We start from the raw sequence: 72,089 nt of genomic DNA on the forward strand, positions 1-72,089 counted from the left end.
TACAACTAGCAAAGTGACAACAAAAACAGAAACAGAGAAAAGAAGGAAAAAAGAAGTAAACAATTTGGACTTATGCACATTTAAAAATGGGCAAACTGCAAACTACATTCTCAATAGGTTTTGTTGTTTGCTCAATTTCTATGCTCCACTATAAAAGAGGATTAGGAGTTGGTTTCAGATCTTTTTAAATAACTTCCTACATGAGGCATCTGTTTAAATATATGTATTCACGGCCTTGGCACAGAGTTACTGTTTAGTATTTGCTATTTTTAAAAAATTACCATTGCTGCTTGACATGGCTATTTTTTTCTCACAACTTTGTTTTATTATAAGTGTTAAAATCTTGTGACAGGAAAATTAGTAAATAGGGAACAATACAAAAAATCAGTTCCTGTTACATCTTCTCTCACACATATAATTTGGAAGTACTTTTATATCTTCTAAAAAAAAAACCTCTCAGGCTACTTTCTTTCATCTGGATAATCCTTTGTACACATTCCTTCCTTTCTACTGTTTTCCCTATTCTTTATGAATTAAGAAATTTTATTAGCCACAGAAATATCAGGAAAATGTATTTCAATTCTAAAACATGGCTGTCTTAGTCTTATGAGTAGGTAGGGTTACAAGTGTAAGCCACTAGGGCTGACAAGGTATTTAATTTATAATATTTGTGGAAGCTTCTATACCAAATCTATGGAGCAGAATATTTCTAGTTTAATGTTTCAGCATGCAGTAATTATCAAATTACCTACTATTCAAAAAGTACTTTGCTTGCATTATCTTTCATCTGGAGTATATGCATTATACCAGAAAAATAGCACCTAGCCCTGGATACAGTAACAAAAGCATGGAGTGTAGAAATGATAGATTTATGTGGAGGTCCCTTGCTCATCTGTCTGGGTCTATGAAAATATTAACCAAGCAAAAATAGTTGCTGAGAATACAGTGAATTTTTCAGCATATTTTTCCCCTGATAAAAGGTTTTTTGAAGTTTGTTGAACAAAGAAATTTCTATTTATTCTCACATTGGACTGTTTTTAAATTTTGCTTTTAAAACTATCTTAATAGGTAGCTGAGCTACCCTTGAACTCAAGATTCCTTGCTTTAGCCTCCTGAGTGCTTAAATGATAGGACTGCACCACTAAGCCTGGTTCACTTTTTGTTCATTTTTATCAGTCTTCGGGCATGAAGTCAGGGCCTGGATACCGTCTTTGAACTTTTGTGCTCAAGGCTAGTGCTCTAGTACTTTAACTACAGAGTCACTTCTGATTTTCTGATGATTAATTGAAATTGAACTTCTCATGGACTACTTTCCGAACCTGGCTTCGAGAGTAGCTAGGATTGATATCACAAATACAATTGCTTCCATCCTGTTTTAGGATTATGGGCCTGGTTTACATTATTATTAAATTGTATGCCTGGAAGGAATTCTTCTTGTTGGGCTTCTGGGCCATAATGGAGATTCATGGCTGGGCACTGAGATTTTCACATGTTGCTTAATATTGTATGCGAACTCAAAAGTACTTGAACCTATCTCAGGTAGTCTTGGTGAATGAGGTCTTTACATTCTTCAAAATACACAGTGCTGCCCTTGATGGTGTTTATTTCCTTCTTCTTGCTAAGATGTGATCCTCTCTTCAGTGTTCTGCTCAGAAATTGACCACTTTGGTGCAGAAGCTCCCCAAAGCTGAGTAGAAGGAAAGTAACATATGCATGGCAAAGATGTGCCTGGCACTGAGCTCATGGGGAATTGCTTAGAATATTTTCTGTTTTCCTCATGGCAATTTAAAGATGTCATTGTTTTAAACCTTACACTATTTGCAAAAAAAAAAAAAAAGCAGGCCCAGGATATCAGATGATTTCTTAGAAAGCTTCCCAGCTTAGGTAGACTACCATAGACTGAACAAGAAGCAGTTCCCCCAGATTCAGAGATCGGAAAGTTCAAGGTCAAAGCATTACAAACTCAGTGTCTTAGAACAAGGGCCTTTCAAGATGGAAGGGGAGAGACAGAGCTCTCTGGGGTTTCTAATCTTATTCAAGAATACTTCCTACTCATAACCTACCTAATCCCTTTCTCAGACAAATGACATCAAATCACAAAGGATATTAGAAGCTCCCCTAGTGAGGGTTGAGGGGGGTGTATGTGTTTAGCAAAATGAAAACCACAGGTCAAAAAAGGCATAAGGTGTTCCATGAGATGAAACCAACAGAGTGACATGGTGGCACTGTGCTTTCTAGCGAAGGCTTGAGAGAGAAAACGAAGAGTAACAACCATTGCGTCAATCCAATTTTGTGAGTGGTGAGTGGAAGGCAGAAGCATCAGCTTGCAGGTCTGCATTTACTTGCAGGGCATTTACTATGTGACAGGGGACATTGAGTTGTACAAATAGCTAATTTAGAAGAACCACATCAGTAATGTTTGAGTCATGTTTATTCTCTAGGCAAAATGGATCTATTTCGACACCAGGTTTGTTATTGCTTCACATTTGGATGTAAGCAGAGCTTTCATTTATCTGAACCATTCCTCCAAAGTGATAACTCATTCACTCTTAATGATTCCTTCATAAATTTGTTTATGGGTGATTTCAACTATAGGGTGTCAAGTGAGATGCCGAGTCTTAATGAACGCTGGTATGCCAACTCATCCATTACCGTGGGCAAATGAGGTACTTGGTCCAAGACACTTTGCATAGTGTGTTTAGCGTAATGAGCTCTGCTGTAGGAGAGAGCATGTGTCTGCTATTTGCTTTAGTGAAGAGCCTATCAAAGCTGATGGCTGACCACATAGCTTTCGGGGTGGTGTTATGATGTGACAATTTTTCAGAATAGTCTGGCAAAGTGTTCATTCGGTAATGCTAAATTACAAGCTCCTGTTCTTTTTATTGGGTCTTAGGAAAATGAAAAGAAGTAAGCATATTCTTATTTTCTTCTTCCTTCTTCCTTCTTCCTCACACCTCTATCCTCATCCCTTTTGCTCTTCTATGATACATGTATGAGAACGAATAAGGAAAGAAGTTATCTAGTCCAGCAGATAGTATCTTACTGGGATATCTCAGATAACAAATATTTCAGTCATTCTAGACTTTGCAATCTTACAATGACAAAATTGTGCTGTGGTGACATCCAAGCAGTCGTAGATAATAGTTGAGTAAGTATGTCTCTGTTCCAATGACACTTATAGGCACTAACATTTTAATTTTATACATATTTCACAGGTGAGGAATTATTCTCCACTAGTTGCCCATGGCTCATGTCTGTAATTCTAGCTGCTCAGGTGTCTGAGATCAGCAAGATGGAGTTCCAATTCCAACCTGAGCAGAAAAGCCTGTGAAACTCCGTTTCTAAAATAACCATTAGGGGCTGGGAGTTTTGTCTAGTGATAAAGTGCTTGCGTAGCATGCATGAAGACCCAGGTTTGATTCCTCAGTACCATTTACATAGAAAAGGCAGAAATGGTGGCACAGTCAGAGACCAGATAAACTTTTCAATGGCATGTTTCCAGTGACCAATTTCTTCTTCTAGGCAGGTTCATTCAGCTATAAACACACTAGTGGATTAATTAATTAATGAACCTAGCATCCTTCTGCCCCATCCTCTCTCAGTATTGCTATCAGCAGAGACCAGGTCTTAAACATATGAGTTTTTGGGGCTGTTTTATACTACGCACTATCCACTCTTTCTCATTCATTCCACAATAAGAAAAAAAGTAAAAACAAAAACAAAAACATTCAGACAACTAACTCACCATTCAACGAAGCAAACCACAAAGTATTTAGCTGTTTAAACATCATTATCATCATCATCATCATTATCATCATCATCACCATCAACAACAACAACAACCATGTACCAGCTAAGCAACAGTGGCTTACTCTTTTAATCCTAGCTACTCAGGAAGCTGAGATCTAAAGACCGAGGTTCAAAGTAAGCCAGGGAAGGAAAGTCTGTGAGACTCTTATCTCTAATTAACCATCCAAAAGTCAGAAGTAGTGGCTCAAATGGCATACAGCACTGTAGCCCTGAGTAAGATAAGGGGCAGCATCCAGGTCTTAAGTTCAAGCCCCTGCACCATCACCCACACACAAAAGCACAAAATAAGCAATTAAGTGTGTAATTAAAGTGAATTCAGTATTATATGTGTCTCAAAGCATCCGAATCTCGATTTCTATGTTAAAATTCCTAAAACTGTCGTTACCCTCTGATTTTCTGTATCCTCAGATAAGACTTCTATGAAATATCTTCTTGTTAATTACTTCTCAGCTGCCACTACTATTACCAAATAACACAAAGGGAGCTCCTGGATCATCAGAAATGTGTTTTTCCTTGTTCTGGAGGCTAGCAGTATAAGATCAGTTACTGATCAGGCTGGTTTCTCCTGAGACTATTTCTCCTTGGATTGTCAATAGCTGCTTTCTTGCAGTGTCTTCACAGGGGACTCCTCTTGTCTGCTTTCATTTCAATCTGTCAGACTAAGACCCCAGGGGGCCTTGTGACCTCACTGAACTTTAAATAACTTCTTAAAGGGCCTGTCTCCAAGTAGAGTCACCTTGAGGGTTAGAGTTTTAACATGTGAACTTGGGGAAGACACATAATTTAGTACATAATACCCTAAATCATATGTATAAAACTCAACGAGAGTTAAAAAAAAACAGTAGTCAAGATAAATGACATTATAATGCAATATTTAAAAAATGAAAATCAGTGCCAAAATCATCAGTCAGGATATATATCTACTGTTTTATTTTTTCCTTGCATGTCAGAATTCACTACTGTTCAGACTGACAGTGAATTCTTCCTCTCTCCTTCTTCAGCCTAGCTACTTGGATTCCTTTTCTTGACTGAGCTTTTGGAAGGAGGAATGTTTTGTGACTCTATTGATGTCCCCAATTTCGAAGACACTAATATATAGTAAGTGCCCAGTAACTATATGCTTTTAAACTATGTGCTTTTCCATGTGGAATCATCTGATGAATACAGAAGCAGTTAAATGTCTACTACACGTAAGGTCAGAAACATATAAACAAATAAATGGAAGATGGCTTTCTCCACCACATTTAAGAGAACAAATTTTTGAGTAAGGCTAATAGGTCTTAGAGGCTTGAGATAAATGAATAGGCTGGAAGCCACATGGTATCTGGTGATAGGATGGGATGAAGATTCAAAAGCCAAGTCCACCATGTACCAGTCACCCACCAGGTTGATCATATGGACTGACTCTCAACCTTCATGCCTCAGTTTACAGGTATAGGTGAGAAAATCAAGGAGGAAAGAAATTTAATCCAGCCATTGCATGGATTGAAGAAAATATATATCTCAGTGAATCCCCATATAGCTACCTTCTAAATTCTTTTGGGCATACATCCAAGAATAGACACTTATTCTTCTCATTAGCATATACGAATCACAAAGAACAGCGCAAATCACCAGTGGTCTTGAGATTCCAGAATAAAAAATAGCCTCTGACATCAGCTTTCTCCATCTTTCAAGTTTCCTACTGTAGACATGCTTGAGGGTCCATACTGTTTTGTTCTACTGTGTCTCCTTATGGTGCCATGAATTTTGAGGACTAGAAGACAATTTTATTATAGTCCCAAACTAAAAAACAAAAACAAAAAACCACCCCAGCGTGTGTTAGTTCTGGATAAAAGGCATTTCTCCTAGTCAGTACCATGTTTCCATCCTTGGGAATTATTTACCAGGAGGCCTTAGGAGGACATTCAAGTCCATTTGTGATAGCTTTTAAGGAGCCCACGAATACTTCCTCTTAGTCCCACATTCAACAGCATTATTGAAATTCTCTTATGGTATCCATTCAGTGTTAGGGTCCTTCTCGGACATCTGGGAAGGGATAAAATGGCGACGGAACCTACGAATAATCCCGGGAACACAGACTCCAGAGAACAGACTCCATGCGCAGATTTAACTTTATTTTAGAAAACGTGCACGCTAAATACAGATCGAGCGGTGGCTGCTACGTCATATCAGCAGCATCCCAGCATCAGTTGTTGGGTCTTTCCTGAATACGACCATCAGTCAATAGTGTCCTGAGACATGCCCCCCTTCCAGGGGTATCTGGGAGCTCTGCTCCAGGCAGGAGGAGCCAGGGCCCTGTGGCTCTGGACTGCTCACTTCAGGAGCTGGGTGCCTTCTGGCATGGAGCACAGATAGAAACCTGGGCTTCAACGCCACTAGCGAGGAAGCCCCACAATTCAGTTCAGTCCTGTTTATGCTCTTTTGCTGACCTGGGTCTTTTGGTAGGGGTCAGTGGAAGAATGATGCGCTTTGTTTTAATTTGTACCACAACAAAATTCAAAATCCTGAACTTTAAGTGCAGAAGTCTACCCAGTGTCAAGGACGGAAGTGTTCATATGTGATGTCTGCAGGCTCAGTACTTGCCTGTAAGATGATACTCTCAGAACTATGGATGTATGTATGTTTATTTGAAATAGAAAAGGAAAGGGGGTGGGAAACAAGATGATTGGGAGGGAGGGAATTGGGGACAAAAACACGAGAGGGAGTATCAATGTGTGAGAAGGAATTCATGTAATACTGGTGAATGTAACTGGAACCCCTCTATACATTACCCTGACAATAAAAAAGAATAAAAAAAGAACTATGGATGATCTTTGCCTCATCAGTGAGTCAATAAGAGTTGGGGAATTTAGGCTTCTTCTCTTCCTCTTCTTTTTCTTCTTTTCTCCTCATTTTTAGCTTTATTTTTCTGTTCTGGAACTGGGACTTGAAGCGCGGGCATTAGCTCACTCAGTTTTCTGTTTTTTCTACTTGAACAATTGATCCAAGCCTCACTTATTAGTTATTTATTTTTAATTCGGTACTGGGGCTTGAACTCAGGGTGTGGGTACTGTGCATGAGTTTCTCAAGACCAGAGCTTTCTCAAGGCTAGAGCTTTGCCACGTAAGCCACAGCACCACTTTCAGCTTTTTCTGTGCATGTGGTACTGAGGAATTGAATCCAGGGCTTTGTGCATGCTGGGAAAGCACTTTACCACTAGACCACACTTCCAGTCCCACTTCCAGTTTTTAGGAAGTTAATTGGAGATAAGTGTCTCATGGACTTTCCTGCTCAAGTGGTTTTGAACCTCAATCCTCACATGTCAGCTTCTTGAATAGCTAGGATTACAAGAGTGAGCCACCAGTGGCCAGCTACAATAATGATTTTTAATCAATTTTAAGGTATCTTTTAAAAAATCCAACTCTAGATAATATCAAAACGTAAGGTGCAAATATGAAGCTATTTAGAAACCTAACATTATAACAAATATATTCCAGTTACCTCAGAATCTGTATGTATGAAACACCTTTTATGTCATTATTATATCCTGTGTAGACTTAGGTTCTCAATATGATCTCCTTGAATGCAATTGTTGCTGTTAGTTCCAGTGCACAAGAGGAGATGCTGTTCCATGGAAGGACAGTGACACTTCCCTCACGTTGATAGTGGATTAATACTATGTCTCAGAGTTGATAAGCACTTACTGGGTAATAGGGATTGCTCTAAGCTCTTTACCAATGTTAACCTACTACGTACCCAGAAGTAACTTGGGAAGTAGCTGCCATAGATTTTTTTTCAATGAATGGAACTCAAAATACGGAGACAGAGTCCATGAGCTAATCTTCTGAATTCATAGAGCAATTGATGAAGGAGCCCGGTGAAGACAACACAATGCTGCTCTAAAGGCCTGTGCCCTCCACTAGCCTGAAGGGAGATCTTTGGTTAGTACTATGACACTAGCTAAGTGTTTGCCAAGGTCAATATCTGAAAGGCATTGTCCTCAAGATGGCAGTCTTGAAAACTCTTCAGACCTCTAGGTGATGGAGGCTATGAAGAAGCTGGTAGGTCATGGAAAGTGGGTCTTTGAAGGGGTTGTGAGACCCTGGGTTCTCTTCTTTCTGTTTGGCTTGCTGGATAGGAAGAAACTGATCTATCACATTGTTCTTCCATGAAGTATCGCATCATTCAGGCTCAAACACCAAGGCCAATGAATTGTAACTGGAACCCACAGAACTGTGCACCACAGTAAAACTTCACACTTCATCCAGTAATTATATCAAACATGTTATATAGTGATGGAAAGTTGACTAATATAGGAAGAAAAGAGAACACAAATCAATATGAGGAAGATTCATAGCAGGGTCAGAAGAGACACCATTTCTATGTCACAAATCTCACTTTTCAACGTAATTGTACAAAGCAATGGGTGAGTGTTCATTAGATCAAAAAGACATTACTAGGGTAACATTAGAGTTTGGGATTTGTTCCTCTAGTTTTATACTTGTGGCACTCAATGCACAAGCAGTCCAGTTCCACTAGGCATGCATGCTAGGCACGCATTCCACCAGTAGGCCAAACTCGTGGAACCCCACATTGTCCTTTTAAAAAAAGTATTTTCGCACGCGTGTGTGTGTTTGTGTGTGTGTGTGTGTGTGTGTGTGCGCGCGCGCACACACACACGTGCACGTGTACTGCTTTACAAACAACCTGAAGTTTCGGGTTCATATTTGGCAGGAATATAAAATTACACTTACAATTGGAAAAGAAAAAGAGCCATATGTGTATTTATTAGTATTAATTTATTAATACTAAATATTCCTACCAAAATAAAGTCCCAAGCAGTGGAAATTTATTTTCTCACAATCCAGAGGCAGAAGTTTGAAATCTGAGTGTGGGCAGTGCTGATTTCTTTTACTCTCCCTGGTTAGGCACTGTTCCCCTCTCTTCATTGGGGCTTCCTTCTGTTTCTGTGAATCCTAATCCGCACTTCTTCTAAGGACGTTTGGTCCCTCCAACAATTCTCATTCCTCTTTTTCTCTTATTTTAGAATTTACTTTATTGTTATTACAGAGGTGATATACAGAGGTATTAAAATTACATGCATCAGGTAATTAGTACATTTCCTTTCCTAGAGTGTCATCAATTCCCTCACTCCCTCTCATTCCATCCCTCCCATCTCCATCCACAAGGTGTATAGTTCACTTTTATCAATGTGTAGTGAGCTCCATTACTGTACTTTTTCTCCCCTTTCCCTCAGATTCTGAGTTCCCCTTTCCCCTCCATAGATATGCAGGTGAATATACTGTATATAAGATCAGAATGCAGATTCATGAGAAAAAACATTTACAAAAATCTTTTGTTTCCATATCTCTGGAGTTTATTTCAGTATGTATATTATTTTATATAAATATGAAAGGATGCTTAGGCATTTTACCTTTGGGCTTATTTCCTAAGACTATTCTCTTTGGGTCTCACTGCATACCAGTGTCTAGAATCCTGTGTAATTTCCCAGTGTGGTTTAGATATAACATCTGTGTATCAGAGAGAACATGTGTCATTTGTTTCTCTGTTCTTGGCTCACCTCAGTCAACATGATTTTAGTTCTATCCATTTCTCTACAAATGACATGATTTTATTCTTTCTAATGGCTGTGTAATATTTAATTGTGCACAGATACCACATTTTTTAGATCCACTCAAGGATGGTGAGACATCTGACTTATTTTCATATCTTGGCTATTGTGAATATTTCAGCCATGAACATGAAGGTCTTTCCTCCAAAGGAAGATGCAGTTGGAGGCACTGAGGGTCCCTGTTTCAATATATAATAGTGAAGCAAGTATGATATGTAATTGGCTTAGAGCCTTAGCCTTAATGGCCTTTAGAAACAATTTTGTAACAACTCCGAAATTTATGTGTGTTCCATAGGATTTCCAGCCATAATTTGTACCAATTATCAATTATGATTTTCTTAGTTTTTTGCATCTACATTTTGAAAGACCTCTCAGATTTGATTTACACATCTGTAACCTGATACTTTTGTGTTTATTTGATTTGAGCTAATACAGCAGTGCGTATTTTAATTCTTACACCATACTTTCATGTTTACCTCATTGCTTCTCATCCTACTGTGTATGTCATATGTTATTTCTTTTAACCTTAGCCTGCATTTTTAAAGTTTGTATTTAGCTATTTTTGTATCCTTTCAATTTGCTTTTAAAATGTGCCCTTCTAAAGGTTATAATATTATTTTACCCTAGCATTGGAATCAGGGGAAATAATTCCATGCTGTACTGTCTTCTTTGGTATAAAACATTTGATTTATTTTCTTATTAAAAATAACAGGGTATCTTTTCAGACATGATATTTTCAAATGTGCAGGCTGGCATATTGGCCCCGGATCCTGTATTTCTCACCTGGACTCCAGCTATTCTATCATTTGATATTACAATCCGGTCACAATTCCTAGTGCAGTGCTAGATATCTATCAGCATTCTTCAGGTAATGTTATGGAGACATAGAAAATAGTTTCATATTGTCTAAGCATTTCACTGATATAACCAGTATCCACATCCCCTGGGATTGTCCAGTTTCCACATGATGATACAAAACTTTGTTCTTGAGGATTATGCCTATAAGGATTTAACAGACTTCATCTAAACTTTTTTGATCATTTGGTTGTTCTGAGGGATTATTGTTTCTGATCATATAGAGATAATTGAGCTAATGAGAAAGGAAAATCTACTTATCATTAAACATATTATCCTTATCAATATTCAAGAAGTAGTGTGCCCACTACCTGACAAATATAACTGTAACTTCTCTATACATTACCTCAATTATAAAATTAAAAAAATAAAAATAAATAGTATCCTGGGACTGGGAGAGTGGTCTAGTGGTAGCCTGCTTACCCAGCATGCACAAAGCCCTGGATTCTACTCCTTGGTACCACATACACAGAAAAGGCCGGAAGTGCCACGGTTTAAGTGGGATAGTGCTAGACTTGAGAAAACCCAAGGACAGTGCCCAGGCTTGAGTTCAATCCCCAGGACTGGGAAAAAAAAGAAAACCTCACGTTTTTCAACGAGGCATGAAGTTCTATAGTTATAAAGTCCTTAGGAGTAAGTGGAGGGAAGTTTATCTTTATTGGTAGATGTTGTGGTGAACACTTTCAGACACTCCCCTCCATGACAGAAGCACATATTGGACCTGCTGGGGTAAGTATTGACAGCTAATACCAGGAATCATTCATGACTGATGGAAGCTTGAGTGCACTGCTTGAAGACAACCAGAGTCGAGGAAGTAATCTGTGTGGAGATGTAGAAGCCTTGCTCACCATTGAAGACATCATCAAACAACATCATCAAAGCTCCAGAGTTGATCTTGAATAAAACAACTCCATCCTCTAACTAATCCTGCGTCTCTCACTTCCTTGTAGGTGGATGAGGCTAACTGAAAAGACCTCCAGGATATGGAAACAAGAGCCATATAATGTATATTTGTTGTTCTTAATGTACATGTTATTTCTCATCTCTTCTGTTGTCCCGTGGTTATCTCATATTGTTATAGTATCTTACCTTGTTATCTGATATGTTGTATGTATGTTTATTTGCTTATTTGAAATAGGAGAGGGAAAGGGGGAAACAAGATGAGGGGAGGGGATGGGAGAGAGAAATGGGGATGAAAACATGAGAAAGGGTATCCATGTTTGTGAAGTAATGCACTTTCTATCTGGCAAATATAATGTAACCCTTCTATTAATAACAATAATTTTTTTAAACTTCATAGTAAGTTTTTACATGCAACTGTTCCTCAAGGAAACTTGACTTAAGAAAATCTTCCTGTCTGCTTTCAACTGCTTGAGGTTCTAGTTTTGTCCCATATGTATGTTTTAATGACCTCTTTTCCTCCTCACAGTATTGTTCTGTTGCTCTTGATTTTCAAGAATCTTCTTGCTAGTGTTTGGCGATAGATGATCTTGTGATCTGAGTCATAGTACTGTGAATTTTGTTGTGCTTTGAGGCCTTTAGGAGATATGAGTAGGATTGAAGTTGAGTTGCATCAGACACTCTAGTTGGTTGCTGTCAATGTCCTCATCTGGATTTTAACCCAAGTAAAGTGTCAAAAAGTCTTACTCAGATACCATTACCTCTGTTTTCCTGATGTAGCCATTCAACTTCAGAATGTATGCTACACCCAAATTCCTAATTATTCATTGCCTAGACATTGTTCTGCATCTCAGGAGGCTGAGATCTAAGGAGTGCAATTCACAGACAGCCCTGGCAGGAAAACCTATGAGACTTTTATCTCTATTTAACCTCCCAGAAATGCAGAAGTGAAGCTGTGGCTCAAGTGGTGGGGTACTAGCCTTGAGCATAGAAAGTCGGGAACAGTGCCCATGCCCTGAGTTCACCACCCAGGACCATTACAAAAAAGTAAATGTAAATATGATTATACATTTTTACAGAGACAGTTAAACAACTGGGTAATTTGCTCACAGTCACACAAATGCAAATTTCCAATATTATATTGGAAATTAAGTTTTTGATATTCAAGTCCTTAATTCTCTGTAATTTCTCATGCCTATCATATATTTAATAGATAGCATCTTTATTGAATAAATTCATACCCTTATCAATCTTCGATTTTATTTTATTATGCAACTTTCAATCACTCTCGTCTTCTAGGAAGAATTAATATCATAAGCATGAAATGTCATCAAATAGGAGATCACTGTTTTTTCCTTTCCAAAGCTAGACCAACAACAAATAAAATTGACATTGTATAATTTTCCTAATCCCCAAATGTGTCAGTTATAGGGTTTGTCATTAGCAGAACTCCAAGGGACTTGTGTAATTATGTTGTGTCTGGAATGACAATACAAGCATCATTGAAAAAAAGTGGCAGTACACTTGAACTTTTGCTCTTATACATTACCCTCAGCATGTTGGATTCTATTCATAATGATACAATGCAGGTAACTGTAAGAAGAACCTACGTAGCCTATCTAAACTTCGATTTCCTCTTCTGAAAGTAGCAACTGAGTAAAATCTGAACGATTTATTCTGACCTCATAAAAACTCTTTCTCTTGATGAGGCCAATGCTGCAATGTTATTTTCTTCCATGCCAATAGTTTTCCATTTCCCTAAAAGTAAAGTTCAAACTCCCCAATCAAGGCTAGCTTCTCACATTTCTCCTTGTTCACCACCGTTATTCAGTGACTGATCTTCTGCTTGATCTTTGAGTTCCCAGACCAACTCTGACTCCTGCACTTCTGCATTTAGATCTCCTTGCATGCAATTCTTTGCTCCTTCATTTTTTTTGTACTGTCTTGGGGCTTGATCTCAGGGGCCTGGGCACTGTCCTGGAGCTTTCATTTATTTATTTTTTAATTGTTTAAGGCTAGCACTCTCTATCACTTGAGCCACACCTCCACTTCTGGCGTTTTGGTGGTATTTACTTGGAGAAACATTTGCTGAACTTTTCTGTCAAGACGAGCATTGAACTGCAGTCTTGAAATCTCAGTCTCATGCATTATTAAGATTATAGGTGTGAGCCTCTGGCACCCAACTGGCCTCTTTCTTTACCAAAGCCTATTTATTTATTCTATGTGTCTTTCTTCTACCTTGTAAATTTAAAGAGGCTATATTAGTGTCCATTTGTTTTCACCCAAAGCACTTTGCTATTCCTTCCCATAATGCTCACAGAATTTTTTCTGTGACTGTCTTTTTAGCTAATTCTGTGAGGTTGTGTATACAAAGGCTGATTATCTATCATTGTAATTTCATCTTGTCTGATACCTAGTAGTTATAAATGATTGAGGAGTTAATGAACAAAAAAAAGGAACTTCGCAGTAGAGAATATAAAATTACAAAAAGACAACAGAATTTGAAAGCATCCACTACCAACATCTTCAAGGAGAAAAATTAACATTCATAGAAGGGAAATTCCTTAGATTAGCATATAATTTAATTTCCATGCTAACCATAGTATAACTTTGTAGACAAAGAAGAAAAGTCCAAAATTATAAATCAAAAGATCACAAAGTCACATAACTCTTAACTAACAGAGAAAAGATTTTATCAGTGCCCTGCCCAAATTCTGAGTCTTTCTATATGGCTCCTGTAAGGTTACAACAATGATAATGAATTCACTTGCTCTCTTTTACTGAACCTTTCTGAAATGAGCTTTTATTCTAACTGTAATGTTAACTTTCTCATTTAATACCCACAATAATCCTACAGATTTCATTTTTTCCCTGTTCATAAATAAATGCATGGATAATTACAGAGTGTCGGGTCACTGTGCAATTTGACCAATATCATAAATATAGCTACATTAGTCAGCAGGTGACCCAGATTTTCCTGACCTCAAAGCCTATGAGCTCAGATGACTGTGCTAATCTTCCAATAGTGCTGCAGGATCTTCTATTGACGTCCTTTCTTTTCTTGGTACTGATGCACAATACTGAGCAACGGCTTTCATTTAATAAAGTGAGTGTTTGTTTCTGAGAGCAGAGGCTTAAGCATGTAAGCTTTTACATTTCTTCTTTAACGTCCAAGTAGGAGTAGTCTCTGTCTTTTATTCTTTTCCTTTTAATTTCGTGTGTGTGTGTGTGTGTGTGTGTGTGTGTGTGTGTGTGTGCATGCGTGTGTGTGCTGTTTCTGGATCTTGAACTCAAGGCCCGGGCATTGTCTCTGAATTTTTATACTCAAGACTAGTGCACTACCACTTTGAACCACACTGCCACTACTGGCTCTTATCTCCAACTGCAGACACGAGTCTCATATGATTTTCCTTCCCTGACAAGATTTGAACTGTGATCCTCCAGTCTTAGACTCCTGAGTATCTGGAATTAAAGGCATGAGCCACTGGCAACTTCTACTTTCTTAATATTATGGGTCCATTTTAAATTGGAGACAGGCTCTGTGGGTGCTGTGGGTACCCGAAAATGTATGACATTGAAAGTGTAGCAGGTACCATGTATAACCCTGTCCCCTCACTTTTTTTGGGGGGTCATGGGGCTTGAACTCTTCCTGGGTGCTGTCCTTGAGCTCACAGCTCAAGACTAGTACCCCATCCATGGGCCTGGGTGTTGTCCCTGAGCTCTTCAGATCAAGGCTACCACCTAGTCATTGAGCCAGTTTTCTAGAGGTTAATTGGAGACAAGAGTCTCAGGTCTTTTTGTACCTGGGCATGCTTTCAACCTTGATCCTCAGATTTCAGCCTCCTGAGTAGCTAGGATTATAGGCATGAGTCACTGCGTCTGGCCCCTCACATCTTGAAGTAGTTAGCATACCTATTCGTGGCAGGAATACTTTCTGAGAACTCACTTGAAAACATGTTCTTTCTTATAGGTAAACACAAATTCCCTCCCATGGGGCTAAATTCTGGAAGCATATACAAATATATATTGATATAAACAAATATCTAATCACTTAATCAATAATGAAATTTATCAAATGCCTGGTAAAAGGTCATGTTACACTTAAAATAATAAACTTAATAGGTATATAAAACAGCAATAAATAATATTGATAATAGAGTTTATTTAATGTCTTTCAGGTTAGGTTTAGATACAGTCCTCATTTTGTGCTCTTAAAGTTTCAATGAAGAATGAACATACAACTTATACCTCAGCCAAGTGCTGTGGTTCAAGCCTGTGATTTTAACTATGCAGGAGTCTGAGATCTGAGGATTGTGGTTCAAAGCCAGCCCAAGCAGTAAAGTCCATGAGACTCATCTCCAATTAACCACCAGAAAACTGGAAGTGGTGCTGTGGCTCAAGGGATAGGGCGATAGCCTTGAGCTGAAGAGCTCAAGGACAACAAACACCCAGGCACAGAGTTCAAGTCCCACAGCTGACAAAAACAAAACAACAACAATGAAAAGCTTATACCTCTGTAAGTATGAAGATGTCAGAATTCAGAAAAGAATGGTTAACTTGTCAGTAAGGTCTTGTGATTGTTTTATCAATGAGCTACTTCTGTGAAGCTGGGTACCACGATGACATAGCTATTCTATCCAAGTCAGGTGTTGCTCTCACTAAAAAAAGCACCTTCTTGTGTTGGGATGTTTTGTAGCATTGGATATTTTCAAATGTTAAGTGTTGACTGGGATATTTAACACACATTTCCTTTTGTTCTTCCTAGGAATATTGTGCAATGGACATTACCAAAATTAGTCAAGAGCAATGAGTTCGTTTCCTAGCATCATGAAGCTGAGATTAGCAAAGCATGAATGCCATCCAACACTTCTGACACCACCTTCTACACACCTTTGGTCTCAGCACTCAGTCACACTGCGCTCTCAGGAGCACTGGAAATCCAAGTTTCATCTGCAGAAAATGGGGGTACATCAATTCTCAACGGCACACGTTTGGCATCTAGTATCTTAAACTATCAGAACAGATGTGTCATAAGCCATACCAGAAAACTTGCAGTTCCCATGAGTGATTTCAAACAAGAATTAAGTGAATTATATTTAGTTTCAAGTGGTAAGTATGCTTACCAAAGATTAAAAATTCTTCCCATATTTTCTCTTTTCTTTAGTGATATTTGACTTGAACTCGGGGCTCACAATTGATAAGCAGGAATGGTTATTCTGAGTCATTCATCCAACCCTGATAATTAATTTTGAGAGACAAGATCTCAATTCCTGCCAGACATGCACCTGGGCAAGATCCATCAATGTTAGGTTTTAGGTAGTTAGAATAGCAGTCAAATGCCATCATGCTCATATCTACATTGAGAAGGGGTTCAAGGGACTCTTTTCTGTAATCTCAGCAAACTCAGCCTCCTGAGTAGCTTTGATTTCAGGTATGAGAAGCTAATGCTCTGCCAACCATTTCATTCTTACCTGTATCCATTTCCTTAACTATTCTGGTTTAAATTATTTTCACATTTATTTTATGAAAGTTATCTGTGCCTTATATTTCCAATTCATTGGTTTCATTGTACTAGAAGGGTCATGAAGACATTAGAAAATTTTATAAGTTCACCCGGGGAATTAGCCTGATATCCTACCTACTCAGAAGGCTGAGATGTGAGGATCATGGTTTGAAACCAGATGGGGCAAGAAAGTCCACTAGACTTATCTCCAATTAACCACAAGAAAATTGTAAGTGTTGCTGTGGCTCAAGTGGTAGAGCGCTGGCCTTGAGTTGAAGAGCTCTGGGACAAGGCCTAAGCCCAGAGTTCAAGCCCCATGACTGAACAAAAAATAAATAAAAGGAAAAAGAAAAAGAAAAAAAAGAATTACTAAGATATTCCCTTCTTGTCTATTGTTTTAGTCCTTACATATAAGGTTCTCATTCTTTCTCAATAGATTGGTAAACTTTACCTTAAAAAGGAGTTTGGCATATATTTTCCTTTGTGAGAGGTTTTTGATTATAGTTAATGGTTTTGATAGACAATGTATAAAATATATATACATATATATCAGTCTGGGGAATCTACCAAACACATAAGCAGGAGTACAAATATTATATATATATATGAAAATGTAATGTTTTATTTCTTTATTTATTTGTGCTTTTTATTAAAGAATTTTTTAACATTGATTTTTACATCACATTTCAAATGACATGTTTAACAAACAAGTGTACTTAGCTTTTAGAACATAATCGAAATTAGGCTAAGGGTTTGTATATCATAGATACATATTAATTTATGAAATAAAAACATTATGTGTATAGAGTCATAGGTTTTTATGTCTATATAGTTATGTTTATATTTCCATAACCATGTCCATAGCATTGGGTATGCAAATATTGAGTCCTCGCTCTTGTACTGTTTGGATCTAATAGCCACATATTAAGGATACCATGCACCTTTTGTTACTTTGGTCTTGACTTGTCTCACTCAACATGATTCGCTCTAGATTCATTCACTTCCCTTCAAATGCCATTATTTTATCTTGTCTGTTAGCTATGTAGAATTCCATTGTATGTATGTATGTATGTATGTATATATATATGTATATATATATATCACATTTTTGTATCCATTCATCTGCAGTAGGGCATTTGGATTGTTTCCATCGCCTGGCTATTGTGAAGAGTGCAGAGATGAACATAGCTGAGCAGGTGTCCTTATCATATCTTGGGTTATGATGTCCAGGGTAGATGCCCAGAAGTGGTATGTCGGGATCATAGGGAAGGTCAATTTTCAGTTCTTTCAGAAACCTCCACACTGCTTTCCAGAGTGGCTGAACTGGTTTGCAATCCCACCAGTGTAGTAGGGTTCCTTTTTCTCCACAACCCCACGAGCAACTGTCATTGTCTGAGTTCAAAATCTTGGCCATTCTTGTTGGGATAAGGTGGTATCTTAGGGTTGTTTTTATTTGCATTTCCTTTATGACCATGGATGATGAACATTTTCTCGTATGCTTTTCTGCCATTTGAATCTCTTCTTCTGATAAGTCTCTCTTTAGTTCCCTTGCCCATTTAGTGAATGGTTTGTTGGGTTTGGGGGGATTAGTTTCTTGAGTTCCCTGTAGATACTGGATATTAAGCATTTGTCAGATGTATTATTAGTAAATATCTTTTCCCAGTTGGTTGGCTGTCTCTCTACTTTTGCGACCATGCTTTTATCTGTACAGAAACTTTTTATTTTTAGGTAGTCCCATTTATCGAGTCTCTCTCCAATCTGTTGTGACCCTAGGATTCTGTTCAGGAATCTTTTGCCTGTGCTTATGAGTTCCTGTGTTGTTTTACTTTTTTTAAGAACTTGGTTTAAAAATGGCTAGAATGGCCAAAAGATGGACTTATACACTTAGGCTGAAACTACTATAAAACTACTATCCCCATGAAGAATTTCTTGCTCAATTTCATCCTCCTCATCTTCCTTTTCTTCCTCCTCCTCCTCCTCCTCTTTCTTCTTCTATTTCCAGTAATGCTCCTAAGATTGTTTAAGTCATTGAATAAGGTTAAGATCATCTGGACCAATCTACTTTGTTTAAATCCAATGGACTTAACAGAAAAATATGTACACAAAACCACTTAGGCCAGTGTTTGAATAACTGGGAACTAGTTAAATTGCAACATCAAACCATTCATCATTGCTAAGTTTGTATCCAAATATAATTTACAAATAAAGACAACAGCAAAGTTCAACTTTACCTACCATAATAAAAAAAAATCTGTTGCAATTGAGCACAAGTAGACTCTTTCTGTCTAAAGAGAATGTGAGTGCTCAAGTTCTGATCAAATTCCACCATATAACTTGTAGTCATAGTTTGTTATGATTCATGTGTTCCGTTTGATGTCAAAAGAATAAGAAAAGAATAAAATTCCCATTTATGCAAACAAAGATAGTTAAAACAAACTAAAATGGAAATGCTCAAGAAACAGGGCCTCTTGTAAGGATTCTCCTACTGTATTATCCCTAGCCTCTCTCTTATTTGTTAAGGTAGATTCTTACTCTATTTCCCCATTCTGACAATTTTGCCTTTTGACATGTACCAACTGCTTATGCTTTATGCCATTCCCTGCTTGTAGTTTTTATTTCTACAACTGATCTCATGGACATAGTTATGTGTATGAGTATCACCTTCATGACCTGCTTTATAAACTCTTTGTCATTAGAGAATGAACCAATTAGTCTTAATTTTTAGTTTGATGTGAATGATCCATTCTTCTTTTATGAAGATTCTGGGCTAGTAGAAATCCTACCTATGACCAGACACTGATGTCTCATGCCTGTAACCCTAGCTACTCAGGAGGCAAAAATCACAGGATTGTGGCTCAAAGTCAGTTTAAGCAAGAAAGACCTTGAGATTCTCATCTCCAATTAGCCATCAAAAAGCTAGAATTTGCTGTGTGCCTCATGCAATCCATCTGGGAAACAAGCTCCTGAGTTCAAGACCCAATACCAGAAAAAAAAAAAAACAAGCAAGAAGTCCTATGTGAGTTTTGCCATTGTAGCTTTAACGAATTTTAACCACAGAATACGGTAATAACAGGGACACCAGAAGTATTGTGTATATTCCTGACACTAATTACCAAGTAGTACTCTATCTCCCTATGGGAATCAGAGTTCACTGCCCATAGAGTGTATGTCCTACCTCATCTATTGTCTCTGGAACTTAACAAGGGAAAACAAACCACACAGGTAGAATGTTACTGTATACCTAACATGTCTGTTTGATAGATGGGTGTCTGTATATTTTTTCCTATTTTTATGTTTGGTCTGCTTTGTAACGAAACTTTTCAAATAAGAAAGATGGCATAATATCTTTGTTTTCTTTCTTCATTTTTTTAACACACTAAAGAATTAACAATAAATGGAAACATCAAAACCTTTGTCCTATATGAGGCTGGAAAGAGACTAGAGAGAGAAGATCTGACAGAATAGTATATTTTGAAGCAGTTTTCTCTTTGTGAAGAGAAAATACGGTTTAATAACTTTGTCATTTTATTCCCCTTTGTCTCTGTTAAAGATAAAAAAGAAACTTTTTGCTTTAGAAGATTGTGTTGTTTATCGTGAGCTGCTTTTCTAAGTGGTTTGAGAGCTTTCCTCTAGCTTTCTGAACTCATCTAAAACATCTAAATATGGGAGATTGAATCATAGAGCCAGATCCCTTTTCTTTTTCTTTTTTTAAAAATCCTATCATTCTATTTTATTAGCCTGTCAGTGGTATAAAGGTTTCTTCATTGTGATATTTTCATACATGTATATAATGTCCCCTGACCAAATTCGCTCCTGTCAGTCTCCTGTCTCCTTTCCCCCTTCTTCAAATAATTTTGACACATTTTATTGCTATCCTTTCAAATAGACATCAATGACTCTGACAATACTCACCTTCCATCACTTCCTCTGCTTGCCCATCTATCTCTTGCTAATGTCCACCCCACAAAAGAACATGTTATGCATTTTATGTCAATCATTTTTTGCCTAGACTAATTGTACAGAAGCTCTCCATCATGGCATTTCACACACACACACACACACACACACACACACACACATTATACTTTAATCAAATTGACCCTGTTTATTCCTCTCTTGTTTTCTTCCCCCTTACCTCTCAGCTTTCAGTGAATTTCTTTATACCATCTTGGTGCTTAGACATCATCTAACATTCTCTTGTCCTCTTTATCCACAACATTTTCCTGCTAATATCATTGCATTCTTATTATAGCTGAATAGTACAACTCAAACTCAATTGTGTGTGTGTGTAGGTGTGTGTGTGTGTGTGTGTGTGTGTGTGTGTGTATGTATGTGTATACTATATTGCTTTTATTAACTCATCAGTTGTGGGATAACTGAACTATTTCTATAGTTTGACTATTCTAAATAGTGCTGCAATAAGATGGGTGTGAAATACCTCTATTTTTTCTTTCAAAAATGTATTGTCTTGTATATTATCTAACATATTTTTCTTATAGGTTTTTGGGCTAATTATAGCTTTACATATGAGTGAAAATGTGAAAACTTTGTCTCTCTGGAACTAATTTCACTTCTATAGTATCCTGAGTCACATCCCTTTAAATATATGCCCAAAAGAGATATTACTGTATTTTATTTTCATTCTACTTTTAGTTTGTAGAAAATCCTCCATGCTGGTTCCATAGTGGTTGCACTAGTTTCCATTCTCATCAGCAACATATAAGAGGGTTTTTTTTTCATATCCTTACTAGCATTTCTTATTTGTATTCTTGATGATGGCCATTATAACTAGTGTGAAAAGAAAACTTAGCTTTGATTTGCATGGCATTTATAGACAGGAATATTGCGAATTATTTCATGAATTTGTTGGCCATTTATACTTCTTCAAGAATTATCTGTTCTTTTTGTTTGTACATTTTTTAACTGGTCTGTTGACTCTCTGGAAGATTAGATTTTGAGCTCCCTGTGTATCCATGTTTCTTGTCCCTTGTCTGATGTATAGATTGCAATTATTTTCTTCCATTAGGTAAGCTATCTCTTCAAACTAGTTACTTCCTTTTCTGTGAAGAATCTTATTCATTGGATGTAATCCCATTTGTAAATCTTTGCCCTCACTCACAAACTATTAGGGTTCTATTTAGGAAGTTATTCTCCATATTCACAAAATTCCAGTGTTTTCCCTGTTCTTGCCTGAGATATATTTTAAGTTTCAGGTCTTATATTACTAACCTCAATCCATTTTGTATTGATACTAAGAGTGAGATGAGAATCTAGTTTCAATCTTCTGCATGTTTTTATTGCCAGGGTAATGTTTAGAGGGGTTACAGTTACATTCATCAGGTAGTGAGTACATTACTTCCTGAAAATTGATAGCTCTTCTCATGTTTTTCTCCCACTTTCCCTTCCCCCACCCTCTCCCAATCATCTTATTTTTCCCTTTCCATTCCCTATTTCAAATAAACAAAGAAATGTATATATAGCATACCAGGTAACAAAGTCAGATACAGTAATATCATGATATAAATGATAAGAAAAAAAGAAATAGTTTCACATAGTACATTAAGGACAACAATCACAAAGATAAACCTCTTGTTTCCATATCCTAGAGTTCATTTCGCTTATCCTTATATTATATTGTCCAGTTTTCTTAACACCATTTGCTAAGATGTTTTCTCCGACATGTATTTTAGCATCTTTTGCCCAGTCATACCTGGTCGTGTGTGTATGTGTGTGTGTGTGTGTGTGTATGTTGGCTCTGGATCATTAGATCAGGGCCTGGGTGTTTATTCCTTGGCTTATCTACTCAAGGCTATTACTCTCCCACTATATCCACAGCTTCACTTCTAGCTTTTTGCTGGTTAATGATAAAAAGTCTCAAATTGTGCCCAAGATTGATTTACTTATTCACAATCATTTGTACCTGCCATACGAATTTTAAAACTGATTTTTCTATCTGAAGAATTTCATCAAATTGGTGATGGGGATTGCTTTAACTATGTAGATTTCTTTTAGTAGTCTAGTCATTTTCATAATATTGATTCTGCCTATGCATGAGGATGGAAGGGTTTTCTACTTTCTGGTTCTCGTCTTGACTTTGATTCAGAATTTTTTTCTACACATCTGGGAAATTCAGCATAATTCTGAGGTGCATAATGAATTTTCACTACTCAAATTACTATCATTTGACTTGATTACATCTCTTCATTGAAAAAAAAACTGCTTAATGCTCATTCTATATCTGTCACTCTTCAGAAATCTGTCAGTATTTCCTATATCAATGTTTGATATAAAGGGACAGAAGTAATCCTGTGCTCCCTTTTGTGAACAGAATAAATACAGTATATTCTTCTGAAAGAACTTCATCTATTTTCTTACCCTATGTATCCTTCTTCTTTTCTTTCTTCACTCCTTCCCTGTGCTCTTTGTTTCTTCTCCATAGTCTTTAAAAGCACAGGTAAACAAAATGTTGCCTCTCATAGACAAAAGTTGCCAGTGAAGAAGTTTCATCTGAAATATTTTCAGGAAGATGAATCCATTAATAAGAATTATAAGATCCTGTTGTGATAGAGTTTTAATCATTTTAAAGAGTCTTTATGCATTGTCTTATAAATAAAAATGTTTTCACATATGTTTGATCATTTAAATTCATACTGTGTTATGAAGTAGTTATCATGACTCTTTTACAAATGAGGAAATTAATGTTCCATGGTTTATGATATGTAAGTTTATATTCATACCACTGGTAGGACTCTGGCTTTAGGTTTGTAGCCTGAGTCCTGTTTTGGATCAAATATCCAGGTTGTGTCATAAGAGGGAATTATTGGGATTCTGTTGGTAGCCTGCATGGACCAGAGTAGTTTTCCTAGCAAGAAATTGGGCATAGCATAAAAGCATGGAAAACAAATCATGATAAAACAAAAAAAAGTTAATCCACGGATTGCTTTTACTTAGTTTTAGGAAACACAAGATCCTACCATCAAACAACATGGCCGACTACTTAAGTGTACTCTCATGTTTGCTGGAAGGTGAGAAATAAAATTAGATATTGACCCCAGGAGACTTTTAAAGAAGTGTTGGAGTCACGTGGTTTCTCTTGACCATTTACAATGAAATTCAAAAGGAGGGACCAGGCCATGGCCTAGTGGTAGAGTGCTTGCCTAGCATGCATGAAGCCCAGGGTTCGATTCTTCGATACCACAGAGAGAAAAGCCAGAAGTGGTGCTGTGGCTCAAATGGTAGAATGCTAACCTTGAGAAAGCCGAAGGACAGTGCCCAGGCTTTGAGTTCAAGCACCTTGGTTGGCAGAAAAAATATTCAAAAGAAGAATAAAGGGAAGGAGGCAATGCTAAATTGAACAGAATCAGAACTTGGAAGGTTGAATCTTAATTTATCCACTGGCTGAAAAGTGAGAAATTTTGTCCTGAAAGAAGCAGCAAAGTTATGACTCGTAAACCATTTGTAGAAGGCATGGATGAACTTGAACTTTGCCATATTATGAGTAGAGCAGGAAAGAGAAATGAAATTATATAAGCAAAGATATTATTAGTTTGAACAAATTAGGCAAAAAAAATAAGGCTGCCATATTGGAATCTATAATCTATGTACTTATCTATGTATCTATCAATTTACCTATCAGTCATGCCTCTAATATATATATGTGATATATTTCATGATATGATGCATGTGTTGCATCCATCATGCATCATATTATGTGCAGATGGATATATTATGTACAGACACATAATATATATGCACTATATATCCACTATACATATATATATATGTATAACTATATACATCTATACACAATATATACAAATACATATGCTTATACATACACGTGCACACAACTCTGGCTTTAAATACATGCTGCTCTGAAGGGAAGAAAGGCTCTGAAAAAAGACCATCAGTGTTTCCACTGCCACTCAGATGTCTTTCTTCCTCAGTTTCAAAGGATAAAGCTCCCTCTCATTTTAGCAGACCAGTGCCTCAGAGGTCAGGTATCTTTATTGACAGTCATGTAGTCAGGGCCTTTGCAGAGAGCTCAAGGAGTGGGCTGCCCCACAAAAGTTTGAGATTGATGTTTCCACCCTGTGGTGTGAACATTAATAGCCAATGAAATTTATTGTGCTTGTTTTGGTGTACATATGTTGTTGGGTTTTATCTGAGAAAGTTGGTTTCATGAATCTTAACCTTATCTAACTTAAAGCTATTTTGATGAGACTTCAGCTTTAGAGATATTGCATTCAGTTAATATTGGGGAATTTCAGCATAAAGCGAATGCATGTGAATGCCTAAATACGAGTCAAGGAAGAATGCTGTGGACTGAATTGGGTTCCTTTTCCAAAATCACTTGTTAACCTCCAATGTGATTCTATCAGGGTAGAGAGGATTTAGGAATGATAAAGGTTAAACGTGATCATGACAGTATGGTTCTAATCTGATAGCATTTGAAGATATGAAAAGTACAAGACTTCTGTCACTGTCTCTTTCTCTTAGATCTAAAAAATGATAGGTATTGGCATGCCAATAATAATAATAATAATAATAAAAACCTTTACTATAAACTTTCCATGGCCTATCTTTGTATTTTCCAGCCTCCAAGCTGTGCGTAAACATATTTCTAAGTTACAAGTCACAGTAAAGAACTCTGAACAAAGTCAACAGGGAATGAAATGGAATCAGTGAGGACAGGGTCATGGCTGGTATGTATAATGAGTTTGGAATTCTAGGGCAAGAAATTTAAAAAACAATGAAGGGGGAACCCTAATAGAACCCAAATCCTGTTGGTTTACAGTCTACTCCTTCATTTGTGATCATTGGCATCTCATCAGCTCAGAAATGAGTCTTTCTCTAAGTGAGCCATTCTGTAGCCAGGATACTCTCTGTTCTTTCCCTTCCATGCCCTAGCCAATAGAGGAAAGGAAGTTGTCACCTAGGAGATTCAGAGAAATCTACTATTCCAGATGCTTCTGGAATTTATGCATGATAGAAGTTTAAATCCCAGTGTGTTTATCTTCATGCATAACAAATTGGCATTTTTATTTCTTAAGCTCTATATTTCTTTCTCCATGAAAGCTAGGTTTAAGTTACCACAGGAGCAAGATAGTATCTCTAAAAGGGGGAAGGTAATATGAGTGTTCTGTGCTTTATGGTATCCTAGGCCCCCTTTTTACAACCCTCCCTGGAGGATGGGGATCCTAGCACAACAAATCTTGTAAAGGAAATACAACAGGCTCTGAGGACTGGAGGAAGGCCTTTCCTTTGCACAGAAGGGCCTTTGACTGGCATCTTACAAAACAAAAACAGAAAATAAATCACACTACCTTTCTGGATTCATGTCAAGGTCAATTGTCGAGTGTTCTGTTCTGCTGGCATTTTATTTTTACTTCCTTTAGTGCAGCATTCATGAAGTTAGAGTTCGAATTTAAACAGCAGCTGAGGCAAAACACTGTTTCGCAGGGTTAGACTATAGAGAACCAAAACACAGATAGATCTCAGCACTCAAATGGTTGTTTAGGGCCTATATCAGTTTGCACACCTAAATATGGGTAGAATGGTCATGCTGTCATTTGCATACGATTTCTTATTCAATCTCCTACCCAGGCTGGGATACTCAGATCTCAGCTTGCTGAGTAGTTAGGATGATAGGTGTGAGCAAGCATTCCCCGTTTCCTGTGATTTTTGACATAAAGCTTCTCACTATTGATGCATTCGCATGTGTGCCCTTAACTCAGTGTACTCAGAGAGCTGAGATGATTCACTCAAGCAGTGCAATGGGCTCTTTGTCATTGTGTAACCTTGATACAGCCTTTGTATCCTGGAACTACAACGCTGCATATGCTTCTTGCAGAAAATTATTCAAGGCATCCTACATAGACGAATGCATTCTCATTTATTTTAGGAACATTGAGTTTATGAAAACTCTTTTGTGCTTTACAGAAATAACAGTGATAGTCAATTTTTATTTGCCCTGTTCAAAAAAAAAAAAGCAAAAATCTTTGAATGTTCTGAGGGAAATGTATATTGCAGTGTTGTGATAGTCAATCAACTGCCTTCCTCTACGCCAACAGTGAGAAGAAGGAGGCAACAATCAGGAAAGCAACTCCTTTCACAATAGCCTCAAAGAAAATAAAGTACCTAGGAATTAGCTTAACTAAGAATGTAAAGGAACTTTTTGATGAAAACTTTAAAACCCTGAAAAAGGAAATTAAAGCAGAACTAAGGAAATGGAGAAACCTCCCATGCTCCTGGATTGGGCCGTTAGCTTGATAGAGTTTATTCCAACCTCTCACTTTCAAAAGATGTTTGTTTTTTGGGGTAAGATGTATCTCTTGGAGACAGCAGAACGATGGATCTTGCTTTTTGATCCAACTAGATAGTCTATGCCGTTTAATGGGAGGGTTAAGTCCATTGATATTGAGAGTTAGGATTGGGAGATATTTATTAGTTCCTACCATTTTTAAAAGCTTTTATTAGGGCCTGTGTCTTGACAGTTCTTGTGGTCCTTAGATGGTATGCTGTTTAGGTGCCATTTCTTTCCCTATATTGCATTTATTTTGGTTTTCTATGTGTAGAACATCTCTGAGAATTCTCTGTAGTGTTGGTTTTGTTGTTACATATTGTTGCAGCTTTTCCCTGGGATGGAATGTTTTTATTGTTCCCTCAGTTATGAATGAAAGCTTAGCTGGGTACAGTATTCTTGGTTGGTAGTTATTTGACTTAAGGGCATGACATATATGCTTCCAGTCACTTCTTGCTTCCATGGTCTCTGCTGAGAAATCTGGGATTATTCTTATTGGTTTTCCTTTGTAGGTTACTGATCCCTTTTCCCTGGCTGTCTTTAGGATCCTTTCTTTGGTCTCTATTGATCCAGTTCAGATGACAATGTGGCGGTGGGATGTTCTTTTCTGGTCAGGTCTGTTTGGGGTTCTAAAAGCTTCTTGTATCTGGATGGGCCTGCCCTTCTGGATATTTGGGAAATTCTCTGAGATGATTCCCTAAAGTATATTTCCAATACCATTGACCTCTTTCTCCAGACCCTCCTCAATACCAATTAGCCCTAAATTAGGCTTCCTAATTGTATCTTGGACCTCCTGTAGCATTTTCTCATATTTCCTAGATTTGGATTGACTCATTTTCTGTTCTTTCTCTGTAACAACTAAGTTATCTTCAGCCCCAGAAATTCTCTCCTCTGCATTGTCTAGCCTACTATCAAAGCTATCTACTTTATTTTTCATCTCCCTTGCTTCTAATTGCTTATTTTTGATGCCTTGCATCTCTTCTTTTAGATCATGTATGGATTTCTTTAGCTCCTTGATTTCCATTTGAGTGGTTAGCTCAGTAGCTTTATTTTCTTTGGACATTTGTTGGAGTTCGGTCACCTTTTTATTTGTGGAATCTATGAATTCATCCATTTTTCTTTGAAAAATCTTTATTATGGCCTCCTTTATGGCTTTTTCTTTTTCCCTTATCACCTTGTTTATGGTTTCCTCTTGTTTAGCTATGGCTTCCTCCCTTATCTCTTTCTTTATATTTTCACATTTTTCATTAATGATGTTTATCAATTGCATTTGTACAGCACTTGGAAGACTCTCCTGTAGGTTTGCCAGTGACTATTCCATTGTCTGTTTATATTGGGTGGGGGATGTTATTCCTTGATTTGACATTTTTCTTGAGTTTCTTGTTCTGCCCATTTGAAAATGGGAGCAAGATTAATACTAAACAGAATTATAGTTTTTCAGATATAACCAACATAGACCTCTTTAGCTGGCAGACACTAGATGTTCATAATTTTTTTTTACTTTAATAGCAGGTATTTTATTTTTTTAATTTTTTATTGTAATTAATAAAAGGGTTACATGATATTTGCCAGATAGAAGGTGCATTAATTCACATACATTGATACCCTTTCACATGTCTTGGTACCCATTATCCTCCCCCCCCACCCGTCTTGGTTTTCCCCCCTTCCCTATCAACTTTCATAATTTTTGATTGGTGTTATCACTCTTTCTTTATGTGCACTTATAGTCCAGTCTAATACAACCACTGATAAGCGATTTGTGACCAAAACAATAAGCCTCTCAATCCAATTTCTATTGTATTTAAGTACCTCTGAACCTAGAGTATAATTGAACACCTAGATATACAGTATTGCTCAACAGCCATCAAGTGTAGATCCATGCATTATAAGGATTGAAAGACGAACAGAGGACCAGAGATAGAAAAATAGAATGAGAGAGATCACGGGAGGTACAAGAGGATTAACGTAGGAGTGTAAGATTATTATAGTAATGAAGAAAAGGTATAGCGTAAGGATAACTGACCTAAGTTGGTAAGTAGGTAGCGTATTTGAGTACAAATTTTGGAAAGTATTAGATAAAACTTATGTGTTGCTACACAACTAGTTCTCAGCCCAACCAGTGGCCTCACAGTGGGCTGTGGGCTGGATCTGCAAGCTTCAGTCTGAGCGCGGTGAGCAGACGTTTTCCTGTGCTGCTTCCAGAGGTGGCCCCCGGCCAAGGGTCTGGGGTTTGAGAGTTTCTAGGGGCTCTCAGCAGGACCAGCATGAGACCGCTCTGTACCCAGGGGTGGGGCCCAGCTGAGGACGTGGGTTCCAAGGGTGGAGCCTTGCCTTTCTGATTCTCAGGAGGCGAGCTTGGCTGCTGGTTGGCCCTTCTGATCCCTGCTGTGTTTCCACTGCTTTATCAGAAAGTCTGTGACTGTGGGGGGCCCCTCGGTGCTGTCTTGCTCAAGATTCCCAGCTGGAGGATGCCCCGCTCAAGATTTGCGGGGGGCAGATGCTGGCTCCTATTTTCCCCACACCCCCTACCCGCTGTTGTAAGGCAGGGTCCCAGCGCCCTCCACTCTCCAGAGCCAGTGTCCTGGGAGAGGAACCTCTTGTGTGGGTGGGAGCTGGGACAGCTCTGCCTCCCCTGGTGGGGTGCTGAGTCTTAGTGTAGCCCGCCTGTCAGTCTCCAGTCAGAGGGCTGGAAGTTGAGCCTGTTGGGCAGGTGGGAGTTGGGACAGCTCTGCCTCCCCTGGTGGGGTGCTGAGTCTTAGCGTAGCCCGCCTGTCAGTCTCCAGTCAATGGCCTGAGGGAGGGGGCTGTTGAGGGAAGGGACAGGATTCTAAATTCCTTGCCCTCCCTGCTCCTGCCAGTCTTTCTCGGGCAGGGTGGAGGGGTCTGAGTTAAGTTCTATTGCTTGGCACCAGCTCTGCTTTCCTGATGGGTTTGGGGACCCGCTAGGCTACTCAGGCCTCTGCGTTCCATCTGTGGGTGTTCCACAGTGTTGGGGAGTCTTTCACTCCCCTCGGGTCTCCTCCGCCGCCTCTGTTCTGCGTCTGGGTTCCTCTGCTTGCTGCTTTGGTTCCACGTCTGGATAACGCTGCTTCTGAGGCTCGCTGGCCCTGTCCTATGCTGGTTTCTGCAGCGGTCGGGCTGCCTGGCCCAGCGCCCTCTGCAGCCGCTTTTCCTGGCTCAGAGCTGGCGGCGAGGGGTGGGGATGGGGTCCTTGCGTTCCGAACTCTTTGAGAAAGTTGGATGTGAGTTTTATCTGGATTTCTTTTCCAGTTTGAGTCCTTCTCCATTGCTTTTTGAGTTTGTTGTTGTGGATTTCTTAAGGTAGTTGGCTCGTGGGACTCCCTGGTTCTCTCTTTTTGTGAGAGAGAGCTAGGCAGCGTCCCTATTGTCTCGGCACCATCTTCTGTTCTGCCCACTTCCAGCTTTTTTCTATGCATGTGGTACTGAGGAATCGAACCGGGGTCTTCATGCATGCTAGGCAAGCACTCTACCACTAGGCCAAACTCCTGGCCCCGAAATTTTAGTTTTTTTAAAAACTTATTTAACTTCATTTTCTAGCATAAGTTATATTTAATACTATCAGCTCATGTCGAGTGAGTATTAAAACTAATGATAATAACATCCCCCAAACTATCCTTCATCAGTGAGTTTGAAAAGCAGGTTCTACAATGTTCCTATTAAGTCTAGACTTTCAGGAACAAGTGTGTATTTCCCAAAAGGCCCTCACCCTGATTACAGGAGTGCACGTATTTGATATTGACCCAATTCCTAGGCCAAATGAAAAAATACTTACTCTAATATCATTCACATGTTTACTCAAACAAGAACTGTGTTTCTGGTTTGTTTTAAAGATTTCATTTGAAGAGAGAGAAATTATCTTTAAAATTTGATTCTTACATAGCACATCTAATCTTGAATTGACATTACAAAACAGCATATATATATGTATGTGTGTGTGTGATGTGTGTGCTGATATATATAGTTATATACATAAACCAATATATAACATATATATGCATATGTACCTATAAATATACACATAGTTATGTGTTTACCTATATATACCTGTATGCAAGTATATATGTGTTTGTATATATAAATAGCTGCTGATATATAGTTATATATAGTTATAAACAGCATATATATGTGGTACTGATAATAAATTTTAATCAAAAGGATCTCTTTCTTGGCAGCGATGTTGATCTCTGCTTCCACTCCTGACCCGCTGTCTGTGGAGAGAGGGATAGGTTGCCTAGCTCTAAATTGAGTGAAGTTTGTGTTGGTAGCCAGACCCTCTGACCTGACAGTCCCCAGGGATGCTCCCTCAGTGTCAAGGGAGGGGGTCTGAAGACATCCCTTGCTTTGTTGTGTTTAGGACAGTCTCAGCTGAGGCCCTGGGAGTCTTAACTAGAGATTCCAGCAGGTAACCTTTCCTGAACCTCGTCATTAAAATCTCGTAAGGGTGTCTCACAAGTAAAGCTGTTGAATGAGACTATAAATAATGACCATGCTTTGGGAAGAATTTTGGGATTTCCAGTCAGATTTCTCTAGCAATAAATAGAATTTTTCTAACAATAATAAAATGGGTAGTTGGATGGTGCTTGACGGAAGGCAATTGAATATGGTGCTTTTTCTTTTTTTAATCCTAATGTTAGAGCTGCTGTGTGAAGTCCTGGGACCATTCTATACCTATCTTCTCTCAGAAGAATGCTTTGAAACTCAGAATAATTCTTTGTGTTAGTTCCGATTAATGAGATGTGAAACAATGTAAGACTTGATCGCAGGGGAAAAAAAACTAAAACAAAAAGGATTGGAAGAAATGCAAAACTGTTCTCTTCCTTCCAGAGTGGACTGGGTTGTACCTCACTCCATTTTGATATTAAGAACCAAGTATCTCATCATATAACTGGATGTGGAGCAGGTCTTTTAAAGAGGTAATGAAGTCCAAGTGAGAACCCTAATCCAATCTACTCCGTGTCCTCATAAAAGGAGACAACTGCTTCTCTCTTGAAACAATTTTTCTTTATGGATGCCTATCAACATATCATGTCAGCTACTTGAAACATACATAGTAAAAAGTAATTGTTATACAAAGGGGCCTATCACTCTCCTTGAACCTTGGCTGTGTGTAAATGCTATGGGAGACCCTCCAAAGGGTTTCTCCAAATGAGAGCACACTGTATTCTTCCAGGAAATTCTAGCTTCCAGTGACGATACAAGTATACAAGTAGCTTTTGTTAACATTTAGCAACCTTTCTTTTCCCCTTTATTTGTTGGTGTTGGGTTTTTGGCTACAGTCTGTTTTGTTCTTTCTTGTTTTTTTTAGTGTGTGCGTGTGCATGTGTGTGTGTGTGTGTGTGTGTGTGTGTGTGTGTGTGTGTGTGTGTGTGTGTGTGGTGTGTGTATACCAGTTCTAGGTGTTGAACTCAAGGCCTGGGCACTATCTCTGAGATCTCTGAGTTTTTTTTGATCAAAACTAGCACTCTACCACTTGAGTCCTAGCTCCACCTCTAGCTTTTTAAAAAATTGATAGTTAATTGAAGATAAGAGTCTCATGGACATTTTTTTGCCTGGTTTGGCTTTGAATCATGATCCTTAAATCTCTAAATAACTAGGATTCTAGCATGAGCTTTGGGCACTCAGCTGTTCTTGTTTTGAGATTGGATCTCATTTTATAACTAGGTTGTCCAGGACCACATATCTTCTATTTAGGGTACCTGCTGTAGCTGAGATTACACTGTACAGATCAATGTCCCCAACTTTTAGTTGAGATGGAGTCTTGCAAACTTTTTGCCCTAGTTAGTCTCAAATCCATGTCCTAATGTGTATCACCCAAGTAGCTAAGATTACAAGCATTCTTCCAGTTCCTGGTTAGCATTCCAATTAAGATGGGTGATTTCTCCAGGCAAGCTTTGTTTCTTTTTCTTTTTCTGAACATTTGTAATTATTATTATTAATCATCATCTTCCTGCCTTAGCTTCAGGGTGGTGGTACTACACACACGTAAATCAAAATGATACCTTATTTTACCTCAACCACAATGATAACAGGAATTGCATCAAGTTCTGGTGAGGATGTGGGGAAACCAGAATACTCTTGATGGGAAAGAAAATTGGTGAAGCCAATAGAAACTGAACGTACAGATCCTACATGATCCATTTTGACTACTGTTGGACATATATCCCAAGGGATGTAAGTCAACACCAGTGACGACATCCATGCAACAATTGCAACAACATTCACAGCAGCCAAAGCATTGATTTGGCTCAAGGGTTCATCCAATTGATGAAAGGGTAGACAAAAAAAAATCAGTAGACGCACAATGGAAGATGATTATGCCACCAAGCAGAATGCAATCATGTCACATTCAGGAGAATGGATGAAACTGGAGACAAGCATATTAAGCACAGTAAGTCAAATGTAGACAAATATTCCATTTCTTTCCTCTCATGTGTAGAATCTAGTTTTAAAACATTGAAAAAAAATGACTTGGAAATGCAAAAGGAACTATTCTAAGGAGACTAATGCAGTGGAGGGAAAAGGAGAAGGTAATACCAGAAGGGATTGGTAATACCACATAAGCATAAAAATGAAACAATGATACCAATTATACTACTAGCGATGAATAAAGATATTGGGTATGGGAAAGAATTATAGAATGAAATGATCAAAACACTGTATACACATGCATAGAAATATCACAAAGAAATGCTTTAGTACTATTAGTACTATTAGCAACTATTCATACATTACCTAATAATGAATGTTAAAGTTTAAATCTAAATATTTTAAATCTAGCATGAGTTCATTTCACAGTTAAAAATATTAAAAAGGACTATTTGGCAAATCCTGAATCATCTGCCTGAATAGGTCTCTAAATTTGCTCTGAAGTTCAGTATAGGGTGTGTGGTCACAGGTTATTGACCTAAGTTTATTGCACTCAATTTTGACAATAACGCCATGAGGTAGGCACCCTGGTAAATCCTAATAATACACTATTATCAATCCTGAGACATACACATAAAAATTGATTTTCTGAGGAGATAAATTAACTACCTATAGTTCACAGCCAACAAGGAACAGACTGGTACATTTAACTTAACACTCTGACCTAGAGCCTAGCAACCATTTCATGAACTCATTGTAATAATATTACATTAGCCAATAAAGTCAAGTAATTGTAAGTGCCAGCTGGCTTTGATGGCATCTCTTCTTTCCTAAGTATTTTAATTAGCCACAACCACTTGGGTATTTGGAGATAATTGAGGGTGTGAGAAGTACAAGGGGGATTCATAAATCAGCCATTATGCAGCTTAATATGCAGGAATCTCACAGGAAACCATGTCAAAAACATGACAGATGAACTTGGATTTAATGTGTCTTAACTGTATATCAAAGGACTAGACATCCAAAATTATGATTGGAATCATTGGAATGGAGGATTTATTCCATTCATAGTTTCACAGCACATACAAGTAATATGTGCTTTACATCATTAAAAATAAATGTAATTGCATGGGTAAATAACAGTTATATAATACTTATATTATTATATTTGAAATAATATATACTGTAATATCTAAATATAACACATAATATATACCATGTATATCATATACTAAGTATATTATAATGTATAATAATATTGATATGTGTTATATAGCATATAATATGTATACTAATTATAAAATTATAATATGTAATAATATAGCACTCCTATATTTCTGTTTTCCTGTGATAGTTGAACTTCTTATGAATTTAAACAAAGCAGATTTTGGTTCCTAGTTTTATCTTGTGTTCAAATTGTCTGTATCTCGTATTTACCTCACTCCTCTATGAAATGATGATAAGATATATACTGCTTTCCACAAATAAAGATTGATGTACTTTTTGAAAGATATAAAAACCTCAGTCAGCTTTGTGAGTTTTATTCCTATGGAAATACCGCAAGAAAGTACATGTGATCAAATCTATAGGATTATATCAAATATGACAGTTTATAGATATGCACTGATAATTGCTCATGTCTCCAAACCAAACATGAAATGTGATTCTACACAAACCTGGTGATCTTAAAATATTGTGATTTAGGGGTGTGACTAAGTAGTAGAATCCTTATTTAGAATATGTAATGTCCTGGGTTCTATCTCAAGGATTGCAACATATAATATATTATATATTATAAACCCATATTTACATATCTAACATATAATAAACTCAATATATAATATGTGAATATACAAAATATGTATATATACATATATTTATTGAATGAATCATAGTTTAATGTCTTTTTTATGTTAACCTATTGTAATTCAGAACAATTTTCCAATATGTAATAGCAATGTAGGATATAAGTGACAAAAATGGGCACATTCCTATAATCCAAGCACTTGGAAGGCTAAAGCAAAAAGAAAATAAGACGTTCAAGGCCAGCTAGGCTACATAGTGAGTTTGAAGCCTGCCACTATGAATTAAATAACAAATACCTATCTTGCAAATACTAAATAAAACAAAACAGTACCCTTTACCTGGGACAAAATACATGCATGCAAATAAATTTATGAAGACATGGCTTATGATCAACGCTCTATTGCTAATCAATGTCAACCTGTGAAACAAACTTTTACATTAATGTTGTTTCCTAAATCAAATTATGTGTTCAGCTAGGATTTCTTAATCTGCATAATGTTGATACCAAGTCACTTCTTTTTGCTACCTAAAAGTTTAAAGCTTGATAGATTGTCGATAATTTTCAACAAACTAATCTATTGATTCACTGAACAATTTACTGAATGTGTTAAAACACTTGCTGGCTTAGAGTCAACCGTTTTCAGATTTCAAAATAGTGGTATGCCATCAGTATGTTCTTATGAAATAGCATGCTAAAAGTTGAGGAAAGGCGGAATTAACATTGATTAATTTTATCCAAATCCTGCTGAATACATGAGAAAATCTAGAGTTTAAGAAGTAAGTAATTTCTCAAGGCCACGGAAGGTTATACAATATTTCAAACCCCAGGCTTGTTTCTCTTCCTCATTTTCTCCCTCCCCTCACCTCTGAGATGAAGTTGTTTAAGCAATTTTTTTAAGCAACATAGTGTTCATCAGGAAGGTCCATAACATAAATAGATTACTATCATGTGAAGATGCTTTGGTAGCTACAGCAGCGATAATAGAAGGAACTACTGTCAACATTGCAAGGCATACTTAATCTAAATTTAAACAATTGTCCTGGATTTTCTACAATATAGAACATTGGAAAAATGTCCTCTGTTCTTCTGTTTCTATTTTCATGTTGAGATAGGGTCACTGTTTCTGTTAGCCTGATCTGGAATTTACGATCCGCCTGCTCCACCTGCCAAGTAGCTGATTTTACAAATATGAACCACCAGGCCTATCTATGTTTTCACATATAACACTAGTTTACCCATGTACGTCTATTAGTTTCTATCATGAGAATACATTCGTATAAACACATGAAATATAGTTGTTTGTGTCTGCCTTATTTCACGGTTTAGTACCTGTGTCTGTGGTTTACTTATCTTCATTGGTATAGAATATTTCAATGCACTGTGATTCCACAATTTCTTCATTACTAATCATCAATCCTAAACCAAAGAAATTGAAATTATGAAATGATAAATTAATTGCCTATAATTCACAGCTATCATCTCAGATTTTAGTTTCCAAAATCATGCTGCTCTGACTCAATTCTATGCATGTATCTTGGTGAATAGCAAAGCCTATGATCATTTTGCTGGACCATGATTGTTCATAGTTAATAAATAATATGCATAGTTGTTGCTTTGCTGTCCCCAGACATATGTTTAGTAATGAACCTGATGTTAATTCCTAGCCTCTGGGCAAAATCACAAGTTGAGGGTGACATTAATCAAGATGCATTGTGTTCTCTCCTCCAACTGACGTGTTGAAGTGGAGCCCTCTGCATGACTACTTAAAGATAATAATAGAAAAAAAGCACATTGAATTGAGTAAAACAGATTTGTAGCATCTCTTACCTTCTTCTCCTCCCATGAAAATCATTGGGGGGGAATTTTGATATCCTATTTACTTTTTATTTTAGTTTCATGTTTCTTCTATTTGTGGTGTTTCTTCAAGCCTTGAACTCTGGGATGTTATAAAACGACTGTGCCATGCTCCTAGCCTGCATTTCTATGTCGTTACCATGTTTTTCCTTGCCATGCATCCTAGCCTTCTGTCTAGATTTCTATATTTTTGTACAAAATGCAAGCTTACAGAAACATAAATTAGCTAGCATACACCAGTCAAGTTGAAAAAGATTTACAGCCAGTTTGACCTTTCTTCTCTTCCAAGGTACTGCGAAGGTGGGTCATATTTTGTGCAAGCATAAAGAAACTGACATTTAGAAGCCTGTTTCCTAATCAACAAAATTATAAACTTAAAGTTCCTTAATATTATTATTGACAATTATTGGGATACCATCAGATAATACTTTACTAGATATAAGAGTAATAACTAGGAAAAAGTCATATTCACTGAAAAGGAAATTACAGCTCTTATCTTCTGAATTTTGCTAAGTAAAAATTACGTGCCATACTACAGAGTAAATAGCAGCTTTTGCAAGAGCTAATTGTGCAAATCACCAACAAATTCCCTAAGATCAAATACTATTGATTCCCTTTTAGCCATGTGGCAAGATCAATTTCTGCTGCTGTCTCTGGAAAATCTGGAACGCGTGATTGTTTCATCACCCGAACATGCAAAGTGGAAAAGAACAATACTTTTTTGGGTTTGTATAGATTCTGAGTATCCAAAATCTTTCCACCTTCAGGGTTCAATGGTGTATAGTTATAATTCCTGAAATCAGGAGGCTGAGGCTGGAGGACCACAAGTTTGAGCCTGAACTCTGTTATGAGACCCAGTTTACATATATAACAACGTTACTGAGTTGAAGTCAAACATATGATGACATCACCCCCTTAGAAAGTGAAACGATTGCTTACTTTATATTGTCTCAAACTGGTATTTCGCGCGCGCGTGTGTGTGTGCCAATCCTAGGGCATGAACTCAGGGCCTGAGCACTGTCCCTGAGCTTCTTTTGCTCAAGGCTAGAGCTCTCCAGGTTGAGCCACATCACTTCTGTTTTTTTTCTGGTGATAAGGATTTGATTCTAGGGCTTCATGCATGCTAGTCAAGCACACTACCAACTAAGCCACATTCCCAGCCCCTCATACTGGTATTCTTAAAACAGTGATTTACAATATGCTCTAAAAATTACATTTATGGTTGAAGGATTTACATTCCCACCAACAGTGTAGTAGCAGTCCCTCTTGGCCACATCCCCACCAGCATCTGCTGTTACTAGATTTCTTCATAATGGCCATTCTAACTGGAATGAGGTGAAGTCTCAAAGTTGTTTGGATTCACATTTCTTGTATGGCATTTCTTCAGGTGTCTATTGGCCATTCTTATTGCCTCTTTAGAGATGTCTCTCTTTAGGTCTTTAGCCCACCTTTTAAGTGGATTGTTCTTTGAGGAGTTGTTTTGGAGAGATTCAATTTTTTGAGCTGTAGGTATAGTTTAGATATGAGGTCCTTGTCTGTTGTATGGCTAGTGAAGATCACCTCCCACTCTGTGGGCTTTCTATTGAACTTGCTATCTATGTCTTTGCCATCCAGAAGCTCTGCAGTTGAATGCAGTTCCATTTTCCCAATCTTTCTTTAATTTATTGTGTTTCTGGGCTTTTATTAAGAAAGTAGTATGGGCATTCCTCAAAAGACTAAACATAGAGCTCCCCTATGACTCAGCAATCTCACTCCACGGCATTTACCCAAATGTCCAGAAAAAACAGCATATTAAAGCTATGAGCACAATGATGTTCATTGCAGCATTATTTACCACAGCTAAGACATGGAACCAACCCAGATGTCCCTCAGTAGATGAATGGATCAAGAAGATGTGGTACACAGTGGAATTCTATGCAACCATCAGAAAGAATGTCATCACCCATTTGTAAGGAAATGGAAAGAAAGACTTGGAAAAAATCATATTAAGTGAAGTAAGCCAGACACAAAGGAACATAGGCTCCATAGCATCCCTCATTTGTAATAATTAGTACACATATAAGATTCTCCTAGCAGAGGATCACAAAAGCTCAAAAGCTATATACATATGGCCCTACAGAATGAGACTAATCGAAATGAACTCTAGGATATGGAAACGAGAAGTTTATCTTTGTGGTTGTTCTTAATGTACTATGTGAAGTTATTTCTTTTGTCTTTTTTCCCTTTTTTGTGGGTCATGGGGCTTGAACTCAGCCTGGGTATTGTCCCTGATCTCTTCAATTCAAGGCTACCGCCTTAAGCCTGGGCTTGGGTGCTGTCACTGAGCTCTTCAGCTCAAGGCTACCTCCCTACCCTTTAGCCAACTCCCACTTCCCATTTTCTGGAGGTTAACTGGAAATAAGAATCTTGGGTTCTTTTGTGCCTGGGCTGACTTTGAACCTTGATCCTCAGATCTCAGCCTTTTGAGTAGCTAGGATTACAGGCGTGAGCCATCACACTGACTCTTTTTTCCCCTAATGGTTAATCTCATATTGTTACTGTATCTGACTTTGTTACCTGGTATATTGTATATATACTTATTTGTTTATTTGAAATAGGGAAGGGAAAGGGAAAACATGGTTATTGGTAGGGATGGGGGGAGAAAAACAGGGATAAAAAATTGAAAATGGGTATCAATGTTCTAGAAGTAATGTACCAGGTATCTGACGAATGTAACTATAACCCCTCTATACATTATCCCGACAATACAATTAAAATATACATTCATGAGCAAATATATTTGTGAAATTTTGTGTGTGGGCTCCTTTGCAAATCCACATATCTTTCACATAATCAGTGCTTTCAGAAGTAAAAAGAAATGCCTGCTTCATAGCTGTACTTGGCTGACGTTCTGAAGGCACTAATTTATTCCCAGTCCTGCGATGCATACAAGGTTTATGCAGGAGGTATGTATATAAGGTATAAAGTAGATAAGGTATATCTTATATGCTGGTATTCTCACTTTTGTTCCACTCTATTATTCCCTCATTCAAAGGAGAAGTTTGGATTCTCTTCTCTAGGTCTCAGATTCTGCTAACTTTAAGAGTTAAATTGGATTCCCTGAGCTAAAGTCAGCTCAGACATCCGATGCTTTGGATTCAAGACCCAAATCACATCAAGGTCCTTTGTGATGGTGGCTCAGGACCTCTGTTCTGAATATTAGTTGTTTTGGCATCATGCACTTTCTTCTTTATTGTGTTGTTTATTTCCATCCCAAGGCTGCTCTCTGTTTCTAATTTATGTCCTAGATATATGCTAGAAATGCTTGACCATGCATGTCTTTGAAAAATCATACTGTGTTACTTCAAAATATGTGGTTTAATTTCACATACGTGTTGTTGCACTATTAATCTTTTTCTTATTCATAGTTTTTATATTCAAAAACCCTATCTAATGATGGTGTATGGCTATAATTTCTTTTGACTACTGTGGAGAATGCCACAGAGACAATGGCTGTGATTTATATTTCCTTTACCTGCTCAACTACTACACACATACAAACAAAAAAATATTTGTGGAAAATCTTTGTGCTTGCTCCCAAAAGGACAACCTTTGATTTTGTATGAGATGGGACCTTGGGTAACAAGTCATACAAGAAATGTATATTACTAAATGGAATATCACTAATAAAATGTCTTCCTTTCCCTTAATGCACAATATTTGAGGAGGTTTTGATTTACCATGTCCCCAGTCTGGCGCTTTTTCTGTTTTGTTTTTGGCAGTCCTGGGACTTGAACTTTGTGCCTGGGTAGTTTCCCTGAGCTCGTCAGCTCAAGACTAGCACTCTACCACTCTGAGCCACAGCACTACTTCCAATTTTCTGGTGGTTAATTGGAGATGAGTGTCAGGGATTTTTGTGCTTTGGCTGGTTTTGAGCTGCAATCCTCAGATTTCAGCTTCCTGAGTAGTTAAGATTACAGGCATGAACCACAGGAATCCAGCTTAGTCTGATTTTTATTATGTGTTTTTCATTTTGAATTAAGACTGAGAAGTAGTATTTTCACCTGCTTCCTTACCATTCACATTTCCCCATATCATTTCTATCCATGTGGAGGGTCGAATTAAAGATAAGAATATGGATTTCTGTCCCATATGTCTTATGGTGATGTTAGATTTTTAATTTATAATATATATAAAAAGTTTCTCTATGATTTCCCATTTTGTTCTGCTAATTTTGTAGTTTTAATTCCCAAATGTTTCTATATGACATAGAATTTGAAGTATTCTCTCTCATCAGATGATTCCACTTTCTCAGTACCATATTAAATCATTATTGTTTACTCTGTACTCTGTGTTGCTGAATTTACTATGAGTTTATGTTACTACAGGCATCTTTATTGTTTCCCCTGAGCTTTTCCATTTATTATTCTCTTTTTATATGAGTAGCATCCAAATAGTTTGGTCTATGAAATGCAACTGAAATAATGGCCTTCAACTTCATGTTTTTAATATTTTTTGATTTCTTGATCTTCTACATAAGTTTAAGAAGTGAACAGATTCCTGACCAAAGGAAGCTATGAAAAATAGGTAATTTAAACTGATTTTTATCATTTTATTTAATGAAAATGAGATTTTTTTTATTATATTAGGTAATCTGTCTTGTGAATGTGGTAAATGGGAAAATTGTGATTGAGGGAATCTTTTACATGTAAGCTTTCTCCTACGCAAAGTGTATTTTTCAAAGTTGCTTTATTTAGCCTAATGTATTTAAATATTTTATTTTTAATATTTAAATAATTTAATTTTGAAGTAGTATTATTTTGTAATTTGATCTTCTTATATGCTTATTATTTATATATTCTGTTGGTTTTGTTACATTTCTAGGCAGATGATCACATTTACAAAGTAGAAATTTATATCTGCATTTCGCTATTATTTTTTGCATTTATTTGTTTGTTTTCTTTTTCCATCTTCTCACACTGATTGATGCATGAGAAACTGTATAAGCACTAGTTGTTATAATAAAATTTTCAACTTTGAAGTTTAAGACATATAGAATGCCTAGTGTAGGTTTTAATTTATAAATTTTAAAATTGTCTTCTTCCATGTAGATTTTAGAGTAAAATTAATCTTATAAAATGATAATATATGTGAAGTAATTTTGTTACTGAGTCTACTAACTTTATCATAATTTTTTCATTCATTATGCTAGCAAACTACATTAACATATTCTTTGTCTTTATTTTGCTTTCTGTGCTCCTAGAATAAATTCTATACAATCTTGAAATATTGCTGTGTCATGAAGTTTTGGATAAGGTCTTGCTTTTTTTTGAATTTCTGGTTTTATGCATATAAATAAAACTGTCATAGCTAGTGCTTTCCTTATCTGATTTGAAACTCAGTTTATACTGATTTTCTCAAAATGGGCAAGGAGTGTTCTCTTTTTCCTAGAACAATTTATAGAAGATTGGGATATAGTAATCCTTGAGTCTTTGATGGTAAATAATTTGATAATGCCTGTAAGATACACTGTTTTGTATAAATACATGAAGAAGAGGCTAGTGTTGCATTTTAAAATGTTTCATATTTTATGAAATCACTTAATTTTTAATAATCAGCTTAAGCATATTTTAGAAATGTTTTATTTATATTTTAGTGTGTCAGCCTATAGTAATTCATGATAATATTTGCTGTTTTCAAATATGAGTTCATGAAACTTTGAAATTTCTGTAACTTTCACATGACTTGAGATATTGTTATTCTCTTGATTTCCTCTCTGCCAAGTAGCAAAAGAGCTAACATCTATTTCTAGCTCATAGACCATAAAAAAGCCTGCTGCTGGCTAAATTTTGGTCTGAAAGCCTGTTTTCCAATCCTTTTAAACTCTCTGTTGAATAATTCCAATCCTTTTCTCATATCTGAATTTAATTTGCATCCCAAAATTTTATATACCTCCACCACTTTGTTGAATTGCAGAAATGAAATCATAGGTAGAATAGTAGAGACTAAGAAAAGTAGTTCCCATATATCTGAGTGTAGGCATATTTTTATGCCTATTAGGTTTATGAGTGGGATTTTAAACAAATTTGGTTAAGAATCAGGCCAGCTTACCAGCACAACTATGTTGATTGCAGCATTATTTCCTATAGCTAAGTTAGGGGATCCACTCAGATGTCCCTTAGAACATGAATGGATCAAGAAAATGTGGTACATATACACAATGGAATTCTATGTTGCCATCAGAAAGAACAATATTGCCCCATTTGGAAGGAAATGGAAAGACCTGAAAAAAAAATCACACTTAGTGAAGTAAGCTAGACCCAAAGAAACATTGGCTACATATTTTCCCTCATTTGTAATAATTAGCGTATGTGTAGGAGAAGAGAGGATCACTATAGCTTAATAGCTATGTATACATGACCAGATAAAATGGTGCTAATTGAAATGAACTCCACGATATGAAAACAAAAGGATTTTTTTTCTTGTTGATGTTTTTAACATACTGTACAGATTCTTTCTTCCCCTCTCTGCCTTGGTTTATCCCTGGTAGTCACAGTTTCAGATTTTGGTATCCTATGTCTTGTGTATATGTTTTGGTGTTTTGGGGACAGGAAGAGGAATAACAAAAGGACAAAGGATGAGTTAGTGCAGCAGCGATACTCACAAGACACTAAGCTGGAAATGACCTTTACAACTTGGAGGGGAGGGGAAGTTGGGGGAGAAGAGGTATAGTGAGAGAAAAAGGAAGGAGTAGGTAACAATGTAGAATAAGAAATATACTCATTACTTCACTTATATTACATAAACCCTCTGTACATCACCTTTACACCAAAATTAAATTAAATTAAATTAAAAGAATTAAGCCAGCTAGCGTATATTGTATTGCTGTTTGCACATGATCAAACACCAACTCCAGCTGTCCTTAGTAATCACGCGTGTTTTCTACTGGGGGCTTCTTAGATGCATGCCAGCTCTCCTCCAGGTGGCCTCTTTGGTCTTCCTCTCAAAGTACCTTTTTCCAGGTTAAGGTAAGGATAAATCCTTACATTACCAAGTGCCAGATGTTTACTGGGAATATCTATTGCTTAGTAATATTTTAGCTGAGCCCTAGAAGACACCTGGGAAGGATATTTTCTGTATTTTATGCAAGCCTTGGCCTTTCACATGCATCATATCCTTCAAATATGGTGGAATAAGTTTACATCAGTACCCCTAAGGTGACAGTGTTTAAAGTTTTCAATCACAGAAAAACATAGGTAAAAAGCATTCAAGTAAAAATTCCCAAACTCTCCAGACTCCATGTGCCACAAGAAGCAGATTCCTGACTTTATCATCTTTCCTCTCATCACTAGTAGGTCTGAGGCAAGAAGAGCCCAAAAGGGTGACACAGGCTTACCAGTCCCTGGAACATCCTTGGCCTATGCACACAAACTCAGATTCTACTCCAGCTGAATTTGTTTCACTGGTTTCCTTAAAGGCAAGTAAGGCAATGCTTGTGTGTGTGTCATTGTGGTATCCTTCAAACACCAATCTCTCCGAATACTCTGATTGCCCTATGTCTTCTTTCTAATAGTTCTAAGAAAAGTCCTAAATTATAGTTTGCTGTTTTAAAAAAATTTTGTTGTGAACATGGGAGTGATATTTTTTCCATTTTTCTATATTTCTAAGTGTAGGCTAAGATGTTCTTTATAGAATTTATGAGAATTGCTCTTAATTAACTTTTATTATAGTAAATCATCTGGTAGAGAAGCAGTTTGTGAGTACCTATGAATTCCACTTTCTGGATTATCATAGACTTTTGATTAAGGCGTGTTCTCTTAGGAGAAAGAAATCTAGAAGCATGATCAAGAAAAGTGGGTTTGATATATAATGAGTGATTGTTGTCCTTAGTGTACTATGTTATTTCTCATCTCTTTTGCTGTCCCTTGGTTATCTCATATTGTTAAAGTATCTCACTTTGTTGTCTGATATATATTTTTTATTTGGTTATTTGAAATTGGATAGGGAAAGGGGGAAAACAAGATGAGGGGTGGGGGAGGTGGAGGGAAATGGGGACCAAGACATGAGAAAGGGTATCAATGTATGTGAAGTAATACACCATCTATCTGGTGAATATAATGTAACCCTTCTATTAATTACAATAAAAATATATGAAAAAAAGAAAAGTGGGTTTGACCATTTTATTCGATGCAAATTTATGAATGGGACTTTAAGAGAATCTTAAGATTTCTATGGTAATTTACAACTGCAGCAGCTGCTCCACCTTGGGCTCACAATCCAACAATAAATCATACTCACTCACAGATGAAACCTCCACCACAAAAGTCTAGTAGAGTCTAGGAAATGGTGAAAATTTGGGGATGATTAGGCATAGTATTGTCAAGACAGTGGTTGATTTTTCTGTTTTTGCATTTATCTTCTTGATTAGATTATTAGTGCCTTGACAAAGGGATGGCACAGGGGCCAGAGTGTGGGCTAGTGGTAGAGTGCTTGCCTAGCATATGTGAAGCCCTGGGTTTGATTCCTTGGTACCAAATACACAGAAAAAAAACAGATGTAGTGTTTTTGATCAAGTGGTAGGGCACTGGCCTTGAGAAAACCCAAAGACAATGCCCAGGCCCTGAGTTCAAGTTCAAGCCTCAGGACTGGCCAAAAAAAAAAAGATGGCACACTAAAATCACTTTAGCACCAACAATGTAAAACTGAAGGCTTGTATTCACTATAAATATGTTCAAGACTAATTTTCTGCCTATAGGAAAAATATAATACATGCCAGATTTGGGGATTCACATCTGTAATCCAAGCACTTGTGAGGTAAAAGCCAGAAGACAGAATGCTAGCAAATAACTGGGACTACATTGTGGTCATCTGTGTCTAAAAGTATCAAAAAAACAGAAGAAGAAAATGAGTGAGGAGGTTGAAGATGAAAAAGAACAGGAGGAAGACAAAAATCATAAATTAGTCATGCCCAATTATGTTTGCCTCTCAGCTCTTCCCAGCTGAAACCTCTATGGATGTAGAAATATGCTTGGTTGTTGTTATGTATTGATAGTCTCGGGGACTGAACTTAGGACCTGTGTATCATCCCTGAGCCTCTCTGAGCTCAAGGCTAGTGCTCTACCACTTGAGCCACAGTGTCACTTCCAGCTTTTTCTGAGTAGTTTATTGGAGGTTAAGAGTTTCAAGAACTTTCCTTTTCTGGCTGGCTTCAAACTGCGATCCTCAGATTTCAACCTCCTTTGTAGCTAAGATTACAGGCGTGTGTGGCAGGTGCCTGGCAATATGGTTTTTTTTTTTTTCAGTCCTGGGCTTTTGAATGCCAGTCCTTGAATTCAGGGCCTGAGCACTGTCCTTAGGCTTTCTCAAGGCTAGAGCTTTACCACTGAAGTGCCATTTCTAGCCTTTTGTGTGTATGTGAAACCAAGGAATCGAACTTGGGTCTTTGTGCATGCTAGGCAAACACTAGGCTAAACTCTCAGCCCTGGGATGTTTTTTTTTTTAATTCTTCATTCCCAAGTATCTTATGTCTAGATATTAAGCGTGAATGCTTAATGACTGTTTATTGTTGTAAATATTCTTTGATATTTTTCATAGAGCCAAAATGGCTGCTCCATGTTTGAGTCAAGATGGTTTTCTTTGTCTGTCTTTGAGAAAAAATTACAACTCTCATTCACATTAATGCTGTGTTGGACTGGCTATTCTATCCACAGTATGCTATTTCTCCAGGCAGAGTTACTTTTTACAGAAGGGATGTGTGTATTGCCTCAGGGCAACTTACCTACGAAGAGGAAACTCTGAACAAGACTGCCTAAGTCACAGTTCTCAGAAAGGACTCAGTTACAGATTTCAAATACACAGTTAGAGGCATCCTCATTAACCACCATCTCGGCACTACTCAGGTCTACTTCAGTGAACTTTCCATAAAAACCAGTTTGAAAAGCTCATAAGAATACTTGATCCCTAGCTTATTGGAGACAGATATCAGAAAGGTTACAGTTGCCCTTTATGTTAGAGGAATTTGTAACCCAATGGAAAAAAATCAAGGACTCTGTCCTTGAAATAGCCAAGTTTCTTAGCCTGGAGAATAAACTGACTTTGATCTGTTTCTATAATGCCCAGTTACCTTAAATTTTGACAGAAAGTGCAAAATTGGAATGCATTTTGACAGCATAGAAACAAAGCAGAAATGCAAATTTAAATGAAAGTACAATAAATAGGATATTATTGGTATTGATAAGTACCCCCAGAAGAAAACCTAATTACATTTCCTGTATAAATTATGTACATTGAATTACTTAAATTCATTACATATTCTAAAATGTGATACCCTAGCACCAATACGCACCTTCTATCTGGCAAATATCATGTAACCCTTCTATTAATTACAACAAAACAATATATGAAAAAATCCTGAAAATTGTTGCATATACTATGTGTCCTTACAACGTAATTCCAAGAATCTAATGAATAAAGCTTTTGCTGAAAAAAACCACAAGATGATATACATAAATATATCATTAGGTCGTTATATACAATGACCCAAGATCTTATAAACTATTGAAATGATTTGCTAGTAGGGAAAAGCTAACAAAATGTGGACATATTAATAAGACAAGTCATGTCTTGGGCTTTATCAACACTGGACTACCTGAAAACATGGTTCATATTTCCTTCATATTTCAATAGAGTACCACTGAATGGCATCTACATCATAGCAGTGGATCAACTCTTCAGACTTGCCAGAATTCTATACAGCTCAGATACTGTAACTATACTTCTAAGAACAGATTCATCTTTCCTTCTGTGTTGCCCTGAATATTTATTTTCTTACATATAAAAAGAAGATCAGGGAGCAGGCCATTCCCCAGTGACTCAAATACTAGGCAATCTCTTTGAGTCTCTTTCAATAAGAGCCACAGTGATCTGAGGCTTGAGCTTCTCCTGAACTTCTCTATGCATTCATTTCACTGGTCATACCCTACCTGCCCTTGGTAGTTATAAAGACTCTTAAAGATAAGTGAGATGGTGGATGTTTGTGACAGAAATAATGAGGCACTTGGGCATAAAGTCATTGAGGACCCAGAAGTAAATGGTTCAGTCAAGGAAGGCCAAGAACAGGGCAGCGTCCTTCATCTCAGATGGTAAACTTTAGCAATTTGAATGTGTTCCGGTTATTTGCATGTGAATGACAACCTGTAGGTTTATGAGTTGAATGCTTGGTCTCCAGCTATTATTAAAAGTGGATGATGTTTCCTACATTACAGATTTATAAAGCTGATTATGCTTCTTCTGTCCTTAGTGCTTGGTTAGAAGGTGGTGAAGTTCCAAATGACAATGGAAGAAGACCCACCCAGACTTAAGGCCCAACTGGATGCAGTCCAAAGAGCCTGTGTGTGCTCCTGCACAATTTGGTAGATAAGTCTATCCTTGGACAAAAGTTGTTATTTTATGTAATTACAAAAGGAATTCTGCTCCCTAAATCTCTCCCTTGAGTGCCTGAAAACCCTCAAATGTTTAAAAAGAACCTATCCTTTGATACACCCGAGTAAAGGCTTGAAATGGAAAACCCTTAGCACTAAATGATAATGGCAGACACTCTCCTCCAGGAAGAAGAAAAGTCATTAGACAAACACTGCAATATAAACGCCGAGAAAATGCCATTCATAAATATTTATAAGTTTTGGGAAAAACTTTCTACTTCAATTTTGTATTCAAAAATATCTTGTTTTCATGTTCTACATTGTCATCCTTTTTATGAAATTTCAATATATTGTGAATAAATCATGCTATCAGCATAAAAAACAAAGGAGATGATATTTCTCTTCCCAAAGCTCACATAATCAGAGAGCAGTTGGAAATTAGTAGAGAATGTCAATTATTCATACTTTTTCAAATAAGGTATACAGTGATGCATTATTATGATTTAGGAAACAGAGTCTTTGTATGGTGACTGTATAGAGGACTTTGATTCAGCTATGAAGCACTTCTGCCAAGGTATCAAACGCTCAGATTCAGGTCAGCATATATAGTCTAACAATATCGAGGCTTTTAATACATTATAATATAAATTTATAAGAACATACCATTAGCATTTAGAAATGTTTGATCCATTATGAAACTTTTAGAAATGTTTCATCTGAATAAATGAAAGTATTTTATATGAATTTATAGATAATATTTGAATTTAGTTTGAATTTAGAGTGCAAGTGAAATATTTCCATTTTTCTAATGGGCTAACATATATTTAGAATTCTATTGAATAGAGATAATTCTTTATAAAGTATTTGAAATGTTTGGACAAAAAGTTTTTCTATAGCCATCTGATCTTAAAGAAATAAGTATACACTGAGAAAGAAGAAAGTATACACTGAGTCAAATATGGCTTGTTCAGAAAATTGTACTGGCAAAACTAGTCAGCTGTATATACCCTGTATAAAAATGAACTCCCTTTTGGTCAAAGATTTTACTGTAAGATCTTAACTAGGAAAATATGGAATATTACATCTATTTCCTCAATAGAATTCTAATTACCAAGGGAAAAAAAGAGCCAAAATCAGTTAATGGGTTTTTTTTTTTATGTCTACTGGTAACAAGAAACAACTCACAGTATGGCAGAAAATCTTCACCAAGTATTCAGTGGTCAAAGGATAAATACTTGGCATAAATAAAGAGCCCAAAAGAGAACAGCAATTAATCAATGAGCAAACAAATTAGCATAGATAATCAGATAATGTTCAGAAGGAAAAACATAAATTACTAATAAACACACAAAGAAATGTTTGATATCTTTATCTCTAAAATAAATTAAAATCAAATTATACTAAAGTTCTACTTTATCCCAGTCAAAATGGTACTATTAAGGAAACAAACGATAAAAACTACAGATAAGGACTTAAGGGAAAAAGGACTTTCATACAGTGCTGGTGGGAATTTAAACTAGTATAATCACCATGGAAATCACTATGAAGATTCCTCAAGAAATCAAAAACCAACCATTGACTCTACCACATCATTCCTGAGCATATCTCTGAAAGAGAAACAAATCAATATACTGGAAATATACCAAAACTCTCTTGATTGTTGAGGCTCAGGTCATAATAGCCATAGTTTGGAGCCAAGGAAGATGTCCAACAATTGATGAATGGACAAAGAAGCTATGATAAACACACACACACACACACACACACACACACACACACACACACACACACACATACATGCACACACATTATGAAATTTTATTCAGCCATAAAGAAAAACATACGAATATTTCATTTGCAGTAAAATGGATATACCTGGAATTTATCAGGAGATAAACCTCAAGAAGCTAAATATTGCATGCTCTTGCTCATTTGTGGAGTACAGACCACAAATGATGATTAAGAGTTATGACTATCTGATAAATGACCAATGGGAGAGAAAAAGGAGATAGGAAGGGAAATTAAAGGTGAAAGAGAATCAAAGAATGTCATAATATATCTCTGTGTGTGTGTGTGTGTGTGTGTGTGTGTTTGTGTGTGTGTATTACTTTGTACTTTGGTAGGGTATAGAAAGTATGTATTTGGTGGTGAAATCCAACAATTGCTGTTTGAGAAAGGAGAGAGGAAAAAAGAATGGCAACATTGTGGTAGGGAGAATACATTGGAAAAACGCTGTGCACATGTATGGAAATAGTACAAGGAAATGACAAATGAGCAGTAATTCAAAACTAAACGAAATAAAATATCACTGGTAAGGAAAAATATGTCTCTCATCATGGCCCCATATTTGCTTATTTTTATAATATCATCTTGTCTCAGATGGAATTTCATTGCAGTCCAGTCTAAGATCAAGATTTTCATTCATACAATTTATTATTTAATTTCTTTTGGAAGGGAGTAAGAGGAAAGCATACTAGAACACCAGAAGGGACTTGCAGAAGATTGGTTTTTCTGGGCCAATGGGATCCTAAGAACAGGCTCTTACCATGGCCTACCTGGTTCCCTCATTCATTGTCTGTGATCCTCCACTTTGGCCAATTTTGGAAAGTAGGCTACTGAGTGAGGCAGCTTCTGTTAACTAAGAGTAGTTTTCTGGAGAAAATAGCAGCTCAGACTCTCATCAGCTTTGTGATGCATCCAACACCTTGGCCAACGGGACTTAGCAAGGGTACAAGCAGTGTTACAGGAATTCTGTCACCTATATTAGCCATTCTTATATTGCAAGCCGTGACACTTCAGGTCCTAGTTGTAGCTGCAGAATATCTAAACTATCTGTAATACCTGACAATTCCTGAGAACATGGTACTTTCCTAGCAAGGAATGGAATAGACCCTTGTGCAGTAGGTACAGTCAAATGCAGTGAATGTTCCACAAAATTTCGGTTCTGCAATTCACGTTTCCTGTGTAGCTCTGTCTAGAATTTCACATAAACAAAATCTTTCTGTGTTTATTAATTTGGATGAAAAATGTTCCCTTTGTCAAATCACAGCAGAAGCTGATACATATCGAGTCCTTGTTAGATACTGGGTGTGTTTCTGCACAATCTTCTGTCTTATATTTGTCTTAAGTCTACACATGTTGTGGTTCACCATCCCTAGTTTCCAGTGACATGAGGACATGGCTCAATAAGATAAATGTCACCCAGCTAAGGGTAGAACTTTGGACTCAACTCAGGGCTTCTGAAACTTTATCGATAGGACCATTTGGTGTGTGTGGCGGGGGGATTCTCATTGGAATGCAGGATCTAATTTAGAAAGAGCCAGGGGATCTGAGATTTTTACATTTCTAACAAGCTCTCAGATCATGTTTCTACTACTTATATAAGGCCACACGCTGAGTCTAAAGACCTGAAATAGACTGCCTTAGAAAATTACCTTCTAGATGGAAAACTACTTAGTTTACTTCAGCTTGAGTTATTTTCTATTTATTATAGACATTTGAATTTCTGTATCAGTTCAAAGTGTGATGTTGGAAGTGTTGGACTTTGCTTAAAAATTACCTTTTCACTTGAGGTTAAATTTAAGGAAAGGCAAAGCATCAGAGTCAATTAAGCATCTTTAGAAATAGGCTGAATTTATGGCTTCTGGGGTATTTGGGAATCTGATGGTTTAAGCCTGACTTTAGTCCTCAGTCCTTCTATCGTCAGTTACGAAGCTATGGATCTCAAATGAGATTTTGGTTACTTAAGTTGTGGGTTTTTTTTGTACTTATCTCAAAGGCTCCAAACGGCAAGAGAAATGGAAGTGTCCTGTTTACAGTCATCTGGTGTTATCAGAGCAAGAATGCAGCCTGCAATTGTTAGAAGTAGGTTCAACAAAGAGACTTTCCTCTGTTCCACCACAAATTGATGGTTATATAAAATTTCCAACAAGGTATCATCACTCAAAATATGAGAAAGATTATTAAGTGGCATGACAACAGCAAGTTGCTAAAAATCTACAAATGTGATTATGGCTGTATTAGATACTAGAAAGGGGATCCTAAATAAGAAACTCTATCTAATGATTTTCAATGATCAGGTAGCTCAGATTTGGCAGTGTAGAAGTTCAACACTGTAATACCTAGGAATATTCCCAGACACTGCATCTTTGTTAGCCAATGAGAGAAGCATGGAGAAATGAATCTTTCTTCATAAGCTTTCTGCTAATGTCAGTGTTAGTCTGTACCTTAGAATATCCATATAAAAACCCATTCATATGGTTAGAAATATTGGAGTTGGCTATCATATGGGAACTGCAGATTCAGATTTGTTCCATGAAGTATGAAACCACTCTGTGCCTTGCATTGCCCCAAGTAGCAACATCCCCTCTGCCTAAGTAATAATCACTATAGGAGAGATTTTTCTCTAGGGCTGATATAGTGGTATTTCATCCACTTTCTCATTTAGCACTTTTCCCCCATAGCCTTTCCAGCAGGAGCTATAGAGATACTGATTAAGCAGCAATTAAACATTCTAGCACTGTCATTATCTTTCCTTAAGTAGCCACTTCAGCCACGAGGAGAACATTAACTAAACCAGAATTTAATTTTACAAGGGTGTAGGTAAAGCTTTCAATTTTCCTGATTCTGGGCTTCGCAAAAGGAGCAGAGAGCCTTTTGTTGATCCTAAGAGACTCTTCAGAGTGAATGCAGAATTCACGGGGATGCCATTATATCATAATATTTGGTAATGGATGTTTTTACCCAGGAGTGAAGATAGATTTGCCATTTGGTCAACATCGTCTGGGCACAGTGGCCCCTTTATCAGCAGTGTTAGAAGGTCTGCCTCATTCTGAGGATACCTTTTTTGACCCTGCAACTAGTAACGTTAAGGTTGTCATCTCCGTCGAGACTTCTTTGATGAGCACCAGATATGTCCCTGCTACTCTTCTGTTTTCATAGTTGACCAGACTTGACAAACCATTGACACAACCATTTCCTTGAAAAATTAGCATCAGCTTCACAATGTCTGCTTGCCTTCTTTGCATTTCTTGTGACTCACAAACTAATTAACATCATAATCGTGTGCAGAACAATTCAATGGATAAATTATTTCTAAGGAGAGAAATGATTATTATAAAAATAGATCTGCTTCAAACTCATGTTTGATATGTTTATTCGACCATTATTGGTCCATGTACGGTGAAAGTCACAGTAGTCGACATCATGGTTTTCTTCTTTAAAAAGTGAAATATTCTAGAAGAAACACTATGGTATTCCCAGTCAGCCATGAACTGGTTCATTCTTGGAGTTGGGTAGGGGTTAATGGAGATGGCAGAGATTGAATTCCAGTCCACTCAAGAAGAGGCTTGTAGCCGAGCTACTCAGGAGCCTGAGATCTGAGGATCGAGGTTCAAAGCCAGCCTAGGCACAGAAGGACCTGAGACTCTATCTCCAGTTAAGCACCAGAAAACCGGAAGTGGCCATGTTGCTCAAGGGGTAGGGCAGTAGCCTTGAGCTGAAGAGCTCGGGGACAAAGCCCTGGCTGCATTCAAGCCCCACAACTTACAAAAAAAATTAACAAATAAATAACAAAGAAGAGGTTTGCTAGGAGCCTGTGGCTTATGCCTGTGATTCTTAGCTACTCAGGAGGCTAACAACTGAGGACCATGGTTGGAAGCCAACCAGGATTGGAAAGTCTGTGAGATTCTTATCTCCAATAAACTACTATGATAAAAGCCAGACATGGTACTGAGGCTCAAATGGTAAATCGCTAGCCTTGAGCATAAAGAAGCTCAGGGACAGTGCCTAGGGCCTGACTTCATGACCGGGGACTAGACCGGTGCTACTCCTATCTCCAAAATCCTGTCAATACTTTGTTCTAGAAACCCTCAATGTAGTCACACCCTTACTTAAAAACACCTAAGTTTTGCCTTAGTTTTGTCTTCGCAAGCATTTTCACACCTCATTCTTCAGCCCTATTTTTTTCTTCTTATCCTCTGTACATGTGGCTTTGGGTTACTTTCACTGATTCCTCTGTGACATGGGTTAATTTGATCATTTCTTGGTGGTCCCCCCCAACAGTTTTTCTCCATTGCTTCCCATGCATTGCAACAAGAATAAACCACTCATTTTTTCACTGCTCAAAATGAAAGGTCATTTTCTGACTTAATTTTTCATAAGATTGCCAAGCTTATGTACCAGGACTGTTCCCTGTCCCTCACTCCATGTATTTCTTGATAGTGCAGCAGTTTCCAAATATACCATAGCACCTATATATATATATACTTTTGTCTACCTTGACAGGTACCTCTTTTATTCTGCATTTCTTAAAACAGTACATTGTGTTAAATGGGTGTTTCTAGAATTCTCCTGGCACATCTTTGTGCCATGTATGAAATCAATGCTCACTCTTGAGTCTTAGACATTACCGTGGTTGTGCCGATATCTTGAGAGCTCCAGTTTCCTTCTGTATATCACTCCCCACTCAAACATCTCTTGGTCTTTCATCAGGGAATTTTGTAGTCTCCTAAAGGCTGTTTCTTTAATCTGTGTATGGAAAAACTTAAGGAGAGTTAGCATTAGGAGAACCTGCGCCCAAGGCTGCTAGAGGGAAGATAATGTAACTTCCTATGTTTCTGAAGGACAATTCAGAGAGATGGAGTAGATGACAGGTGAAAGGGGCTGTTTTTAATTTGCTTAAACATATGTAAGCTCTTTGATTTAGTGTTTATCAAGTAGAAAAAAACTATATGAATCGTATCCATATAATTAATTGCTGAATGGAATATATAGGATTCTAACAACAAACATTCCTTTACTTGATAATGCAAAGGTAGTTAAAGCCTTCACAAAAGTACTTTGGTAGAGATATTCTTTTTGTACGTAAAGTTTGAAAAATTGGTTTTGGTTAAAAAGAAGTTTCCTAGGAAAAAGATGCTGAAGGAATCTGCATTTAATGTAATGGGGGGGGGGAGATGACTGAATCCAATTAAGTAAAAATGTATTTTATGTAGAATATTCTGATCCACCCTTTGAATTTTACAAAGAAAAACATATTTAAAATGAAATGGGTATACCTTAAAATATGCCCTTATGGTAGTTGGAATGATGGATGGGCTCCAGAAGAAATAACCGTTGTCCACAATAGGCTTGCCATAATAGAGCAAGTCCTTGATTTCTTTTTGTCTTTCATTTACTATTTTTTTTGTGTGTGTAGCTGATAGGAGTGAGCATGTTTAATGAGACCCTTTTACAAGTGAGTCCTTTTCTATTATCTGTCAGCACCCTTTTGTTTTCTTTTCTGAATATTATTCTATTCAATTTTGTTTCTGCATTTTATATTTCGAAGTCCTTGACTAGGAGTAGAGAGAAAGAAGGAAAAAACCCAAAGAGGGACTAGCTTTACAAAGGAAAGAAAATGCCTTTCAGAATGTTCAGGAAATTATCACTTCTTGCAGTAGGCAAGGAAAGTATTTTGATGGAGTGATGACAGATCTTTCTGAATGTAATGAAAGATACATTTATTTCTTTTTTTAAATGCAGCTTTTTGGGATCTTAAATATAGCTTTCTTTTATGTTGTCAGGTTCACAAAGCATTGTTCAGTTGGGCTAGGTGGCACAGGGGAAGTTACTTGCTTGGGAGCAGACAAAGCAAGGGTACTCAGAGGTAACAGCTGTGGTCTGGGGAAGGAAGGAGAGTTTGTGCATGGGCTTACCTGTATAGTCCTGTGACCACCAGGCCACCAGCTGTTAGCCCAAGCCCTGCCTTACACTAAAGTGGGAAAGGAAATCTGCTGTTTTCTCTGAAGTGCTATCCCATGTTTTCTGATGCAAATGATTATAATTTGCAAATCATCTTTCTCCATTAGAAGTTAAATGTAGGTTCTATTCTGCCCATTGGGGTGCTACAGGAAGGCTGAAATTTAGACAAATTAAAAGGAAAAGTGTGGAATCATGAAAAGACACACAAGGTGCTTTAGTAAGACTCAAGTGACACCTTGAAAAGTTCTAAATTCTTTCTTTAACTTGGTTCTGATGGAGGAGAGGTTTACTTTACTATATATTTTCCACACACAACCTGTCAGGCCCTTTGTTTGCCAGCCCCACAACAACTCCTAGGTGAGGTTCCAAGATTAATTTTTTCTCCAGTACTAGAGCGGAAATCAGTGGCTCATGCTCTTGCTTGGCTTTTGAAATCAAGGATGATGTTAGACCATTTGAGTCAAAATTCCACTTCCAACATTTTGCTGGTTAATTAAGATAAGAGTCTCTAGGACTTTCTGTTATGGGCTGGGTTTGAACTGTGATGCTTAGATCTCAGCATCCTGAATCTCCAGGATTGCAAGTGTGGACCCAGCCCCAGGCTTGCGGGCTACCTTGGTACTAAATGATGCTGTCTTGAATTTCATTTGCAGCCCTTTCTCTTAATTGTGCTTTTCACTGCCTTGACGTGTTCTCTCTGTATTCCTTGCATTTACTGAGTAATCTCTTCTGGTGCAGGCACTGTTCCTTCATCAGTCCAGGTGGACTCCATGTGAAAACCCTAAAGCTTGATTTGCTTTGAATATAGACGTGGATAGGAATTTCAATACATGCTCCATCCTTTGTCTTAAATTATACAATTTTCTTTGAAAACATCCTTACAAAGTTATTATTGCCATGGCTTTTTGCACCCAGTCTTATTCATTTGATAAAAATGTGTTGGATGATGTCTTCTTTAAATTTTTTTTGTTTTCACATTGTCACATACGGGTTATAGGCTGTGCAAGAAAAACATGTGAAGGGATTACATGAGGAACAAAAGATGCATTATGGGATAGGCTTTCAGATGTGACACTTGCTTCTTAATGCCTTAGCAAGTCACTCAAACTCTCTCAGCTCCCAAATTCCATGGGATAATGATTCTTCCTGAGGATAATGAGACTTATCTCAGCTTGATTGTAAAAATCCAAGTAGTCTGTATGTGGGCAGATCTATGTCTATGGATACTACAAAGATAATGAAGGAACAAGGAGAATTTTGAAAGAAAACATGGTTAAGTTCATGTACAGTCAGACTATTTTTGTGGGATAATAGTGGATCAAAAGTGACATGTGTGTTTTCAACTATGTATAGCCATTTTGTCCTTAAGGAAAGGAAATAAAGGCCTAGAAGACTTAAATTTCCCTTAAATAAATGTAATAGATCTAGTATATTTCCCTTCAATAATAACAGTGCAGGTTTTTTTTTAAAGAATAGCAGGATGGAAAATCACCTGAGATACCTCAAAAGGCTTCAGGTTTACTGAGATTATTTAGGGAAAATGTTTTCTAGTTTAGGAACGTGGGAGGATTCAGCCACATAGCTATAAATAAATGAGTGAGCTATGCTTGCAGATTGATCTTCCAGAGATACACACATCCTAATCTCAGGGACCTGCGGATATCTTATGTTGCCTAGAATACAAGTTCTAGAAGATGAAGTAAGTAACAGTTGAACACCATAAAATAAGGTGTGATATTACGAAATACCTACCCACAGAAACTGAAAGATTGCTTTCTCCTTGTGGAAGACACAGAGATGCACTGAAAGAGAAGGCAGAGAGATTAAGAGAATGGAAAAGATTCAGCATGCCCTAAGTTGCTTTCAGGGAACTCACCTCTTCAGTCTTACAACCTGAAGGACTGAATTCTGTGACCAACATGGATACATATGTAAGGAAGTGGGACCTTCTTCCTACAGCCTCTGCACATGAATTCAGCACTGCCAGCATCTACCACTGCCCTCGAGGCACAATGCAGCATTGGAGATGTAGGCTGAGTGGCTTTCTGGCCTAGAGAACTGACAAGGAGTTAATAAATGACGTTGTTTCAAGCCAAGACATTTCTGGTAATTCATGATGCAGAAATAGAAATGTAATGCATCAGAAAAGGGTCAAAATGTATAGTTCAGGTTCTTGATCTATAGAGAACATTGTCTTGGCCAAGTGAAATGGGAGATGAGTGAAAGCAAAAGGTAAGGCCCAGAAGTAGGAAAAGATGTTGTGTTGGTATTTTCTTAAAAACTAGCAAATACATTTTTTTTAAAAAGAAAGGGAAATATGTTGTGAATAAGCCACAGAGCCATATGTAGTTTTCAGGAGAAAAGGGTCTGGGAGTGTGGCCTAGTGATAGTGTGCTTGCCTAACATCCACAAGGCCCTTGAGTTGATTCCCCAGTACCACATTCACAGAAAAAGCCAGATGTGGTGCTGTGACTCGAGTTGTAGAGTACTGGCCTTGAGAAAGCTCAAGGACAGTGTCCAGGTCCTGACTTCAAGCCCCAGAGCTGGAAAAAAATATATAGGGAATGGCAGGAGAAAGATAAGATATTTGAAATTTGTCTCTGTTGATAATGTCTGGGTCAGAAAAGGCACTTTCATCACCAAAACCCCAGTTTGAGTTGCAGAATATAGCCTGATATCAGCTTAATCTAAGTCTCATTTGTCACATTTCAAAAGTAGTGTAATAATAACATCCTGTTTCTGAGGGCTATGATAGGATTAAATGAGATGATGTATATTCATCTAAAGCTATTGCATAATTAAATGAAGTGACACCTGAAATCTTAAATCAGTGCGCTGACACTTATGGAGCGCTATATTGGGATAGTTTATAATCATTTTTATTTCGACTAATTCTACAGCTAATTAAAGGCAAAGTATGGCTCGAACAAACTCTTTTGACATGAGTGATTGGAATCCACATACAAGTCTCTGCCTCTAGAGAGGGGCGGAGTAACTGTCTTTTCCTTTCCTTGAAAATAGATTCTTCAAGAGAAAGGGTGAATGAATACAGACTTAAAACCCAATGTGCATATGTGACCATGGAATCTGGATAACATGAAGAGATGAATAGGATTGGGATAGATAGGATGAAGAATGGTGGATGGATCAAACTGATCAAGATTTAGTGCCCTCATAAAGGGCGAGGTTGAACTCTGATCCATTTGTACAATGATGTAATAGTAATGAATTATTGTTGTATTCTCCACTTAACAAGAGTTGCCTCAATGTTTGCAAGAAACTTTTTTCTTCCAGAAAATCTAAGGGTCCTAGAAAATAAAAGTAAGCTGCTTTTCAGATGGATCAGACTCATTAGTGCAAAGCCATTATTTCACTTTGGTTCTTCCTGGATCAAGGTACATTTGGCTGTAATTCTTTGCTAATGAACAAAGTTCCTCAGTTCAAAAGATGGAGTTGTGAACACCAGAGAATGACATGCAACCCCCAGCTGCAGTGTCAGAGAGGAAGCAAATCCATGACGATGTATGGCTTTAGTGCTGAGAGAATGAAACACCTCGATTTCCAGTAGGAAAATAGTTGCAGTGTGTACTTTGACCTGGGTATTTAAACCATCTCCAACCCACTGGTGGAATACTTTAGACAACTTATTTTCTTGCTGTTTGTCGTGGACTTCATTTTTTTAAACCTGTGAATGTGGGGAAGGAAATAACACTGCTTATTTTAAGATAAAGAGTTAATAAGACATGAGTGGCGTGTTAATCCCTTGCTTATTGGTATTTTAAAAAATTGCCGGGAGGAGGCTCAGAGTTTTATAAATGTAAACCTTTTTAATATGCTCTAAAAAGTTCCCAGGGTTATAAAATTTTCCAAACAGAATTAATTCAATTTGAGTCCCATTTGTGGGTCTATTTTTATTGTATTTATTTATTCATAACCTGACATTCAAAAAATAATTCAAGGTGTTTTATAAAGATGCATACCTTTGAGCAGAAAAAAATAGAGAAGTAAGTGGAGGAAAAGTTTTAAATGACAGGGGAAAGTACAGAAAGATTGACAGAGCCAGCTGATATGTAAGAGACAACTGTGAAGCATACCTACCTGCTCCGGATGCCACATCTTTGAAACCAAGATTTGCTCAGGGAAAGTACAGACCTTTCCTTGTTCTGTGCTCATAGGTAAGTCTTCATTTATCAGTCTCCACAAAAATAACCTGTGTAATTCCATGTGCATCAGGCCTGACACTGCCCTCCGTAGTTTTAAGTTGTATATCTCTGGCTCTCTGATTTTCTAGAATATGGGCAGCAGACATGCCATCAAGAAACATTTCAATTTGCACAATTTCTTTAAAATCTATATGACATGATCCATTTTATGCAGAAGGTTGTGAAAGAAGAACTGAAAGAATAAATTAATTCACTTGTATCAGTCTCATTTTCCTTAAAATATGTCTCCCTAAAGATAAGATTTTAAAAAGGTCCCATGCTGTGCTTCCAGAGTGATTTCTACAAGCAATTACTTTGTGGTTGTCTATGTTGTAGGTAACAAAGACTTGACTTATTCTAGAGGAATAAAGAAATCTGCACTGTGATTGGGTCACTGAGTTGTAATTTTAGCTAGTCAGTTGACTACAATTTGAGAATCAAAGTTCTAAGCGAGTGTGGGAAGGAAAGTCCACAAGACTCTTACCAACAAATAAACCACCAAAATGTCAGATGGGACCCCAGAACTGGTATGTGTTTGCATGAATGCACACATACAGAACACACACACACACACACACACACACATACACACATTTTGTGTTATTAAATTTTGTCTTCTTTTGACTAATTTAGTATGGAATTGCTTTTAAAAAATCAACACATGTGAGCAGAACTAAGGAAATGGAAAAACCTCCCATGCTCCTGGATTGGAAGAATCAACATTGTGAAAATGACAATCTTGCCAAGGGCTATCTACAAATTCAACGCAATACCCATCAATATCCCAATGGCATTCTTTAAAGAAATAGAAGAGGCAATTCAAAATTTCATATGGACTAATAAAAGACCCCATTTAGCAAACACACTTCTTAGCAGAAAGAACAGCGCTGGAGGAATTTCAATTCCAAACTTTAGACTCTAATAGAGGTCTATAATTATCAAAACAGCTTGGTACTGGCACAAGAACAGGCCTGAAGACCAATGGAATAGAACTGAGGACCCAGATATTAAACCACAGACCTATGGCCACCTAATCTTTGACAAGGGAGCCAAAAAAATAGAATGGAAGAAAGACAGCCTCTTCAACAAGTTGTGCTGCCAGAACTGGTTAAACACCTGCAGAAAACTAAAGTTGGAATTAACTCCAAATAGATCAAAGACCTGGAGGTAAAATCTGACACACTGAAAACTTAACAAGAAGGAATAGGAGATACACTACGCCTCCTTGGCGCAGGTCAAAACTTTCTTAATAAGGACTAAAAATCACAACAAATCAGAGAAAGGCTGGATAAGTGGGACTGCATTAAACTGCAGAGCTTTTGTATGGCAAAGGACATAGGTAGTAAATTAATTAGGAAGCCTACAGAGGGGGAGAAGATCTTCACCAACCAAACAACGGACAAAGGCCTCATACCTAAAATATATCAACAACTCAAAAAATTGAACCACTCCAAAACTAATCTCCAAAGTAACAGCCATCCCATTAAAAAATGGGCCAAAGACTTAAAGAGAATCTTCTCTGAAGAAGAAATAAAAATGGCCTATAGACACATTAAGAAATGCTCAACATCTCTGGTCATAAAAGAAATGCAAATCAAAACAACTCTAAGATTCCACCTCACTCCAGTTAGAATGGGCAGGATCAGGAAAATGAATAATAAAAGATGCTGGAGGGGATGTGGCCAGGAGGGGTTACTACTACACTGTTGGTGGGAGTGCAAACTCATTCAACCACTATGGAAAGCAGTATGGCAGTGCCTCAAAAGGCTAAACATAGAACTCCCCTATGACCCAGCAATTCCACTATTTGGCATTTACCCAACCACCAGAATCTAGGGCATACTAAATCCACTAGCACAACAATGTTCATTGCAGCACTATTCATCATAGCAAAGATATGGAACCAACCTAGATGTCCCTCAGTTGATGAGTGGATCAACAAGTTGTGGTATTTGTACACAATGGAATTATATGCTGCTGTCAGAAAAAACGACATCACCCCATTTGTTAGGAAATGGAAAGACTTAGAAAAAATCATATTAAGTGAAGTAAGCCAGACTCAAAGGAACTTAGGCTCAATGGTTTCCCTCATTTGCCATAATCAGTAGAAACCTTGGGCTCTACTAGCAGAGATCTGCAATAGAGCAAAACCTTGATACATAGGCCATATAGTATGAAGCTAATTGAAAGGACCTCCAGGATATTGAAACAAAAGCCATATAATGAATGATTGTTGTCCTTAATGTACTATGTTATCTCTCATCTCCTTTGCTGTCCCTTGGTTATCTCATATTGTTACAGTACCTCACTTTGTTATCTGATATATTGAATTTATTTGTATTTGGTTATTTGAAATTTGATAGGGAAGGGGGGAAAACCAAGACGGGGGAGTGGGGGGGAGGGTAAAGGGTACCAAGACATGTGAAAAGGTATCAATGTATGTGAATTAATGCACCTTGTATATGGCAAATATCATGTAACCCTTTTATTAATTACAATAAAAAATAAAAATCAACACATGCATTCAATAACAGGAGAGGAATATTTTCTATTTTCTAATGAGACTCTTTGTCTGCTTTGTAAAAAAATTTATTTCCATCAAGGACCTATGACAATAAATCACTATATTGAGCATATACTTGAACGTCCTAAAGAAGAGTTCTTGTCTTTGCTAAAACAAACAATGGCAGAAATTCCTTCCAGATCGAACCTAGAATCATCAGCAATACTGCAGATTTCACCTTCCTGGGTGACTTCGCTGGCTTTCCTGTGACAAAGGACTTTCCAAGTGAGATGATTGGCACAGGTGTGCCAGGAGATAGAGGCTCGTCCCTGCCCAAAGAAGCACTGTGGGTACAAGCCCATCACTGTTGTTCTGAAGCAGCAATGGGCGCATGACACCGGAGTGGCTAGAGCAGATGGCTGTGATTTCCACAGGCAGCAGCACAGGCTTAAGAACAAAGTGCCCTGTGTGTACATCTAGATCAGGGAAGGTAAATGTGCACATATGTACTATAAATCTACCATCTACCTGTCAATAATCATCTGCTAATGGACACCTGTAAGTTACACTGCCAACACACTGAACTCCTAATAAATCTGAAGCAATTCTAGCACTGATAGAGCAGGTTCCCTGAAAGGAAGTTAAGTATGAAAGTAAATTCTCTAAGTTCTAGAGCCATTTGGGCCCTGCAGAAAAATTGAGTGGAAGGCAGAGTGAGGAGCTACCAACTCACTCTTTGCCGACTCTGCACACAGCTCCGTATCTCTAATTTCTTGCATTGTTGTGTTATATTTGTTTAAGTGATGAAGCCATGCTGCTGTTATTTACTGAAGTGTATGTTAGAATAACCCTTAAAATGTCCAGTTTTATGGATTTGTCAAGTATATTCTGTCATTTTTTTAAATTCTTGGTCAGATATGGAACTTGAGCTCTGAGCAGAAAGACAGTCCCTGAACTCTTCAGCTCAAGGCTAGCACTGTGTTCCTTGTGTCACAGCTCTACTTCCAGTTTTCCAGTGGTTAATTAGAGCTGAAGAGTCTCACAAGCTTTCATGTCCATGCTGGCTTTGAAACATGACCCTCAGATCTCAGCCTCCTGAGTAGCTAGAATTACAGGCACAAGCCATTGGTGCCTGGCTATACTGTCATTTATGTGCCATTATAATACTGTGCAGAATGATTTTAGTGACACAAAAATTTCCTCTGCTGGACCTGGTCTTACTCACTTTCCCAAGCCCCTGGAAATCACGGATTTCTTGACTGTCTCTGCCTTTTGTAGAATGTTGCCCACTCTTTTTCTAAACATGTGATGTTTTCTCTGAAACTTGGCTACTTTCAATTAACTATCTGCATTTGATCTTGTACCATGTCCTAGCATAGCTTGATAGCTCATTTATTTTTACTTGTACATAATATTATATTTTATGAATATGCCACTTTCCAGAGGACATTTGTTAAATTTTGGAAATTATAAAGTTGACAGTTATAAGCATTCATGCGCAGGATTTTGTGTAGTCATAGCTTTCCAAATTACAAGAAGGATAATGGCTGGATTCTGTGATGATCCTCTTTTCAGCATTAAGAGAAACTTGTAAATAATTATCCAAGGCACTTATGCCCACTTATACTCACATCAGCACTGGGTGAGAGTTTCTGTTAGCTTCTACCTTGCCCATCACTTGCTACTGTCAACTCTTAAATGTTAGTCATTATAATCGGAATGTCATGGTATGTCATAGCTTTGATTTTTCAATATATGTTTATTGGAATTAATAGAAGGGTTACATTATATTCACCAGATAGAAGGTGCATTACTTCACAAACATTGATACCCTTTCTCATATCCTGGTCCTCATTTCCCTTCTCCAATTCCTGCCCCTCAACTTGTTTTACTCCCTTCCCTATCCGACTTCAAATAACCAATGTGCATATATACAAAATATCAGATAACGAGGTGAAATACTGTAACAACATGATATAACCAAGGGACAGCAAAAGAGATGAGAGATAACATAGTACAGTGAGGACAATGATCACTCTTTATATGGCTTTTGTTTCAATATCCTGGAGGTCCTTTCATTTACCATGATACTATATGGCATTATGTATCTAGGTTTTGCTCTATTGTAAATTCTGCTAAGAGAGCCCAACGTTTCCACTGAGTATAACAAATGAGGGAAGCCATTGAGCCTATGTTCCTTTGAGTCTCGCTTGTTTCACTTAATATGATTTTTTCCAAGTCTTTCCATTTCTTTACAAATAGGGCGATGTCATTCTTTCTGACAGCAGCATAGAGTTCCATTGTGTATGAATACCACATCTTGTTGATCCACTCATCAGCTGAGGGGCATCTGGGTTGGTTCCATATCTTTGCTATGGTAAATAGTGCTGCAATGAACATCAATGTGCTAGTGAATTTAGTATGTCTTTGTTTCTGGATGATTGGGTAAATGCCAAGTAGTGGAATTTCTGGGTCATAGGGGAGCTCTGTGTTTAGCCTTTTGAGGCACTGCCACACTGCTTTCCATAGTGGTTGAATGAGTTTGCACTCCCACCAACAGTGTAATACTGATCCCTCCTGGCTCCATCCCCTCCAGCATCTGTTGTTGTTAGATTTCTTGATCCTGGCCATTCTAACTGGAGTGAGGTGGAATCTTAGAGTTGTTTTGATTGGCATTTCTTTTATGACCAGAGATGTTGAGCATTTCTTCATGTGTCTATAGGCCATTTTTGTTTCTTCTTCAGAGAAGACAGACTTTAAGTCTTTGGCCCATCTTTTAATGGGATGGTTGTTTCTTTGGAGATTAGTTTTAGAGTGATTCAATTTTTTGAGCTGTTGATATATTTTAGATATGAGGCCTTTGTCCGTTGTATGGTTAGTGAAGTTTTTCTCCCACTCTGTAATCTTTCTAGTTAATTTGCTAGCTATGTCCTTTGCCAAACAAAAGCTCGGCAGTTTAATGCAGTCCCACTGGTCCAGACTTTCTCTGATTTGTTGTGTTTCTTGGTTCTTATTGAGAAAGTTTCAGGGGCCAGGAATTTGGCCTAGTGGTAGAGTGCTTGACTAGCATGCACGAAGACCCAGGTCGATTCCTTGGTACCACATACTTAGAAAAAAAAGCCAGAAGTGGTGCTGAGGCTCAAGTGGTAGAGCTCTAGCCTTGAGAAAAATCCAAGGACAGTGCTCAGGCCCTGAGCTTAAGCCCAGGACTGGCAAAAAAAAAAAGAAAGTTTCAACCTGTGCCAAGGAGACCTTGTAAAGTTTTCAGTGTATCTGCTTTTACCACCAGGTCTTTGATCCACTTGGAGTTAATCCTGGTGAAAGGTGACAAAGGAGGATCCATTTTTAGTTGTCCCCAGGTGCTTAACCATTTCTGCCAGCACCACTTGTTGAAGAGGCTGTCTTTCTTCCATTGTATTCTTTTTCAATCCCTTATCAAAGATTAGGTGGCCAAAGGTCTGTGAGTTAATGTCTGGGTCCTCAGTCCTATTCCATTGGTATTAAGGCCTGTTCCTGTGCCAATACCAAGCTGTTTTGGTCACTATAGCTCTGTAATAATCTAAAGTTTGGTATTGAAATTCCTCCTGCGCTGTTCTTTCTGCTATGAATTGTTTTTGCTATACAGGGTCTTTTATTATTCTGTATGAAATTTTGGATTGCCTCTTGTATTTCTTTAAAGAATGACATTGGGATATTTGTGGTATTGGGATATTGATTGGGATATTGATGTAGATAGCCCTTGGCAAGATTGCCATTTTCATGATGCCAATTCTTCCAATCCAGGAGCATGGGAGATTTTTCCATTTCCTCAGTTCTGCTTTAATTTTATTTTTCAGGGTTTTAAAGTTTTCATCAAAAAGATCCTTTACATATGTAGTTATGTTAATTCCTAGATACTTTATTTTCTTTGAGGCTATTGCAAAAGGAGTCGCTTTCCTGAATGTTGCCTTATTCCTCTTATTGTTGGCATATAGGAAGGCAGTTGATTTTTGAGAGTTAATTTTATACCCTGCTACCTTGCCAAAATTTTGAATCAGCTCAAACAGCTTGGGAATGGAGTCTGTAGGGTTCTTTTTTTATATTTTTATTGTAATTAATAAAAGGGTTACATGGTATTTGCCAGATAGAAGGTGCATTAATTCACATACATTGATACCCTTTCACATGTCTTGGTACCCATTTCCCTCCCCCCCCACACCCCCCACCCGTCTTGGTTTTCCCCCCTTCCCTATCAAATTTCAAATATCCAAATACAAATAAATTCAATATATCAGATAACAAAGTGAGATACTATACCAATATGAGATAACCCTTTCACATGTCTTGGTCCCCATTACCCTCCCCTCCACCCCCCATCTTGGTTTTCCCTGCTTCCCTATCCAATTTCAAATAACCAAATACAAATAAATCCAATATATCAGATAACAAAGTGAGATACTGTAGAATCATGTCATCTGCAAAGAGGGAAAGTTTTACTTTCTCTTTCAGTATTTGGATCCCCTTTATCCAATACGGTTGGATAAACTTTATTCCAACCTCTCACTTTTAAAATATGTTTGTTTTGGGGGGCAAGTTGTGTCTCTTGAAGAGCAGAAGGATGGATCTTGCTTTTTGATCTAACTAGACAGTCTATGCCATTTAATTGGAGAGTTAAGTCCATTGTTAGTGAGAATTAACATTGAAAAGTATTTACTAGTTTCTGCCATTTTTAAAAGCTCTCACAAGACCTGTGGCTTGACAGTTCTTAGCTGGTATGATTTTTAGGTGCCATTTATTTTCAGTATCACATTTGTGTTAGTTTTCAATGTGTATAACATCTTTGAGAATTTTCTGTAATGCTGCTTTGGTTGCTATTTAATGTTGCAACTTTTCCTTCTAATGGAATGTTTTTATTGTTCCCTCAGTTATGAATGAGAGCTTAGCTGGGTACAGTATTCTTGGTTGGTAGTTATTTGACTTCAGGGCATGACATATATCCTTCCAATCTCTTCTTGCTTCCAAGGTCTCTGTTGAGAAATCTGGGGTTATTCTGATTGTTTTGACTTTGTAGCGGATTGTTCTCTTCTCCCTGGCTGCTTTTAGGATCCTTTCTTTGGTCTCTATTGATCCTGTACAGATTACAATGTGGCAAGGGGATGTCCTTTTCTGGTCAGGTCTTTTTGGGGTTCTAAACGCTTCTTGTATCTGGATGGGCCTGTCCTTCTGGAAATTCTCTAAGATGATTCCCTGAAATATATTTCCAATACCATTGACCTCTTTCTCCAGGCCATCCTCAACACCTATTAGCCTTAGATTAGACTTCCTAATTTTATCTTGGACCTCCTGAAGTGTTCTCTCATATTTCATTGAATTTGTTTGACTCATTTTCTGTTCTTTCTCTATAACACCTAGATTATCTTTAACCCTGAAGATTCTGCCTTCTGCATTGTCTAACCTGCTATCAATACTTTCTATTTTATTCTTCATCTTCCTTCCTTCCAATTGCTCATTTTTGATCCCTTGCATCTCTTGTTTTAGATAGTGCATGGACTTCTTTAACTCCTTGATTTCCATTTGAGTGATTAGCTCAGCAGCTTTACTCTCATTGGACATACGTTGGAGTTTGGTCAGCTTTTTGTTTGTGGATTCTATGAATTTGAACATTTTTCTTTCTCTAGCTTCCTCATGTTCACGTACATCCTTTATTATGGCCTCCTTTATGGCTTCCTCACATTCCCCTATCACCTCTTTATGGTTTCATCTCATTTAGATATGGCTTCCTCATGTATCTCTTTCTGTATGTTTTCAAACTTTTCATTGATCATGTTTATCAATAGCATTTGTATAGAATTTAGAGGACTCTCCACTAGTTTTGCCATTGACTGCTCCACTGACTGTTCATATTAGGTGGGAGAGGCTATTCCTTGATTTGCCATTTTTCTTGAGTTTATTGTTCTGCTTATTTGAAAATGCGAGGAAGATAAATACTGCACAAGATTATAATTTTTAAGATATAACCATCCTAGAGCTCTTTAGCTGGCTAGACAGTAGATGTTCACAATTTTAGATTGGTATTATCATTCTCTCTTTTTGTGCACTTACAGACAAATCTAATTCCACCGCTGGTCACCATTTTATGACAAAAAAAACATAATCCAATTTCTATTTTATTTAAGTGCCTCTGGACCTACAGTATAATTGAACACCTAGATATACAGTATTGCTCAACAACCATCAACTGTAGATCCATGCCTTCTAAAGGAGGAAGTAGGAAGAGAGGACTAGAGATAGAAAAATAGTATGAAAGACAAGAGGGGAGGTAAGAAAAGAGTAATGTAGGAGTGTAAGATTAATATAGTAATGAAGAAAAGGGATTACTGACCTAAGGTGATAGAAGGGTAAAATAGTTGAGCACAAAATTTAGAAAAAAATAAGATAAAACTTATGAAAATAAGAAGAGTAATAAGAAGAATATATAAAGAATGTATACAGAAAAGAGGAAGGAGTATATAGGAGAGATCAATGATAAAAAAGTAAAGATAAAAAATTTTAAAAAGAAGAAAAACAAGATAAAAGGCGTGGGAGATCCCACACAATTGTGAGTTCTTAGACAAGAAATACTAGGGTGAAGAACCAACAGATTAAAAATCAGGTGACTGTATCAATAAAAATATCATTTGTATCCAGTCTATAGCCAGTGCTGTCACTATATTTCTGGGAAGGACCACAATGGCAGAAGGAAAGAGGAAAAAAAACAGAGAGAACATAAAAAAGCAAATGAAAAGAGGTAGGAAATAAAAGGGGGGTATCATTCAGTTTGTTTTTTTTTGTGGGGGGAAACGGGATATGAAACTTGTGTCTCCACTGAATTTGGGATCCAAACACTTCAAATAGTCTTTTTCTCTTGTGATTTGGCTTTGCGGATTTTCTAATCAGTTTGCTTGATTGGGCAGAAAAAAATAAAAAGCTGGTGCAGCCACCAAAGCCCTTGTTTACCAGGAGTGTGGCCCCGCCCAGGAGGAGGAACTTCCGCTAGCACTGGGGAGGACATCAGGCTAAGCTGCCTCTGGGAAAACCTTTGCCCTTTTGAATGATGGCGCTGCTAGCACCACTTCTCAGGCTCCAGTGTGTTTGGCAGGGCCTTTGCCAACAGTCAAGATGGCGCTGCTCTCAAATGGTCAGGTACTGGATTCCTTCCCAATGCCGTTCTGCAAGCAGAAGTGGAAACTTCTCCAAGGAGGTACTCACAAATTGCTGGATTCTCCGGTTCGTGAAGCTGGCAGGTCTGTGCACGGCCAGGTGATGGCTCTGGGCTCGCGCAGGCTCTGTGTGGCTCTGTCTGGAGCCGGCTGGTCTGCGCTGCCGAGAAGCGCTGTCTGCTCAGGTGCCGGAGGGAGGCTTTGTCTCTGCTGTGGCTCTGCGCAGCTGGCGCTGCTCCATGCTGCCTTCTTGCTCTGCTTTCCTGCCTTTCTCCTCTCTGACTGAGATCTCTGGGGTGCTAAAGCTTACTTAGGATCGATTTGAGGTATGAACTTTCCCCTAAGATGCTAGAATTGGTATCTTGGCGAGAGCTCAGAAATACTCACACCGAACCACCGCTATCTTCCCCCAATCTCTTGTGATTGTTTTTGTACCATTGTGGTTTTGGATTCTAGGCTTCATGTCTGCTGTTCCAATGCTCTACCACTTGTATCACACCTACTTTTCTTTGGAAGTAGAGTCTTTCTTTCAGCCCTCACTAGTGCAGACCACAATCCTCTTACTTACACTTCCTGCTTTAACTAGGATGTCATGCTCCACTATACTCAGATTTTTCTGATGAGACAGAATCTTGCAAATTCTTTGGCCTGGACTGACCCAAACACATCCCTCCAGTGCTCAGCTTCATGTATTTCTGGGTTGACATGAAGATACCACTATCTTCAGTTACTGGTTCTGTTAGGGACTCATATACTTTATCCCTTACTTTCCATCTTCCTGATTTCTACTCCCTCCCATCGCCAATGATGAAGATTATGAATTTGAGCTATTAGTAACATAGCTCAAAGGCAAGACTTTTCTTTACAATCACATACATACATATATCTATCTATAGATAGATATATTTCAGAAATATTTTTTACTGCCTGTGGTTTATTTTCCTCACCCACCCTTACTGCGATCTCTTCATAGCATCACTTGCAAAGCAGATTTTTAACCATTCATTTATTTAAATGAAGTCCAACTTCTGAAAGTTTCTAACTAAATTATGCTTATGTCTAGGGGACAGGTTTGTGTTTTCTTTTGGTGCCAGTCATGGGGCTTGAACTCAGGGCCTGAGCACAGTCCTTGGGCATTCTCAAGGCTAGTGCTCTACCACTTGAACCACAGCACCATTTCTGGCTTTTCTATGTATGTATGTATGTATGTATGTATGTATGTATGTATGTATGTATGTGTGTATGTATGTATGTGGTACTGAGGAATTTAACCTGGGCTAGGCACTCTACCACTAGGCCAAACTCCTGGCCCCTAGGGAACGGGTTTGGCACTGGCTTTTATATTTCAAATTTAGGTCATTGGTACATTTTTATTTAATTTTAGTGAAAGCTGTCAGGTTTGTATTTATTTGCTGCTGTGGCTGCTTCTTCTCCCTTCTCTTGCTCTTCTCACTCTACTCTCATCTCTTTCTCTTCCTTTGTCTTCCTCTTCTTTTGCATGGAGTTGTCCAGTTAATCTCAGTGTAATTCACTGATGAGACCATTACCTTGAATCACTTGTGCTATTGCTCTTTGTGAAAGATAAGTTGGCTGTTCTCGTATGACTGGTTATACTAATAGACATTCTATTTTGTTGCCTTAAACTGGTTACTCAGTTCTGATGCTGATCTTCACCTCAGTATCCTCTGGATGGACTCAAGTTAGAAAGTGGCAGTATCTAGCAGTCCCGAACTCTCCGATAATGCTGTTCCCCTGAACACTCATCAAAAAAAAAAAAAAAAAAACAGTTGAAGCTTCATTCCAACCCTCCTTCAATTCCACTTTTGCTTTCTGAGCTTGGAGATTTCCTGGGATGAATCATGCTTTGTGTACAGCATTCTCCTATAAGTAATCAATGGTGTAACTCAGTGTACTTCACCATTTACAGAAAACAAACTTTCATTGTGTGTATGCAGTTCACCGTGTGATGTTCTGAGATAGACAAAGTGACACATTTATTACAGTGAGGTAGAGTAATGTTTGAATCATCTT

This window comes from Megascapheus bottae, chromosome 18 (assembly GCF_031878675.1).
Source record: "Megascapheus bottae isolate mThoBot1 chromosome 18, mThoBot2.hap1, whole genome shotgun sequence".
In the NCBI taxonomy this organism is placed as follows: Eukaryota; Metazoa; Chordata; class Mammalia; order Rodentia; family Geomyidae; genus Megascapheus; species Megascapheus bottae.